General features: G+C 39.5%; 1 pseudogene; it reads right to left on the bottom strand.

Annotated features, from left to right (window-relative positions):
• Positions 1–38,465: 38,465 nt before the first annotated feature.
• On the bottom strand, positions 38,466–45,009 carry LOC148132877 (uncharacterized; annotated as a pseudogene).
• Between the last annotated feature and the right edge of the window lie 27,080 nt (positions 45,010–72,089).

The raw sequence follows: 72,089 nt of genomic DNA, 5'->3' as shown, positions 1-72,089 counted from the left end.
AACTTAATAGGGAGCAATAGTTAGGCTACCACTGAGGGTGGGTATATTTTATTGCTTCAGGTTTTATATACCAGTATACTGGGAACTCCCCAAATGGAAGCTATTTGGCTTAATTTTACCCAAATAAATAAAAAATTATCTTTGAGACGTAGGATGCTTTTGAATCTTTAATGCTCTAAAGTGGAAATTGATCCTTTTAAAGCCAGCATTCAGACACTGAATTTATTTATTGTTATCCCATTGATTATTAAGTGGCTAACAAACATGGTTTAAATGATTTATATTAGTCTGGATTTAAATGGCATCTTTGAAAGTTTGATATGAACTCATGGCAGAGGTGGTATTCAGCAGGTTCTGACCAGTACTAGAGAACCAGTAGTGGAAATTTTGAGTAGTTTGGAGAACTGGCAAATACCACCTCTGACTGGAGATTTTACACTATCTTTCCCCTGCCACGCCCACCAAGCCATGCCCACAGAACCGGTAGTAAAAATATTTGAATCCCACCACTGACTCATGGTGTGTGTATTATCTAGCCCACGAGTGTCAAACTTGCCATGTCATGTTACCGTCAGTGTGATGTATCATGACATTTTCCCCCCTTCATGGAGTTGGGGTGGGCGTGGCCTGCACATGATTCATCCGGTCCATTGGCTGCCAGGTTGACGCCCCTGATCTAGCCTGATCTTCTGCAAGATTGAAAATTATGCATCATGATCAGTCATACTAGTCAACTATGGGTTGGTAGATGAATTTTGACTTCCTAGCAAATAACTGTCCCAAAGTCATCCAACTAATGTAGGTTTATCTACACCATCCATAAATATGAATAAAGGTTCTGCAGGAATTTGTGAATGGGTGCATATGATTGCTTACGTGTCATCATGTTGATTTTCAGCTAGCAACTACATGCAGGTAGCCCTTGCTTAATGACAGTAATTGGGCCTGGAATTTCTGTTGCTAAGCAGTTGGTCATAAAGTGTAATATCATATGACTGCATTACTTAGCAATAGCAATTCTAGTAGTCCCCAGGTGCCATTGTTAAATGAATTGCCATGGTTTGTTAAGCGAGGACTTCACATGAATGCATCTTCCAATTTCTTGCCCACTTTCTTCCCCTTTGACTGCTTGTGGTAAGCCATCAGGGAAGGTTGGAAATCACAATTATGTGACACATGGTGGCTGCACATGTGGACTGGCTCTCAAGCATTTGGATTGCTATTGTGTAACTGAGGGAGAGCTGAATAGGTCACAACTTGAAGTGGTTGTTAAGCAAGGTTTACCTGTAGCGAGAGTTCTCCCTAACTTGTTCTTTCAAGTCTACCAATGGTGCCCTCATTGGCATTGTAACTTGCTCAACAATGAGATGGGTAGCATATAAATTTAAATAAATAAATAAAACAAAATCAATCTACCTTGCTGCATATCCCTTTCCTTCCTTGCAATAGAACAGGGCTGTCAAACGTCTGTAGGCCAGATGTGTCATGTGCTGGCCATGCTCACATTCGGTTTAGAGAAGGGGAAAAAAGTCCCAATACATCATGTGATGCCACCATGACGCTATGAGTTTGACACCCCTGCAATAAAGTCTTTTCCAGAGACCTGGGTCTTTTCATAATGTCTCTGAAGTAGGATACACTGAGCCTTATCATTTGTTCCTTGGGTGAGTGGGTTGATTTGTTCAATAATCCATTGGTTTGTTTTCTTGGCTATCCATGATATCTTCAGGAGTCTTCTCCAACACCAAAGTTCAGAGGTATGAATACTCTTCCTAAAACAGCTGAGAGCTGAAGCCTCGATCTGAAGAGGACTCTTGCTCTTTTTCCATTTTTTAAAACATGAATGAAAACAACAATACTGACAACAATTAACTTAGTTAAGTAGGCTAGTTGAAAATGTAAATTTAAATATGAGAATCTTGGATCTGAAACAAGCTTGGGAGATTTTCCACCCTCGTTTAAGCCTTGAGAGACAAAATGGTCCCTTCACCTCTCTTAAAACGAATAAGTAACTTGAAAAAGCAGTTTATTTATATAACAGGTTTCCCAATAACAGACTTACAATCATATATACTGCAGATACCCTGTTTCTCCAACAATACGGCCTCCCCCAATAGGAAGTCCCAGCATGTTTTATAGGCATGAAATGAAATTAAGCCCCTCCCCACAAATTAAGGCCTATATTAAGGCCTATGCAAAACGGGGGGGATGGGGGGGGCTTGCCGTTAGGAAGTACTTTTGTTGCACACCCGGATATGGTGCTGCCTGCATTGACCCCGATATGAAGTGCCCCACCAACGCCGAAGTCAACATCCAAGCTGTCGCCGCCCGCCCACCTGAAGATGCAAGGGGGGGGAGGAGTTAAGTCATCCCCGAAAAGACGGCCTAGCCATTTTTTCAGGGCTAAAAAAAAAAATAAGACCCGGCCTTATTATATGAGAAACACGGTAGATGTATGCTAAAATTTCATATAATCATGCCTGAAGCCACATATAGGCTCCACCAGTTCAGGGAGCAGGATACCAGCATGTGGACTTTGTCCAAGCTCCTCTACTTGGATCAGATTGCCTCATGGGCCAATATGTTTTATTCAGCATATGTTTTCTTCATAAATCTGAGATCAACTGAATAGAACTTTGCATAAAATTGCTATGTCACCATGCTGCCATGGGATTGCCTTAGCCTGAGCTGCTAATGTTTACCAGGGTGAATAGCAAACTTTTCATGAAAGGCAGGGAGAAAACATTAGGGTTATTCTTAGCGAGGGGGCTGAGGGCAGGGTGGGGAGAGGAGACTGGCAGACATGTTTGAAAGGCCTATTGTATCATTTACACAAAGTAAAAAAAAATGTAATGAATGCTTCTTTCAGTTCCTCATGGGCAATGTCCAACCCGTAGTGTCCTGAAACTTCTTAATACAATATAGATGACCTAAGAATATGGTGAAACTGGGGGAGTAGATACCATACACCAATCAATGAATCAGATAGCTTACTGTATCTGAATGGGGACTATCTGTGCTTTTCACTTCTTGGGCTCCTGTTTTATAGATTGTGTAATTCTCTAGTGTAGTGGGTGGAATAATTCAATTTTTCCTTTCCTCTCTTTACACAGAGTAAAGAAATCTTTTCTCCTTAAACATTAATTGATCATGTTTCCCAAAGCTCTGTTCACTTGTTTCTGAAAATGAGTTGTTTTGATTTCTTGGCAGGAATGAAATAAAGACCCTTTCCTATATCTTTTCCCTCCATATCAATACAGATACAAAGATTTCTGCTGCCAGTTCATTCCTGGTGTTCTTCATTCTGCTCGGCAACAACTCACTGTGCCAAATTCACTTTTGCCTTTAAAAAAAAAAAAGCTTTTCTTATTCTTTGGGTTTGTTTGTTTTTTTCTTAAGAAAAAAAAAAGTGTATGTTACCATGGCAATAATGTGAACATGAGCCATTGGAGTTGATTTGAGTGGATCTAAACTTTTGTAAAATTGTTTAAAAGGACAGGAAAGGAGTATAGGAGAGAGAGAGAGAGAGAGAGATAACAAATGTAATGAAAAATGGGACAAATAGATGGAAATGCATCTGGGCTGACATAATTCCCTTTTTCCCACAGTGGTCATTCAGCTGGGAGGCTCCAGTGTCCATTCACTGTCTTAAAGCTAGCTTTTCAGAACTCAGTGAGGCCATCTTCCCTTGCCTGAATGCCTTTTTTGTTGCGAAACAGTGAACTGTTTCTGAAGCCCTGCATAAAGGAGGTGAGTAATTCATTTCAGTTGCCAGGAAGTCTGAGCCACTTGTGAGCTAACAATAGCAAACTTTATCTTCTCCCCTCCACCCCACCCTCTCCAGCTGAAGGTTCCTGTAGAAGATCCAAAAGCTAAGAAAGGCCTTTGCCTGTCCTACCGAGGTTATGGTAATATTTTAGACATCTTTTCCCATTAGAACATAGCAACATCTACAGCTCTGCCAGGCAAGACAAGCAACGTGCAGAATGAAAATTTGGAGCACTGTGTAGATAAATTTAAAAGGCAGGGTTTATGTAGCCTTTTTAAAAAAATAAAAAGTATCAGAAATGATTTGCGATCGTTGGCAGGAAGTAGGAGACCTGAACTGAGACATGATTATGTTATTAGTCCTTAAACAACTGGCCTGTTTTGTTTTCCTTCCATATTTGAAGAATAACAGCACATAATTTTTTAAATCTGGAGATTTCTATCTTTCCTATTTTTCCTTGCTCTGTATAGGAATGACTGTTCAAAGAACAGAAAGCAGAGTAAAATCATGCAACAGGTATCGGAAGGAAGGAAGGAAGGAAGGGGAAGGAAGGAAGGAAGGAAGGAAGGAAGGAAGGAAGGAAGGAAGGAAGTATTGGAAGAAATATCCTTCTGGGTTCAGTTCCAAGTGGGGAAAAAGACACTGGAAACATGGAGGCTGTTTGGAAGGTGGTTTAATGGTGGACAGTAGGACCACATGGCTTGCAGCTCCAAAGAAGGATGATCACATGCTCCAAGGTGAAGGAAAAGGGAAGGAAGGAAGGGGAACTGATAAACTGAGTGCTTGGTTTTATAACCTTTGTTGGGATTTGAATTGGAGCTTGTATTCTGATTGGTTGTCAGGCTCCCATGGGGCCATGCAGGGGCAACTCTGTGGGCTGTCCTGAGTTCCAGGCTTGGTTGAGGCTTGCTGGATGATGATGATGCACTGAAAGGGCTTTTGAGCAATTGCTATAGCTTTACCTGGAGATCTTTGTTATGTAAAGTATTCTGGCCCAGGCCTTAATGGCCCACCCATTAACAAAGCTGGGGGTGAGTTTCTGCTTCTGAGGTGAATTTTTGCTCTTGAGTTTCTACTCTTTTTAGGGGAAATATTCTGCCTTTTAAATATTTCTTAGGATATTTCAATTTTCTAGGTGAGGGGTAGGTGCTAACTTCCTACAAAAGGAAGGAAGGAAGGAAAAAAGAAATGAAAAACATGAGAGAAAGAAAGAGAAAGTGAGAAAGTGAGAGAGAAAGAGAAAAGGAGAAAAGAAAGAGAGAGATGGAGAGAAAGGAACAGAGAGTAAGAAAATAAGAAAGAAAGAAAGAAAGAAAGAAAGAAAGAAAGAAAGAAAGAAAGAAAGAAAGAAAGAAAGAAAGAAAGAAAGAAAGAAAGAAAGAAAATATCAGTAGAAACACTGCTGAATGGATTCAGAATGGTATCTGAACTGACTATGAATAGGAATTATGTCACTGCAGTGCTTTGTTGATCAAGCCACCCAAATCTGAAACTAGGGGTGCTTCTAAATAAAAGAGGGAAAACTCATTTTTCTAGATTATTGGCATCTGCTCTGGAAGGCACATTTCATGGCAAGAGAAAACTCAGAGTGCTACCAGTGTCTTCAGGACTATGAAAACAGCTTCCTTATGTGTGACATTCACGGTAATAGCCAACAAGGTGGCAATTCTTTTTCAACCTGTCTCTTTAAATTCTCTGTCTGGATCTGAAAGCAAGACCTATTCAACTGGGCTCTCTGCTGCCTTTGCCTGGTGTTCTGTCCCCATGGTGCCTTGAAGGGAAACTTTAGAAATGCCTGAGCTGAAACAAAGGCAGGCATTTGGGGGACTTCCGCTTAGCTAGCTATTAATTAGGACAGGAAATGGCTTCAAATAGCAATACAGATACAAATGAGTTTTGATTTGAAAACTGAGACAAAAACATACGTACTCAGTTGGCATTCCTTGTACCCACTGGGAACAGGCCCTTGATCTAAATTAGCATTTCTGATCATGCTTCTGATAGAATTTGCAGCAATCCAACCAACACACAAGTACATACATAATTCAGCAGGATTCATTTATATAAGAAACTTCTTTATATACAATACCATACAGCAGGAGCCAGAACCAAAACTCAGAATCTTGAAGTACAGAATCAATCATCACAGAAGCAATATATTACCAAGGCACTCATACAGGGGTGGGCTGCTGGGGGTTCGCAGGGGTTCAGGAGATCTCCTAAGCTAAGATTCTGCATAGTTCGGGAAATGCCCAAATCCCACTCCTGGCTGGCCCCGCCCACCCCGCCCCTCCCAGGAGTCCCCACACAGTCCATTTTGGCTGCAGGTAAGTGCAAGGCGTGCATGGAGGCTTGGGGGAGGGTGAAAAACAGGCCTCCCAGCAGTTCAGGAAGGCCAGAAACAGGCCCATTTCTGGCTTCCAGAGAGCCTCCAGAGCCCAGGAAGGCTGTTTTTGCCCCCTGGAGGCTCGAGGAAAGCCCCCAGAGCCCGGGGAAGGCAAAAATGCACCCCCCATGGTGCAGGAGGCCAAGTAGGCCCACCATGGCCATGTCCATCATGGCCACGCCCACTGAGCAACCAGAGAACCTGTTGCTAAAATTTTTGAAGCCCACCCCTGCATTCATATAGATATAGATATAGATATAGATATAGATATAGATATAGATATAGATATAGATATAGATATAGATATAGATGATATAGATATAGATATAGATATAGATATAGATATAGATATAGATATAGATATAGATATAGATATAGATATAGATATAGATATAGATATGATATAGATATAGATATAGATATAGATATAGATATAGATAGGGGTGGGATTCTACCAGTTTGCCCCATTCGCTAGAACCAGTTGTTAACATTCTAAGCAGTTTGGAGAACCGGTTGTTAGAAGAAATTACTGGCCTAATCCTGTAAGGAAGGCAGGAAGGAAACATTCTGGTGTTTCTTACAGAAACTGCCTTTCCATTAACCCTTATTACATTCTTGGCAGGACTAGACTTCCTGTCTCAGGAACTTCTCTGGAGTTTTTTTTCTCCCTCCTTTGCTGGTACTTTCCTTGTGTAGAATGACCTTTCAAAGTTACAATGGCACTGAAAAAAGTGACTTATGACCATTGTTCACACTTACTACTGTTGCAACATCCCCACATTCATGAGAGGCCAGTGGAAGAGATGCGTGCCTCGATGTGAGTGATATTGAGTTGGCCACACCCAGCCAATAACATGACCACCAAGCCATGTCCCCCCAGTCACATGACCACCAAGCCACGCCCACCACCTAAGCCATGTCCACAGAACCAGTTGTTAAAAATTTGAATCTCACCCATGGATATAGAGATATAGAGATATAGAGATATAGAGATATAGAGATATAGAGATATAGAGATATAGAGATCAGTGAACATAAGTCACGCCCAGGCTCAGAGCCATCTGGGTCACCAAGCAGTTTCCATTCACTGACCTGTTACCATGTCTATTCTAATTTATGAACTTTATACACTGACAGAATCAGATCATTATATGCCCTGCCTATTTATGTATGCAATTGAAGGCTAGGCTGCTTGCAGAATCTTCCTTCTCTCCCTCGCCTGAAGAAGGAGGAGTTTGCTTTTCTAATGGCTATGGTCATATTTTCCCAGGTTATTGGAAGAGGTGCTTTTAGAAACATGATCCACCCATTGTTATATCCTCCCCAAAACACTTTCCCCCAATTTAAGAGCTTTGTTAATCTATTAGAGAAAGTTCATGCACGACTGCACTGGTGAGGTTTAAATAAAGTTAGCATTTCAAAAATAGACAAATAGATTAGTAGACCTGGTGTTGGTGCACAGTGCAGAATGAGTCCCTTGGTGATTAAACAACATCATCATTTGACTTCTGTCAGTGTGAAATTTTGTAATGTCCTTGCTGAATTGAACAGGGAATTTCTGCCTCAAGATAGTTGCTCTTTCTAAAACTGACAAGTCCTAGAAAGAAAGGAGAAAAAAATGTACCATGCAATCTAGTGTTCTGCATACCAGCTCATCTCCTGAGTCCTGACAAAGAGAAAGAGGTCTTAGCTGGCTTGGAAACTAGGTCTTGAGTAAAGAAGGAAGCCACATAAATAAATAAACAAATAAAAAATAGTTAAAACAAGCAGCCTAGGACTATTTATTTAGTGCATTTTTCAAGTAGCTTTTTGTATTGCTAGCTTTTTTCTGGCTGAAGAAATAGGGGAAGCTTTCCTTCCATCTTCACCCCTAGGAGTTCCACTTGGTCTAATTGTATAAGGAATAAATCCATTAATCCACCTGAATCTCACACCTGAATCACATTGTGTGATGGAAAATGCTGGTCTCCTGGAAGTTCTTTAGAGGTATTTCTGCCTTACTTCTTACCCTGGACAAAAATCTTGCAACCATAATGAATGACCATCAAGTTTTTCTTTGCGTCCCTCAAGAAAAGGTTTAATGACCATCCAGTGACACTGTGTTCCTCTGATGAATACCTATATCACCATCAAGTTCCTTCTAACATTCATATTCTGCTATTTTCATCAATAGCTTTTATTTTGGGACAACAGGAAACAAGTTTCCTTCATTTTGTTTGCAATAATTCTTCAAGAATTTCTCCTTAATTCACTGTATTTTTAAACTGCAGACCCTTTGGGTGAATGACATGTCAGAAAATTATGCAATATCAGGACAGATACTTTTTGCTTAAGCCTAAAGGTAATTATGGTACCATGTTGTTAAATTTTAAGCAAATTAATCCTCCATTTTTACAATATTTTCCTTTTCTTGCATTAAAAATGATTTGATTGGATCTTTGACTGGTACATTTTGTCTGGACAAATGTGCCCTTTTCTCTTTTTATTATTTTTCTTTTTTAATTGTGTAAATGATCTGGAGTCATTGGAGTTGGGTGGCCTTCTAAATCTAATACAAAATAAAGAAGCAGACATTTTATTTATTCCTCTTCAACCAAGGCCACACACAGAATTATCAGCCACTCAGCCAGCATAGGAATCATATTTGTTTGATGTCAATTCTTCATAATGTCTATGCAACTGATGCCAACTACTGTGGGAGTAATTGTGTGTATATATCTCAAATATCAGGGAGAAAAAGTTATATAAAGCTTTCCCTCAGGAAGATGTGATCCAGTGGTGGGATTCAATTTTTTTTTACTACCGGTTCTGTGGACGTGGCTTGGTGGGCATGGCAGGGGAAGGATACTGTAAAATCTCCAGTCTGAGGTGGTATTTGCTGGTGCTCCGAACTACTCAAAATTTCCACTACCGGTTCTCCAGAACTGGTCAAAACCTGCTGAATACCACCTCTGATGTGATCCCAAGTTTCTAGAGACAACTCCTTGTTTTCTGAATAAGGAAAAAAGGAAATTGTATCCAAATGACACACCAGGTCACATTCTTGCCAAACTCTTTTACCCTAATGTGTTGTGTAAGCTCATCTCAAATGGTCAGGCTATGATACAATGTGTTATTCATCGTAGGAAACTTTCAACAATACATTTCAGGGAAAAATTATCTAGTAGTTTATTACTCCAATTGAAGTCAAGTGTTTGTAACATCGAAAAAATTCCACTTATGGATTTGGAGAATACGAACCAAATTTATAGAAAGTTAATCCAAAGATTAATTCAAAGTTCCTCTTCATTTGGTATTGTAGAACTCAGTGAGAATTGTTAAGTGTAAATCCAAGGCTGGCTCATTATTTGAGCTTCCATATGAAACAGCACCGTAGTTTTAATTGAACATTTACACATTCAGTTTCAAGTCATCAAATATGTAGCAGCTGAGTGTCCCCGGGTAATGTAAGAGAAGTAGGAACTGATGTGCCATGACATTTCTTTCCAAGGTTTTGGTATGAATTCTGACTCTATTTTATTTGCTGTATTCTGCTTTAAAGAGCCAGTGCTGTTTAATGAAATGTACTTATTATTACTCGAGCATATCTTGAATGTAGCATTAGTTTTTATGATGAGCAGGAAAGTATTTTCAGAACACCAGGTGTTATAGTTTCCCAATTTGAGAGTTTCAATATGCTTTTTTTTTAAAAAAAGAAGAAAGGTGTGAGGCAGAAAAGCTGTGTAGCTACAATAGAAGTTGTTATAGCTACAATAGAAGTTAAGTACAGGTAGTCCTCAACTTACAACCACAATTGAGCCCAAAATTTATGTTGCGAAGTGAGAAAGTTGTTAAGTGAGTTTTGTCCCATTTTACAACTTTTCCCATCACATTTGTTAAGTGATTATTGCAATTCTTAAATTAGTAACATGGTTGTTAATGAATCTTAACTGTTGACTGTTTGTCAGAAGGACGTAAAAGGGGATTACATTACTCTGAGACAGTGCAACTGTCATAAATATGAGTCAGTTGCCAAGCATCTGAATTTTGCTCACATGACCGTGGAGATGTCGCAATGGTCATAACTGTGGTGGAATTCAAATTTTTTTACAACTGGTTCTGTGGGCGTGGCTTGGTGGGTGTAGCAGGGGAAGGATACTGTAAAATCTCCAGTCAGAGGTGGTATTTGCCAGTTCTCCGAACTAGTCAAAATTTCCACTACCAGTTCTCCAGAACTGGTCAGAACCTGCTGAATACCACCTCTGCCTAAGAGCTATGTGACACTCTTTTTTAAGTTGACTAAAGATAGACTCTGACTGATCTGCATTTAGGATTCAAAGTAAATAAATTGGTAAATGCGAATGACTATTACGCATGCCTGTGACAAGTTAGAGTTTATCAGCACTGCCCCATTGTTCTGTCACTAGAATGGATTGGTAATAGTTTCTGAAATGCAGAAATAGATGGCATCATTCTTTGTTAAGCCGCAATTGGGCAACCTCAGAATGCATTTTACTTCTCTATTTCCAAAGTACACTTTTCCATGATTTGTTGCCTCATGCACTTGATTTTTTTTATAGCAGCTTGTTGAAGGCCAATTCCAGCAGTTCATTGGCTACTTCTCAGAGACAGGAATGCTTCCTCAAATAAGTTTATGGTATGTGTATCTTTATGTTTGTGTGTACATGCACCTTTGAAACATTTTTGGTTTTTAACAATGTGGTTTGGAAGTGTTTTGCCATTACCTTCTTCCTTGGGCTAGAAGAAAGTGATTGACCCAAAATCACCTTGCTGACTATGTCTAAGCAGGAGTAAAACTCTCCGTCAACTGGTTACTAAGTTGCTTCAAATGGTACATATATTATTTGAAATATTGGGTTACTGAGAGTAAAACCATTATACTTTGAACAACTGGACAAACAATGAAATTATGCAGTGTTGGACATCTTTGTTAAAAAGCAGAGTGAAAAGTAGAAAGTTTGGTGAAATGATACAGGTAGTCCTCAGCTTACGACCACAACTGAGTCCAGAATTTATGTTGCTAAGTGGTAAAAGAAGCTCCCAAAAAACAACAGAAAACAATAGAGAATTAATACTATTTTTGAAACAGCTTGTTGGACCTGCATGCATGTAGATTTTGATGCCTTAATTTTATGCATATATACTCAATTTAATTTTATGTTTGTATGTTCGTGCATATAACTCATGTATACAAACAACCTCTGCATGTGTGTGTGTGTGTGTGTGTGTGTAAGAGAGAGAGAGGGAGGGAGGGAGGGAGGGAGGAGAGGTAGAGGGAGGGAGGAAAGGGAGAGGGAGAGAACACATACAACAAGCATGGGTATATGTCCGGGATAGTTTATCCACAAGAAAGAAAGTGATTGGCAATTGTTTTTTGGAATATAAAGATGGAAGGGAACAACATTAGGGTAATTATCCAGTGAAAGGATGCAAAATCTTGCTATTTGGATTGAGTGCCCTGCTAACCTTGTCAAAGGGTTTTAGTCTTAACAGGATTTTTTTTTTGTACTGTTATGAAGTTATGCTTAAACAACAGGTGCAGGTATGCTTCCAGTGGAATGGGACAACTTGGGACAATTTGCTGCGACCAACTCACCATGGCCAACTTGTGGCTAACTCACCATGGGACAGCTCACTGCAAGACAACTGGCAGGACAATTTAACAATTCTATTTATTTTAAATAAATAAAAAATATTTTAATTTTTGACATTCACATTTCCTTCTGTCCCTCCTTTTGCATCCTGTCTTTAATAATTCTATTCCACCATTTCTTTGATATTAGGGTAACTCTTGTTCCACAGCAAGTTGGCTGTGGTGAGCTGGCCATGGTGAGATCCTGCAATTGTCTATGACAATTGTCATAGACCCTGCTTCCAGTGCTCTTTTTATTATATGTGTCTTAGAGGAAAGATATTTGCTGGAGCCTTTTTGAAATTTATTTTCACCATATACTTGGAAAAAGATGTCTTCAGTCCATGTAAATATCATACCCAAAATCCAAATATGTCATCAGAAGTGATCCTTAATCAAGCTCGAAGAACATGATGGCATGTTATTGTAGGGGCAAAAAACCCCAGTGAAGGTGCCAGACACTGACACATGATGGACCTATCTCAGACGTGCACAAAGGATAAAGGTGGCACATGGCCCATCTGATCTCCTCTCAGCTTTAGTCAACATGGAAGATGCTATTTAGATGAGACTATACATAGGATGGATGGACAGATGAACAGAAGGATAGACAGACAGATGGACAGATGGACAGCACATGCTCTGATGAGATTAACCTGCTATGAGAAGGGATGAGGGTTTTTGTGATGATACAAAGGCAACACAGTCAGATAAGTAATAAGAGCCCCTTTATTATCTCCAACTTTGCCCCCAATGTCCAGGTTACCTTCTCTCCCAGGAACAGCTTTTGGCTGTAAAAAAATTCAGTCCAAAACAAGGTACACACAAACTGTAACTTAAAATCCAAACAAACCAAACTGAAGTAATTAGTTTGGCAGGGCAGGAGCAGGAATTTCAGACTTGAAAGCATGGCAAAACTCACACAGTTGGGAAGACACCAGGATCACAGATAAGCCACGATGATACATGATAAAGCCACATTTGCTCTCAACAGCCTGCTGCAGGCAGCTTATCTTTTTTATACACTGTGTTCCCAGATGCAGCTAATGAAGAGAATCATGGCCCTTTCCTCCCCCATAAGTCACGCAACCCACATTGCTCTCTTCTCCGTTCCTCCCTGTGTGCCCTAGGATGAAGAGGAGGTGGGTCTGGGTCTTCCTCTGAATTCCCTCTCCCTTGTTCTACCTCTTCCCTGCTCTGCCCAGCTGGACTTTGCCCTTCCCCAGTTTCTTCCACAGCCAACGGAGCCACACTCCTACTCCCTGCCAACTGTTAGGCTTCCTCTTCCAAGTCAGATTCCGACAGGGGCATGACAGTATTTTTTTTCTAGCAATTGATAATTGATCTGGTATTGATTTTTAAGATACCCAGAGGAAAATGGGGATCCACCTTGAGATATAGCAGAGAAAATATGGAGCTGTACTAAAATCAAAGGTAGACTCTTTCTTTTCAATTCTGTCTGCCAGCAGGAAGCAAATCAAAATTCACCCCAATTTAAATATAGTGTAAATCTTTCCAATATACACTTTGCAAGCAGGAGCAGTAAAATAATTCTTGGTGGGGGTGGGAGGGAGAAAGAAAGAGAAATGTGATTTCTCAGAAGCACTCTGGAAATACTGCTGGAAATTTGAAGGAAAGAGCCAAGATTAATGCAAGGAATGGCAGGAAGAAAAATTGGCCAGTCTGTGTGTGAAACAATTAGAATGAAACGGCTAAAAACAGAGCTCACTTGTTGAATGATTCGGGAGCAGATATGTCTGTGAGGCATAGCAGGCAATTGCTGTTGTGTGTGTGTTATATTATATTGTCTGTCTGTATAATAAAACCAGAAATCTTCATCTTAACATTGGAAAATGTCACTTAGAATCAAACCATTTGTCCCTCATTGTCTAAACCCTATTTACTCAAGTCTATATATGCTTTCTGTCCTGGTTTTATTTTCTTGTTGTATGTGGCAACATTCTAATTTTAACTCTCTTTCTCTTTTCATTGTCTCAGAAGCAGGAAATATTAAATTCTGAATTTGATTGGTCTCACTGTTGCTTACCCTAGGGCAGCATTTTTAGGATTATGAATACTGGCATCAGTTGACATTGTCATCTCTGCCGTCAAGTGAATGAGAATAAAATCCTCATCATTTCCATTCTAACAAGACATTAAGGCAGAGGACCCAATAAATGCTGGGGTAGGCCAGATTTCTATGGGGAGACCTTAGAAAAATGAAGCTCTTCCTCCATCCCTTCAAATTCCTATCAATATCATTTTGTCCTCTGGTTGTGCTGCTGCAAATGCTACTGACTGACAATGTATTTTTTTGTTTGCATTAACACCTTCCCTTCAAAAGGGATGGAAAAACATGTATAGGCCCTGTGGCCAAAGATGATAATTTATTCACTGAAGATTGATAATTATCCTATTAGTTCTGCTGCTGTTTTTTTTTTCTGATGACTTTTTTGGCAGAATGCAGTTGGTGCTCTGATTCCTCCATAAACAAATGGCCCAGTTCCTGAAATTTCTCCTGAAACTAGCCAGATGATCCTAAAGCAAGGACTCTATTTTCCAGAGTTCATAATGATCCCAGGATGAACAAAAAAATGGCTTCCCTAAACATTTCATGTCCAAAGTTTGGACATTGCATGTTCTTTCAGTGAATATTTTCTCTGGGGCAAAAGATAGTATTGAAGCCCTTGAGTCCCTCATGCATAATATTCAATAGGAAATGAATATTAAGGTTTGGAAAACACGTGCAATGCAATAAAAATCTCCCTTCTCCTTCCCTGGCACCATACAGCACAGCAATGAAATATTTATTGCCCACAGTACTACATTCTACAAGGAACTTAAATTCTATGTGTATGAGCAAGGCTATATGAATGAATCAAGGCTATAAGAAGATTAAAGAAGAAAATTCCAGTAGACTTCTGAATACATGTTGACTTCTAAGAGGAACAAAATGCTGAGTGTGTTGTTGAGAAATAAAGCATAAAGAAAACAAAGCTGAGGAAAATGGTGCAATTGATCTTATAGGATATTTTAGAATGAGGAAAAAGAGCTTAAAGAGATATATAAATACTTCTAATACATTCCTATACATTTATATTCAGAAGTAAGTCTTTCATTGATTTTAGAGTGGTTCATTCCCAGATAGGAGAATATAGGATCAAAGCCTTAATGCTGTCATTTTTATTCTATTTTTCATATATAACCTTCTTGCTAAAGAGAAAATTGTAACAAAACAACAAAACAAAACAAGAAGAATAGGCATGACTTTATGAGCAAATAGGTATTACAGAACAAATCTTTTAAAGTGTACATTAGACAGCAGGTGGCAGTATCCATCTGACATCCATCTTGAAAAAGCTAAAGAGGATCAAATGTGATTAATGCTGTATATGGGAGGCTAGGAAATCGCCGGAACTATAGGCCAGCCTGGATAATTAAAGCAGTCAATTGCAAACCACTTTAATATTGCTGCAAAAATGATCCCATCGATTTGTCCATGAGATCATCAGGAATGGAGCTCAAGTTTAGGGAGGATTTTCTTTTTAAAATGATGCAATGTACAACTACCCTGTTTCTCCAACAATACGGCCTCCCCCAATAGAAAGTCCCAGCTTGTTTTATAGGCATGAAATGAAATTAAGCCCCTCCCCCCAAATTAAGGCCTATATTAAAACGTGCGAAATGGGGGGAATGGTGGGGGGGCTTGCCGGTTTGTTGCACACCCAGATATGGTGCTGCCTGCGTTGACCCCGATACGAAGTGCCCCACCAATGCCGAGGTCAACATCCAAGCTGTTGCCGCCCGCCCGAAGATGCAAGGGGGGGGGGAATTAAGACACCCCCGAAAAGACAGCCTAGCCATTTTTTCGGGGCTCAAAAAAAAAAAAAAGACCCGGCCTTATTATATGAGAAACACGGTAGTGTCCAAGATAAATAATCTAACCATAGAAATCACAACAATTGCAACCAGATTGTACATGCCTAACACTGAATATGCGGAGCTGGGAAGAGATAGCAGATTTGTAAGCACCAGCTTCACTTTATTTTAGGAGACTGTTTACATGTTCAGTTGCTTGCTCTCCAAGTAACTGAAAAAGATATGATTATTAACATATAGTTATCAACATATATAAGTACCCAAGAAGGCTCTTGATTAAACATTGCCTGCATGTGAAAACAAGAATCCCTATTGTGAGCAACAATTCTATAGGAAGAACTATTTTAGAAAATGATTTCTAAGCAGAAAGAGAAGTACCTCAAATGTGTATTTGCTGCTTTGTACTGATTCCCCAGTGAGCATTCAAAAAAATACCTAAACATAGGAAAGTAAATAGGAAAGGATGAGATTATGTGGGTTGATGAAGAGTTGGGGGAAACAACTCCTTTTTTGTGTGATGTTCCTTTGGATCTCTCTTGATGCCTATTGAGGCCTTCTACCTTATCCAGTGTGTATTTGTGTGTATGTGTATGTGAGTAAGTACATCACACAAATCTATCTTGAGTGATATTGTAATATAAAGTGTGGCCTTCAGTTTTTGCTTTCCACTTTCATTTCTTTCAATAGAATGTCTCTGGATCATATGGGGAAGGGAAGGGAAGGGAAGGGAGGAGAGGAGAGGAGAGCAAATGCTCTGTATATCAGAGACAACTGTGTGTTGTTGGGGGAGAAACACAACTTTCACAATCTGGTTTCAGAATCTTCAAGTAACTTATGCTCTAAAGCAGGGGTCTCCAACCTTGGCCTCTTTAAGACTTGTGGACTACAACTCCCAGAATTCCTCAGCCACCTTTGCTCTAACTTCACCGGCTTTGCTGGCTGAGGAATACTGCGAGTTGAAGTCCACAAGTCTTAAAGTTGCCTAGGTTGGAGACCCCTGCTCTAAAGGTCTTTCCCAATTGCATCTAACCAAGCAATTGCTTTCATTTCATCGCCCCATCCCACAAAAGCTTACGTCATTTTTAGCTGTTTCAGCATTAAAAAAGGTACTTTTTCCCCATTATTCCAGCACTATCCAAGAATAGCCTGAAGGTATCTAATATCTGCCTGGATTTCTCATCTTTTAGCTTGGAAGGAAATTAGGTGCCTGAAGTAATAATGTAGTTTTCTGTCAGTTTAAGGAATGGTGGCGAACCAGTGGGAAAAGTCTTGAACAGCATCATGTTGCCTTCTATGGTTTCCTTCCATGAAATGAGCATTTTATGATGTTTTGCAGAGACAGGAATATAGTTTAAAATATAGGGTTACATCTCTTACATCTGTACATAATTACCTATTAGTATTTGAAAACAATATAGCAAGCATACTATAAAGCAACTTGCAAGAGTTGGCGCAGTGATTAGGGTGAAGTACTGCAGGCTACTTCTGCTGACTGCTGACTGCCTGCAATTTGGCAGTTCAAATCCCACCAGGCTCAAGGTTGAATCAGCCTTCCATTCTTTCGAGATGGGTAAAATGAGGACCCAGATTGTTGGGAACAATATGCTGACTCTGTACACTGATTAGAGAGGGCTGTGAAGCACCGTGAAGCAGTATATAAGTCTAAGTGCTATTGCTATAAAATGTAGGGGGGAAAAAGTAAAGCAAGCCATATTCCAATACTCTACATATTTTGGGGAGGAATTTACTAAATTAGAAACTCTTCCATATGTGGTGAGAATATAAAGTGGTAAAGAAATTTATAGTTTGTATTTTTTAGGAATCTAACACAAAATCTGTTGAATAGTTTAAAAGAAGCAATATTATGTACTTGATGGGCAAAATGTGAACATAACTTGTAAACATATTCTAAACATAATATATGTGGGTGGAACTCATGATATTGCTAGAAATTAGGAAACATCTTTTAGTAGGATACCAGTACAAACAAATGTGAAATATTGTATGTGAATAAAAAAAAAATTAGAGTGAAGGAAAACAAAAATACAGTCAACTTGTTTAAACCATGACATTCTTTTACTAAATTTGAAATTTAAAGAAGACAGGTAAGGACTATTGTGAAAAGACAAATTGATTTTCTGATAAATTTTGTACAATGAATGCAATCATCTCCAATTCTTTGCAATGTTCTTTTTATTTCTTACAGTTGTTGTTTTTTCCTAACACATTAACAAGGAAATTATGATGAATTTTATATAAATGAAATTATTTTGAATAGAATACTCTGATTCATTTAGTACTATTTCCTATATTCTTCTATATAATGCAACATAATGCAAGGAAAACAGGTTTCTGCTTTCCTGGAAAAACTTTAACCCTCAAAGCAACATTAAATCTTGTTCCAAAGAATCTCCCTACCACCACCACCACCTTTATAATTCCATATAGATTAGCTGAGTTAGCTGAAAATTAATTCAGAACTGATACTTTGGAAGAAATGCTCAATCAGCTTGATAAAAAAACAAAGGCACAATCCAAACGATACTTAATTTGTTAAATTAATACATGATTTGCGTTTTCCTAATGAAGGCATGATTTAAAAAGAACACGCCTTTTGCTAGATCTTAGCCTATATTTTACCAATGCTTCTAAGTGAGCCAAATGCAGTTCCTTTTCTCCATTTATTAGAGCTTGGGGGATCCTTTGAAAAGACAGCCAATGCAAATTGAGTTGAGCAACCTGTGAGAAAAAATGAATCCATTTTAGAGTTTCAAATGTGAATTATCTAGCATCACCTGTAGATCTGACATTTAAAGATGTTTTAGTTAATGTATCTAGTCATAAAACAAAATCCAATTATTTGCCTTAGAGCCTTTTCGGATATTTTTGTCTGCCATAGGCTGGCTTGCCAGGAACCATGTGGGACAGATAGAGAGACAGACGATGACAGAGAGACTTTATTTATTTATTTATCTCTAGTTATTATTTATTTCTAAATTTAGAAGCCAGCGAGATGGCTGCAGCGAATTGGCCACAATGAGATAGCCCTGGCAAGATGGCCATGGCAAGTTATCCCATTCCAATCAGATCTGTCCTATTTTCAATTTGATGTTTTGTTTAGCCCTTCTTCTTACTTATAATTCCTCACCCCTCTTTTTCTTTGAAATGCACATAACGTCAAACAGCTCCGGTGAGTACAGCAGGGCAGCATGGAACTCATCTGGGCAGCCTGGGCAGGGGACAAGTTAGTTATTTAGGGAAAGCATAGGACAAGGATAGCTGGGTGGGCCCAGCCAAAGAGCACAGCTAGGGGTTCACCTGAACCTCGCCATCAGCCAACCAGTAGCCCACCACTGGCTACTTCCCAACCTAGTGACAAAGAACACCCAACTACCACCAGAATGAACAATGACTAGCATTCCAGGATTTAAAAACTATAGACATGCCCAGGATTACAAATACAGATATCAGCATGGATTGGAAAACCTAGAAAATATTTAGAAAATTTATGCTTAGGTCAGAATTAAGTATTATTCTGTTAATGGCAGGTTTTTTTTTTCTGAATCTGACCTTCATGCCTACTTAAATTATTATGAATAACCCTGGACCCATCTTTCTATTTTCTTTCTCACAGTAATATCATTTTGATTCTGTTGTGTGAAGAATTACAATTATTGTTGTTTTCTTAACTATACCTTTTCTTCCTCTTGGAGCTCTTTGTGTAGTCAAAAGTGTATGTGCCACACACACACACACACACACACAATATGAGCAACTCATTTAACAAGCCCAGAATTTGACATAGAAAATGCCAGGAAGAAATATTTAAAAAAAAAATATTGAGCAACTTTTCCAGTTTTCCCTAGACTGAATATTTCTTTTGGATGTGTTCAAGTTGTCAACATTTATTTGTCTTTTTCTTTAATTACAGCTTTGAATTGAGAAGCTGCAGTGGGACAGCTGCAGTACACAAGTGTATTTTGTTGTTATTGTTAGTTTTTTTGCCTCAAGCACTCATAGCTGATACTGAATTTCTTCTTTTGAAATCTACTTACAAATGAATATTTGCCTATTACCCTTTTAGGGCTTGTCAAATTTTTCGGCTTTCAATTTCCAAACATTAGGGATGCTCAAAAGTTGTGATGCCTTGGAGATTGTAAAGATATTTTGGTTACTTTAATATAATTTAGGTGTGCTTGATAAGTAACGACATAAATTATCATAACTTTTTTAACATTTTGTTTGTTTACATGGCAATTCATTACCCACAGAAACAGAATAACCATAACCAGGGATGTCCATGAGGGTGTCTGTGTAAAAAAAAACCTCAAGATGGCAGCTGTGACCCTTTTTTGTATGTGTATTGCACATAGGTTGCATGCAAAAATGGGACAGGGTTTTGGTAATAGCTCCTTCTGCAGAAGACCCAACACACACACACACTATGACCACTCATTTAACAAGCCCAGAATTTGCTCAAAGACATTTCCCTAGTCATGCAGCCAGTTGTCAGGGTTCTGGCGATTGCCCTAATTAAATCATCAGCCTCAAGCCAAGCTTCAAAAAAATTCAAAAGATTTATTAGGAGCAACATGACTATACACTGAGGTGCACAGAATGCTGCTACCTTCCTACTGAAGTGGTACCTATTTATCTACTCATATTTGCATGCTTTCAAACTAGTAGGGCGTTTTTTGCTGGAGACTGGCAAAAATGTTGTAAATCACAATCATATAACCACAAAATGCTACAACTGGCCATAAAGGTGAGCCAGCTGCTAAGTGCCCAAAATGCAGTCATGTGACTCTATCTCCCTCCCATGTGTGTGTGTGAGTGTGTGTGTGGAACACCAGAACTAGGTCATAACTAGTTTTTGAGGGTGTCTATTGTAACTTTGAACAGTTGCTAAGCGATGACAACCTATATGGAAACTGCATATTTTTCTTATTGTGTTTGTTTAACTCCTCCCAAGAAGAAATGGAAGTTTGGGTTATATTGAATTGTTGTTTCATAGAGTAATAATTATAGTGAACAATTCTGAAGTACAAACTCAAATTGCAATATTTTTTTTCTTCCATTCAAGAAATTAGCTTTTTCCAGAAATAGATTTTTTTTTTTACTAGCAGCTTGAAGGAAGAAGACTAACATATTTAATTCTGCAAAATGTTCATCTGGAAGTAAATGGAGCCCAGCCTTGTTCTTTAATATTTAATACAAACTTTATTAATTTTTTTAAATAAAAGATTTCATTTCTGATTTACTCCTACCTGGAGGCTAGCAGTAATATTTTCTAACATGTTATCCGGCTTGCATTTATTTGCTCTTGTGCTTTGCTTAACTATTTTATTTTGTTACATTTTGCAAATTATGAGGCTCAGAGTATTAAGTCTGCATTTCAATAGAGATACAATTGTACAGTTTTTCAGTTGAATAATATATGGACAGAATTTGGGTGTACAACCACTGAAAATAGTGGACATATGTATTTCAGAATTGGATTGAGATCAGTGAATAAGATACAAAAATATCATTTAGACATACTTAAATTATTAGGCAAAAAAAATCATGCAAACTGGAAACTACCATTTTATAACATATCAGAAATTAGTTTGGAATGAATCTTCAGCATGACTTGTTGAGTAGCCTACCAGGAAGGGGAAGACTTTTAAAATAGCTGCTTTTACCTTCTACAACCATTGTTACTGGTATTGTTTTATGTGGTAACATTTTAAAATTGTTTAGCCTCTTATAATTACCATTATAATTTTTATTTCTCAACCATTCTGAGATCTTTTTTTTTTGTAATGGGAAGTTTTAACTGCATATCTGTCAGGCCCAAAACCAAAAATGACATGTGGCAATTCTTCCAAGCCGAGTTCTTTATTATTTAACACATATATACAAAATCCTGCCAGATTGAGGACTCTATTGTCTGCATCTACAATATACTCTGGGAATCATTAGGGAGGGGTTGTCTTCACCCGCCTTCTTTCACACAAGATATCTGGGCTATGTTGCCTCTTAATCCTCTGGAATGTACCCCTTCCCTCTGAGGATCCATCTTCTCACTACATTCCATCCTAATATCTAAAAGTATCAAAACTGTAATTGAGCAAGGAAAAAATATTTTAAAATAAGAGTGAATTAACATAGAATAACAGAGTTGGAAGGGTCCTTGGAGGTCTTCTAGTCCAACCCCCTGCGTAGGCAGGAAACCCTGCACCACTTCAGACAAATGGTTATCCAACATCTTTTTAAAAACTTCCAGTGTTTGAACATTCACAACTTCTGGAGGCAAGTTGTTCCACTGATTAATTGTTCTAACTATTCATTATGGCTTCCCTTGGACTGGACTAGGCAATACTAAGTGATGAAGGACACATTGTTTTTTCATCCAGAGTTCAACAGTTATTCAAAGTAATTGTCTGTCAGCCTTACCTGACAGTCAACTGAACAGGGAACATAGCCAGACAAACTTACTTCATAGTAAAATTACAGGTGAAACTTGAAAAATTAGAATATTGTGCAAAAGTTCATTTATTTCAGTAATGCAACTTAAAAGGTGAACCTAATATATGAGATAGACTCATTACATGCAAAGCAAGATAGTTCAAGCCAGGATTTGTCATAATTGAGATGATTATGGCTTACAGCTCATGAAAACCCCAAATCCACAATCTCAGAAAATTAGAATATTGTGCAAAGGTTCAATATTCTAGGCTCAAAGTGTCCCACTCTAATCAGCTGATTAAGCCATAACACCTGCAAAGGGTTTCTGAGCCTTTAAATGGTCTCTCAGTCAGGTTCAGCAAGAATCACAATCATGGGAAAGACTGCTGACCTGACAGTTGTGCAGAAAACCATCATTGATACCCTCCATAAGGAGGGAAAGCCTCAAAAGGTAATTGCAAAAGAAGTTGGATGTTCCCAAAATGCTGTATCAAAGCACATTAATAGAAAGTTATGTGGAAAGGAAAAGGGTGGAAGAAAAGGGTGCACAAGCAGCAGGGATGACCGTAGCCTGGAGAGGATTGTCAGGAAACGGCCATTCAAAAGTGTTGGGGACTTTCACAAGGAGTGGACTGAGGCTGGAGTCAGTGCATCAAGAGCCACCACACACAGACGGATCCTGGACATGGGCTTCAAATGTTGCATTCTTCTTGTCAAGCCGCTCCTGAACAACAAACAACATCAGAAGTGTCTTACCTGGGCTAAAGAAAAAAAGAACCAGTCTGTTGCTCAGTGGTCCACAGTCCTCTTTTCTGATGAGAGCAACTTTTACATCTAATTTGGAAACCAAGGACCAAGAGTTTAGAGGAAGAATGGAGAGGCACACACTGCAAGATGCTTGAAGTCCAGTGTGAAGTTTCCACAGTCTGTGTTGATTTGGGGAGCCATGTCATCTGCTGGTGTTGGTCCACTGTGTTTCATTAAGTCCGGGGTCAATGCAGCCGTCTACCAGGAGATTTTGGAGCACTTCATGCTTCCCTCCGCAGACGAGCTTTATGGGGATGCTGACTTCATTTTCCAGCAGGACTTGGCACCCGCCCACACTGCCAAAAACACCAAAACCTGGTTCAATGACCGTGGGATTACTGTGCTTGATTGGCCAGCAAACTCACCTGACCTGAACCCCATAGAGAATCTATGGGGCATTGCCAAGAGAAAGATGAGAGACATGAGACCAAACAATGCAGAAGAGCTGAAGGCCACTATTGAAGCATCCTGGTCTTCCATAACACTTCAGCAGTGCCACAGGCTGATAGCTTCCATGGCACACCGCACTGAGGCAGTAATTTCTGCAAAAGGGGCCCAAACCAAGTACTGAGTACATATGCATGCTTATACTTTTCAGAGGTCCAATATTATTCTATGTACAATCCTTGTTTTATTGATTGCATGTAATATTCTAATTTTCTGAGATTGTGGATTTAGGGTTTTCATGAGCTGTAAGCCATAATCATCTCAATCAAGACAAATCATGGCTTGAACTATCTTGCTTTGCATGTAATGAGTCTATCTCATATATTGGGTTCACCTTTTAAGTTGCATTACTGAAATGAACTTTTGCATGATATTCTAATTTTTCAAGTTTCACCTGTACAATTCTCTGGGCATCACTTTTACCTGAAAACTGTCTCCTTTCCCTCTTGCTCTATCATGCAGCTATGGGCTGTGTTCCCTCCTATCTGACCATTCCCAAGGTAACATCACTTTGCCCAGTTTCCATTCATTTCCATGTACCATTACACTGTTCCATACTCCATCCACAGTTGCTCATAGTTCCCTGGCATGGTGATGATTCTGACAAATTCTTAATGGCCTGCTTCTTCCCAGTAATGCAAACCCAACAGACATGGCACTAGCATGAGTAGAAAACTGCAATAAACAAATAATAATTTTAATTCAACTTCAAATTCTTCCCTTCCATCCAGATACTGACAATGTCCAAGACCAGAATAAGATGTTGACACCATCTCCCCATTGCCTGTGATGATGATATAAGTTGGATATCATCAGTGCACTGATGATTCTGTACTCCAAACTGTCAGATGACCCTTCCTCCAAGTAGCTTTATTTAGATGTTAAAGAGCAGGGCAGGGAAGACCAAGCTCTGTAGCATTCTGTAAAGACATGATATTGGGAAGAAAGGAATAAACAGATAAGGGAGAAGGTGTGAAAATTCAGTCCTGAAAAAAATGAAAAGTCAGAGAATGAATCTTAGCTTGAGAGAAATTCCCTCAAACTCTCAAGATTATGTTATTGTATCCAACAACAATAAAATAGTATTCCTAAAATTCCTGTTTGTTTCTTGATCTGGCCAACTTCAAAGGACTGACACACCCCACAAGATATAAGCGACTGGGTCAAGCTCTTATCCTCTGCCCCTACAGACTGAATTTTCCTAATGAAGAAAAAACAAAGCTATTATAAAAGAGTGCCTTCAACTCTCAACCAGTGCAAGCAATCTAGCAAGATACCATGCCCAGTATGGTATACCCTGTTGAGAGGCTGAAAACGATCAGGAAAGGCATAAAACCCCTATCCAAGCCCCTACAAAGTTCACCCAGAGAGGGAACAATGCTGTCTTAGTTCCATACCTAGGTCTTGGTAAAAATGGTTCATATAATCTACTTCTAATGTGGTCTCTAGCTGGTTTGTCACCATCTTCTTCACAATTATTGCCCAAAAGGGATGGGGAGAAGGTGGGCTAATAGTAATCTAAAATCATGGGTTCAATGCAGTGGTGGGATTCAGCTGATTTGCACCAGCTTGGGAGAACTGGTTGTTAAATTACCCACCACCTGCTATCAAAGTGGATCCTGGGTGGTGCGCTGCAATGGAGAAATGGGCAATGGAGCAGTCAGCGCGAGGGAAGGAGAAGATTGCTTTCCTTCCTCCTTCCCTCATGCCAGCTGCTCCATTTCCTATTTCTCCACTGTAGTGCAGTGCCCAAGATCCACTTTGATTGGGAGGGGGGATAATTTAACAGCTGGTTTACCCAGGGTCAGGTTGGTCATTGCAGGAGGCTCGACCTGCATGTGTGTGGAGCTGGAGGACGGGAATGGGCCATGCCTCCCACAACAGCCAACCTGACCCTGGGCGAACTGGTTGTTAAATTATTTGAATCTCGCCACTGATTCAATGATGACCTATTCAGAAGGGATAACACCATAGTTCCCTTCAAGACTATTGGCAACTCCTCTTCCTTTGCCAAGTGCTTGACAGACGAGTCCAATGAAGACAATATAGCAAGACAGTGGTCTAGTCAACACTAAAGGAATCAGTAGTCAAAATTTTAGTGAATCTGAGTCACTTCATCAACAAACCCTATGTAAATAGATCATAGTTGCCATCTGGGAGATCCTAAAAGGGAGCTTACAATCCTAAACAAGGCCTCTGGATGACAGCATCCTTTGAGAATAATTCAAACGAAGGGATCTAAACTAACAGGTAATGCTACCTTAAAGGTCTGTATTAATTTTAATGTGTGGATTCTTTAGAACACTATACCTTTCTTTCAGGGTTGCATGAAAATCCGAAAGAAGTCGGAATGCTTTAGCAAACAACAGAGGGATTATGCTCACTTTAGATATCATTCATTATACCTCTTTCATATATGCATGACCCAATTATCAACTTCCAGTTTAGTGTACAGTGATTTCCCAGCAATACAAAGGAGCATCCTGGAAGTTAATTTAGCTTGCATGGAGGAAACTAGATGGTTGCCACATCTATGGAAATCTGTAGGTACATAGACTAAATAAATACATCTCTGCCCTTCAGAATAGCAGGGAATAGGCTCCATAGCAAATGAATGATCACGAACATAGCAATAAAACCACTGTCCTTTTCACTTTTACAGTGAAGAACATGGGGAATGGCATCTTGGCAAGCAAATGTAACGTAAAATCTACTGCCAAATCCAAATGCTACACAGGTCACAGCCATGCCTTTATTTTCTATGCCATCTATCTGGGAAGAAGGCCATGAAAATTGAGCTATTTTCATGGTCCTAAACTTGTTTGATTTTTGAATTTAATTTGTAGACTGGTTGCTGCACATTAATTACTGGGTGAATGTTCTGAATTCTAAAATCAAGTCCATTGAAGAACATTCAGTTTAGGGATTTGGGGTTATAATAATGGTAAAAGAAATGTTATGTATGCTTAAATGAACCAATGGGAAAAATAAGAAACAATAGAAATAGATATAATAGGGGAACAACAATATACATATTTTAATATAAAAAAATACATGTGCAATAATAAGAGGGAGGACTAGAAATTGAGTGGCGGCAGTATTAGAAATGTTTAAACAATGTGAATCAATGAAAATGAAATGTAATAAATATGAGTTACAATATTATGTATATTTCTACTAAATGTATGGTGCCCAGGTATCACACTGTTCACACACTGATATGTATAAGTAATACAAAATAAAAAACTTGATGTTAAAAGAAGAGGAATTTGGAGTTATCTTCTTCAGTGGAGTATTTCAGGAAGTGCAGATTATTTGGGAAGCAGGAGTTAATTTGATACTGTTGCTTGATTTTCTGGTCAACTACATTTTATCTATTGATTTATTTGGCCCCAAAACAAGTCAACAAATATAATTTAAATATGGCATTAGCTACAACAGTTTAACAAGTAAACTATTTAATATTACATAATAGACTTAAAGCCCCAACTCATTGTTTTGTTACCAAGAATCTTATTTTTAATAGTCATAGTTAAAAATCTGGCTCTTGCCACTTATCTGAGGATTTTCATTTTCAAGTAAAAAATTTACGTATAGGTAGTCCTCAACTCAGGACTGTAATGGGACTTGCCCATTATGGTTGCATTATGGTGACAGTAGTTAAGCAAGACAGCCGCATGATCGCCTCACTTAAATCATCCTTACCCTTCCTTGTGGTAGCACATTGGTTAGAGTGCAATACTGCAGGCTACTTCTGCTGACTGCCGGCTGCCAGCAGTTCAGCAGTTCGATTCTCATTGGCTGAAGGTTGACTCAGCCTTCCATCCTTCTGAGATTGGTAAAATGAGGACCCAGATTGTTGGGGGCAATATGCTGACTGTAAATCACTTCAAGAGGGCCGTAAAGCACTGTAACGCAGTATATAAGTCTAAATGCTATTGCTATTAAGCAGAACATGCCATGGGATGACATGCCATGGGAAACATAGAGCAAGCCAGACTTGACTGATGCAGTCTCCTGAGGCCTCCCCCACCCCAAGGCATCCCGTGCTCTGCTTTCCCACTTTTCAGGTACCCCTCAGACCTTGGGGCTGCTTCCCACCTCACTTGGTCCCACGCCCTCTTTTCTAACCCTCTTCATCCATCACACACTCAAAGAGCTCTGGAATTCCAAAGTTCATGTTAGGTAAGGAGGGCAGGGCTCTCCGTCCTTTAGCATTTCTGGTCACATAGTTGCATCTTGGAAGCAGGCACCATTTTTGGAGTAGTCGCAATTATTTCTCCTTCAATTTTGTGAGAGAATCTTGAAAAATTATTGAGAAAGAGGTTAGTTGTTTTTGTACAACTAAAGCATATCCTTGTATATTTTTTTGAGTATGCACCCATATGTGTGTCTGTATTTACCTACAAATGACTATACAGCAACTTTAGAGCAAACTGTCTTCTTTTATTCGGGAGCACGGATGCTGTTATTGCCTTAGCAATTATCTGCAGTAAAAGTGTAAATTCCGTGTGCACTTAAAGTTGGCATGTGTACTGAAAAATAAATAATGTACCTAATAAACAGGGACAGTTGCAGGCTATAACAAGTGCTACAGCCTAATGTTGGTGATACACTTTAGAATCACAAACATCCGCAGTGCAATTCTGAAGCTCTTCTGTACCTATAAATAAGTGCAGCATATCTCTCCTTAGCCTGTGACAAACACTGAAACCACACAAACCTTCTGTAAGGAAAGGTGTAGTCAATGGATTTGCTCTGCATTTGTAGTGGTGTAATTGAGAGGGAAATTTGCCTCCCGGTCTACAATAAACAAGAGCAACCACAAATGAACTGTGAAGGTGATTGGGTTATCCTCTCCTGTACAAGCGCAAAACTACATGGCAGATTCCCACTCTCGCGGGCTGTGATTAACTCCTCTTGATTTAATTGTGTCTTGAGGGGAGAACTGGGCTTGAGAGCAAAAGTGTTGCTGCCAGCACAGCTCCACAATGTTGAACCAAGCCAGACACAGACAGATGTGCAGACAACACAGAAAGTATTAAAAGACAACTTCAAAATATTTTAATTGATTGATTGATTGATTGATTGATGACTTCAGGGAGTTTGAAAAATAAATAAATTCAGTCCACTTTTTTTAATGCTGATGGGGTCTATATTTCGCTGCCTGAAGTTTACCTAATGTAATGGTCTCTTTTCAGCAATAGCAGAGCAGCCTTAGAAGTTACTGAGCAGAAAATTAAAAACTGTGTTCATGAAGGGTCATGAAGGTTCAATTAGCTGAGCCTTTTCCAAACTGGGCAAAGGTTAGGTTGTTAGCAATCTAGAAGATCAGTAGGTAGCAATAAAGAGATACCAAAAACTCTAATCCTTTACTGCAATCTAGTGTTTTCTGGATATTTGCAACCTTTATCTGCAAATGATGAACCCAGGATAAGGGGACCTGTAGCTGAGAAACAGAGCTGTCCATAACAAATGTGATTATATACTGTATATGTATATTTGGGTACATGCACATGTAAGCATGCATATGTGTGTGTAAATCCATCCATCCATCTATCCATTTTTCCTCCATGCTAGTATATATAAACTGTGGGCCTCCCCACCCCCACTTCTTACTACAAGATAAACACCTATAGACAGCTAATATTTCTTCTTTTTATCATTGATTTCATCTTGTCTCCAGCCCATGCATGAGACAAGCCTAAGTTGGAATTTGCTAAAGCAGTTTTCCACTGAAGGCTGCTATGGAAGGCTGCCCTTTTGTTCCCGGGGCCCTCTGCATTGCTTCCGTTCCTCACCTTTCCCTCCTTGTAGTAACAACAAAGAACCTGACTTGAGGGACTTGAAAAGAAGAGACTTCTGGAAATGCACAGCTCTTCCACAACCAACAATCAATTAGCAAGCCATCTGAGAATGTTAGTACCTGGATCCCATTTCCTTGGCCAAGCTCTGGATAAAATATGAAGCCCAGTGAGGAAGAAGGTTGGCAAAATATGGCTGAAAACTAAAAAAAAAAAAGAAAAAAAAAGAGGAAACCGTGTGACTTCCTGTCATTGATTTGGCAAGGAGATGGCTCTTATTTTTATTTATTTATTTATTAAATTTATTTGCTGCCCATCTCACCTCAAGGTGACTCTGCACAGCTTTCAGAATTAAAAGCAATAAACAATAGGGATATACATAGCAATAAAATTGTAAGCTAAGGTAAAAAGTTGGAAAACAAGGGTATGTAGGGAATGAAATGAGATCTACTATTAGTCCACCAACCACTTCAAGTGTGGCATTCCCTCACAGGGACCCCAAACCACTGACAGATCCAGGTTTTCAGGCCATTATGGAAGATCAGGAGGCTGGGAGCAATTATGGGAGATCAGGAGGCTAGGGGCAGAGCTCACCTTGCGGGTGGGTGGGTGGGGGAAGTAAGATGTTCCAAAGGGTAGAAGCCCTTATGCCAATCAGGGAAGCAAATCTTTCTTGCCCACAGAGTTGTCAACTGTTTGTGCAACTATTAAGTAGGGCTACCAAATCTAAGCCGCAAACATCTGAATGACTTAGACCAAGAGTCTTCAAACTTGGCAAGTTTAAGACTTGTGGACTTCAATTCCCATAATTCCTGAGCTAACATGACTGGAGGAGGAATTCTGGGAGTTGAAGTCCACAAGTCTTAAAGTTGTCATGTTTGAAGACCCCTGACTTTTCTTTCTTAAGAGCAATGGTGGCGCAGTGGTTGGAATGCAGTATTGCAGTCTAACTCTGCCTCACGTTGCCAGGAGTTTGATTCCTTTGATCCTGACTGGCTCAAGGTTGACTCAGCCTTCCATCCTTCCAAGATTGGTAAAATGAGGACTCAAGTTGTTGGGAGCAATGTGCTGACTCTGTAAACTGCTTAGAGAGTTCTCTAAAGCACTGTGAAGCAATCTATACGTCAAAGTGCTATTGCTAAGTGCTATTCTTTATATGACATCTAACCATCAACTGGGGTTTTGCAGCTCTAATCTGCTAATTCTAAACATGATAATTCTCTACCTAAAACATCAAGCTAAGGTGCCAAGCTCTGTCCCACTTCTAGAAAACATCCTGGATGGATGGATCTCTTCCACGGATTGGAAATGTTCTGACGAGAGGATAGCAGCAAAGCCGGGATATGTGCCAATTGTATTAAAGAAAACATGCAACACAGGAAATTGGGACACCTCCAATCAATAAGAAAGTATTTATTTTATGTGACTGGCTGACTGACTGATTGATTTGATTTCTAATCCACTTTCAGTTGGCTACATTCCCAATAATTCCTGCTTTATTTTTCCCCACAAACATGCATTAGGTTGGGCTGAAGGACCATGCCCAGGTCACTATTTAACTGAATCATAGGAGAAGGCTCTTGTCTTGCCAGTTAGAAATCCTCTTAATCAAGAAAAGGTGAGGGGGAAAAATCCATGTTTAAGCCTATAAGTAAAGCCATGAGGTATTGTGGCTGTTAATAACAATATGAATCGTTTTTGTTTTAATGTTCATCTTCTGGCTGAATTTATTTTATTTATTACAGAATTTCAATAAAAGGCCATAGGGATGTTTTAGATTTACATTCCAATTAATGAATAAACATATGCAAATGAGCAGTGGCCTGTTTTTGTTTTCCTTTGGGACAGAAACAACCCTAATTTGCACTTCTGCCGTTACAGCTATAAAGCAGAAACTATTGCTCTTCTTTGGGTGATTGAACAGAATTTGTATCTCTCTTCATTGCTCTTAACTGCCACCACTAAAAATACCAACATTGTTTGGTATGGGATGCACACATGAGGATGTGTTGTATGCTGGTGAACAAAAGCATCTTTGAACTTGAAAACCTCTGAATGAAATACCCAAGTCTACATTCTGTAGACTAGGTGTCTTATTAAAATGAATTGAGAGTTATGCTATGATGACGATATTTGTAAGGAGGTTGTAAGCATTCCATACCTTTGAATGGAATTGCTGAAATTGATCAGGATTATAATTAAGAGTAAGACTGGAAGTAAGTACGGTATATTTGGGGATAGCCATTCTGTCAAGGATTAAAATAGCACCTGACATGAATATGTTCAGTTTACAATGCTTATAATTATAAGGTTATAAGGTTATAATTGATCCCAGTTCCCTTCGAAAGAAGTATTGTTTTGTTGAAAAAGCCAAAAAGTGCATTCAGCCTTTTGGGAGGGAGGGAGAGAGAGAGAGAGAGAGAGAGAGACCAAACTAATAACCTTGGGTACAACAACCTTAGAACTGACAGTGAAGGTACTGAAGAGGTAGATAAGTTCTGCCTTTTAGGATCCAGTCTCAACAGTAAAGGGAAAAGAAGTCAAGAAATATGCCACATATTACCACTTGGTAGAGCAGCCATGAAAACCTTGGGAAAAAAATGTTTAGATGCCATTTCTCTATATCTACAACCACCAGAATTGTGCAAGCACTGGTATTTCTTGTGATATTTTATGGAAGTGAAAGTCGGACTCCAAAGAAGCTGGATAGAAAGAATATGGATGCATCTGAACTTTGAAATTGGAGAAGATTCTTGAGAATACAATAGACAGTCAAGAAAACAAACAAGTGGATAATTGGACAAATCAACCCAATATTCTTACTTAAGGAACAAATAATCAAGTTCAAATCATCATACTTTTGATCCAACTCTCTGAAAAAGACTGTGATGTTGGAAAGGTAGAGATAAAAAACAACAACAAGACAGCAGCAAGATGGGTGGATTCAGTTACAATGGCATTGGTTTGCTGTTGGAAGACCTGAAGACTAAGTTAGGGACAGGTGATCTTGGAGAAAATCTTTCTATGTGGTCAATAAGAGTTGGTACTGAATTGATGGCACATAATCATTCAGTGATTCAATCAAATTGTTTTGTGGGGTCTTTAAATTGAAAATCCTCACTTTATTCCTGATGATATGTCATTTGGAAAGGATGAATATGGCTTCGTTTCCAAATATGGCTTGGCTGGATCATTCAGTCTCAGGCATAAGGTACTCGGATATGACATTGTGAAAAAGGAAGGAAGGAAGGAAGGAAGGGGCACTATCTCTTTCAAACAGAGCAAAAGGGAATTTAGTATGAAAAGTTTTGAATAGTCTACAGTATTGATGATTTCTGGCTGAAACTGCATGGGCTTCCTCACCATATCTTTCTCAGTGAGTTTTGATTCACCAGCAGAGAGAAGAAAAGAATAACATATTTCAAAATCAGACATGTTTCTTTCCATTTCAGTATTTCCTGGAAAAACCAAAGGTGGCTCTTTTTCCCATGACAGCATCCTGTGCTTCTCTGTGCTTCTGGCAGCATTTTCTACCTTTATAAATGGAAGTTGTCGATCAAGGGCATGCTGCCTCCCACCTTGTTTTGGGGGAATTCACTCATTACTATCCATGGTGAAACAAAGGGCATCACAATTTGCTGATATGTTCAGAGCTCTTGCTTGGGTCAGAAGGCAAGGAAGGAGATCAAGGTTATTTAGCTCAAAATATCAACGTAGGCTCCTTTGTAACAAAAAAACATGTCCTGGATCCTAATACAGACATTGGAAAGGAGAGCTGTTTGTCCTGTTTGTGCCCCTGCTTCTCCATTTACATCCCTATGGTCTGATTCTGCTCCCTCATTACACTGGGGAAAAAGTCAACATCAGCATGGATGTTTTGTACTAATAAAGTTTCCAATATAATCCAGAATTCAGCATGAGTAGGATGCAAATGGCACGGGGAGGGATGCACAAATATCATGGCTGGATCAGTGGGTTTAAGGAAACCATGTAGTGAAAAATGAAGCAGAAAAGTTTCAGCCAGTGAGCACACTCTTGCTTACTTCCATGGCACATGGAGAGGCAATGCTTTCATCTATTGAAACCTCCCCAAAAAGCTGATGAATGGTAAATTATTCATGGCCTCTATCACTTAAGATGGCAGGGAAAGGCTCTGCATTCTGAGTGTTCCAATAAAAACCAAGCATGAAAAATCAGCTGGTCAGAGAGTAGACTGCATATTAGAAATCTTTCTCATGGTTCTAGGTTTATAATTTTAAGATCTCTCTCTCTCTCTCTCTCTCTCTCTCTCTCTCTCTCTCCCTCCCTCTCCCTCCCTCCCTCCCTCCCTCCCTCCCCCTCCCCCTCTTCCCACTCTCTCTCCTCTCTTAGAATGAAATAATGAGTTTTCCCTGTCTTCTTTAGAAGCACCCCTAGTTTCAGATTTGGGTGACTTGATCAACAAAGCACTGCAGTGACATCATTCCTATTCATAGTCAGATCAAATACAATTCTAGATCCATTCAGCAGTGTTTCTACTGATATTTTCTTTCTTTCTTTCTTTCTTTCTTTCTTTCTTTCTTTCTTTCTTTCTTTCTTTCTTTCTTTCTTTCTTTCTTTCTTTCTTTCTTTCTTTCTTTTCTCTTTCTGTTCCTTTCTCTCTTCCCTCTCTCTCCCTCCCTCCCTCCCGACTCTCTCTCTCCTCTCTTTTCCACTCCTAGAATGAAATAATTCCCTGCAGGAGAAAGCATTTCCCTCAGTTGTCATGGCTGGTATTAATTTTCAATACATTTTCTAATATACAAAATGTGATGCAGATTGTTCTGTTGCAAATATGCAGAATGAGTAACAATGTCCACAGTAAATTATTATCATTTTTTAACATTCTGTTTTAGATCCACAGTATTTGCACATAATAAAGTATCCTGTATCAAAAGTTTCTCATGATGGCTTCCCAAAACCTGGGGTCCTGATTTCATAAAATAAAAATCTAAAATTCTGGAGTGCCACCTATAACAGCTTTTGCTTTAAGGCATCTTTGCTATGACTTCCTCTTGGTTATAAGGATGATATGAAGGGCCCGGAAATACTGGTTCCTCACTAAGGCCTTGGCTAGGATGATTGAAGCTCACCCCCTTTTTTCTTTTTCTTTATTCCCATCCAATTTTGCCATTTGTTCTTATTCTTTTCCTTTTTCATCTACTTTTTAAGTGTATTCACAATCTGAAAAGTGCCCAGAATTGCTGGGAATTGAGTAGCACATAAATTATTATGATTAGCTTATGGGAAACAGGTCAAAGTCATGTAGAAACCTCCCCTTGCCACTTGCCCTTCCAACTATTTCTCTGTTGTTGAATCTCTGGGCCACAGCATGCCTCAAAGGCATTGGTCTCTGTTGCTTCTGTCTTTTGTAGCTTGAAGCGTAGGAATGAAGTTGCAGAGGATGGTAGAAATGATGTTCCCAATCTTGCCGGCTCATGCTTTTCTTCATCTGTTTCAGAATGGATGAAAATGGAACTGAAGTAGTTTCCCATTCTTTACAAAGCTAATTTATATTGCACACAATCTCTTTCTCTCTGTGAGAGAATTAAGATCAAGCTACATGGTGCATGTATTTGCAATTTGATATAATGTGCAAGATTGTGGCTCACTGAACATAGCTAAGTTTTTGGGATGCACGAAACTAGACATTGGGCCCTATCAAATTCTGGGATACTCCTCACTCTTGTTTGAGGAGTAAAATCTAAGCGAGGATAATGGTGTACCTGCAGCCTTGATCTTATAAAGATGCAAACTATGGAAAGTGTTGCCAGGAAGGGAAGAACGTCACTCTTCTGACAGCATGGCAACGGCATTCGATGCATCACTCCACAAAGGCTCTGATAGTACAACAGTGCTTGTAACCCTTTGCCTGTTCCTTGTCACTTTTTGCATTTGGTATTATTTGTTTTATGTTGATATTGTCAGTGTGCTTAAAGAGATTATTTTTTTCCTCCATGGCATGCACAGAATGACTTGGATTTCACAATGTGAATAATGGTAATGACTAGTTAGACTTGGAGGAGGCTGATAGCAAGGGGAAATAAATCTTCTGCATTCAGCTTGTGTTAGGTACCACTTTTCTTAAGAAATAACATGCCAGATGGCGAGAAAGAAACTGTCCAACATGGAGTTCAGGTCAATCATTTATCCACCAGCAATCCGTCTGATGGCCTGAAGCAATCCTGGCAGCAGTATTTAGAAAAATGCCTAAGAGAGGGTTGGACAACTTGGGACTGCAGGCAGTGTGCAATCCTTGGTGCCCTACTTTGACCACCCTCTTTCAAATGCTCTCCTCTCCAGTATTGCTGCACTACTAATGGCCTTCCTTCCTCCAATGTATTCTCTTGCAATATGGCTGCCTCCAATGTATTCCTTCCTCCAGTGTATTCTCTTGCAATATGGCTGCCTCCAATGTATTCCTTCCTCCAGTGTATTCTCTTGCAATATGGCTGCCTCCAATGTATTCCTTCCTCCAATGTATTCTCTTGCAATATGGCTGCCTCCAATGTATTCCTTCCTCCAGTGTATTCTCTTGCAATATGGCTGCCTCCAATGTATTCCTTCCTCCAGTGTATTTTCTTGCAATATGGCTGCCTCCAATGTATTCCTTCCTCCAGTGTATTCTCTTGCAATATGGCTGCCTCCAATGTATTCCTTCCTCCAGTGTATTCTCTTGCAATATGGCTGCCTCCAATGTATTCCTTCCTCCAGTGTATTTTCTTGCAATATGGCTGCCTCCAATGTATTCCTTCCTCCAATGTATTCTCTTGCAATATGGCTGCCTCCAATGTATTCCTTCCTCCAATGTATTCTCTTGCAATATGGCTGCCTCCAATGTATTCCTTCCTCCAATGTATTCTCTTGCAATATGGCTGCCTCCAATGTATTCCTTCCTCCAGTGTATTCTCTTGCAATATGGCTGCCTCCAATGTATTCCTTCCTCCAGTGTATTCTCTTGCAATATGGCTGCCTCCAATGTATTCCTTCCTCCAGTGTATTCTCTTGCAATATGGCTGCCTCCAATTTATTCCTTCCTCCAGTGTATTTTCTTGCAATATGGCTGCCTCCAATGTATTCCTTCCTCCAATGTATTCTCTTGCAATATGGCTGCCTCCAATGTATATTCCTTCCTCCAGTGTATTCTCTTGCAATATGGCTGCCATTATACTGCAGCAGAGAGTATACATCAGTGTTTTTTTTCCAACTTGGCAACTTTAAGATGTGTGAGATTCAATTCCTAGAATTTTCCAGCCAGCTAGACATAACTGGTACATAACTCTTGTTCCCAAATGCCCTGTGGCAGGCTGCATGGGAACCTTATTATCCTGGGAAAAGAATTTATCTCTTCCCCAGGGTTATTACACTTCCTGGTAATGAACCAGTTTGGCAGGTAGTGTAGCCTTTTGGACCAGAGAAGGGTACATGAGCAGATACTTTTCATGGCCCACTTTCCCACAGCTATAGCACTGCTTGACAGTCCATATGTTCATAGAAGGCAGGAGGATGCTATCATATGCCTCCGTCTCCATGGTGCTGGAGATGTTCCTCATTTACCTTCATTTACCATAGCATGATGTCTGTTTGACTATAACTTCTATGTGCATGTGTGAAGATGCATAAATAATCAGAGAGTTGGGAGGGGGTTTGGAGATGATCTAGTATAGTGCATGAATGCCTGACAAATAGTCATCCAGCTTCTGTTAAACATCTTCAGTTGAAGGAGAATACACCATCTCCCAAGGGATTATGTTCCATTGTTGAGTAATTCTTAGTGCTAGGAATTTCCTTTCTGATGACCAATTAAAATCTACTATCCTATAATTAAAATCCATTGTTTTTGGCCTGTCTTTTGAAAGAGCTGTTTTCTGAAAGAACAATTTGCCTCTTCTTCTATATGACAGTCCTTCAGACACTTAGAAAACAGTTATCATGTCTCCCTGCAGTGTATTCTTCTCCAGGCTAAATATATCGAAAGCTCTAACAGTTTCTTCTAGGTTTTTTCCCCTGGTACCTTTATCAGCTTGATTGCTTTCTTTTTAACACATGTCACTCTTTTTTCCTAAATTGCAGTGCTAAAACTGGATGCAATACTCCAGAAGTCTGACCAATAGAATGGGATGACAACTTCTTGGGATCTTGTCACCACACTTCTGGAGATGCAGACTAGGGTTGTATTAATATTATTATTATTGATCATTGCACAGTCAGCGAGATGTTTAGACTGGGTCTGGCATCTTTGTCTAGCTATCGAATCCTTACCAAGGACCCAGGATAGGAAAATCTGGATGTTTGATGATGTGATAGATATGATCACAGGATGGAAGTTGTTCCAAGTAAAGCCAGATTCTGCAATTGGCTGATGGCAAATTTGTCAATGCCTATGGCGTTCAAGTGATGCTCTAGTTGTTTTGGGATGGCATCCAAGGCACCTATTACTATTGGCACTATCCTTGCTTGCCTTTGCCATAGCTGCTCTATATCTATTTGTAGGTCTTTGTATTTTGTTATCTTCTCCAGTTCTTTCTCGTCTCTTCTGCTATCTCCAGGCACTGCCACATCTACTATTCAGACTCTTTCTTATCAACAACTGTTAAATATGTGGCAGGTGCCTGTCTGTTGTTTGTTGTTGTTGTTGTTGTTGTTGTTATTATTATTATCATTTTATTCATTAAACATGAAACTCAGTCAACTGAACATTTGAAAATGTATCACAAATATCACTGACTGGAGCTGATGATTGATACGGGTTGCTGCCAGCATCCTATGCATCAACCAAGTATCTTCTTAAAATGTACAATGTTCCAAATAGCACAGTTTTTTGGAGTTCTGCTGCAATTTCTTGATATATTTTATAAAGTTCTGGGACATGGTACTAAGTGCCCCAATGCCAATGGGTATCACTGTTACATGTTTCATCCATAATCACATAGTTTTGTGGCCAGGTTGTGATATTTCATGTTTTTGTTTTACAGTTCTTTTTCTTTGACTCTGACGTCTCTTCAAAATAGTGATATCAATAAATTGTATGTTTCAGTTTTTGACAACTGTGATATCTGGCATGTTGTGTTCCAAATGACGATCCATCTGTATTTGAAAGTTCCACAATGTATTATTATTATTATTATTATTATTATTATTATTATTATTATTATTATTATTATTATTATTATTATTATTATTATTAACACCAAAATGACAGTGTACGCAACAAATGAGATAACTATGCTGGGTTTCGAATCACAAATCACTAGCTGAACACTTCCTAAGCGTTTAGGACTGTGTGATGTATCAGCGAATTATGTGAGCAGATCCCAGGAAGGTGGCCTTCTGCAGCTGACCAATGGTGATTTTGTCAGCACCAATTGTTTTCAAGTGCTTGCCTAGGTCTTTAGGCACAGCACCCAGTGTGCCGAGTACCACTGGAACCACCTGCACTGGTTTGTGCCAGAGACTCTGCAGTTCAATTTTCAAGCCCTGATACCTGGTGATTTTTTTCAAGTTGTTTCTTGTTGATTCTGCTGTCACCAGGTATGGCAATGTCGACGATCCACACTTTTTTCTTCTCCACAATCATGATATCCGGGGTGTTGTGTTCCAAAATTTTTTCAGTCTGTATTTGGAAGTCCCACAGTAGTTTTACATGCTCATTTTCTACCACTTTTTCAGGCTTATGATCCCACCAGTTCTTTGCTACAGGCAGATAGTAGTTGTGACACAAATTCCAGTGGACCATCTGAGCAACTGTGTTATGACGTTGTTTGTAATCAGTCTGAGCCATTGTCTTGTAACAGCTCAGTATGTGATCAATGGTTTCATCTGCTTCTTTGCAGAGTCTGTTATTGTTATTATTGTTATTTGCTATTGGTAGTAATCCACTACCAAGAAACCCAGATTATTTTTTTGTCAGTTCTGGTAGTAGGCCAGACCAAGAAATAGACATAGCTTTCAGACTTTTGTTGTAGGGAAAAATCAAAGTAAGATTATTTTGAGGGTTTTTTCCCATGCTTTTCACTTTCTCATATCTGAGTGGCTGTTCTTTTCCCCAAAGCATATCTATGTTTTTCATGATTTTATATTTATTGGTGGCCAGTGTGGTCCTTCTCATCCTATGCCTTTAATTCCTCATATTCAAATGTATGAGTTTGTATTTGTCCTTATTGAACCAAGGGTTTCAAGAGGCAACTGGATTTTCTGGAAAGTCTAGTTGCCTCTTGAAAAAGCACCTTTGGGACAACCATGACCTGGATGACTGAGAATCTCCATAGACATTTGTCCTTTCTGAAATTAATATTGTTGGGTTTTGTAATGTTCTAGCTCCTCATGCCCTGTCTAAACTTAATATATTATTCAAGGGACCCTCTCTCTGCTATCTTTTTATGTTTGCAAAATAGATAATTATTAAGTCATTCAAAACTGTTCTGAGCAATAAGAACCTAGAGTGAAGCCCCCATAGTATGCCACTCAATACTTCCAGTTTAATGAAGAGGATGAATTTTGTATACATCTTGGGGTAGGATTGCTAAGAGTATATTCTGCTAACTTCTCCAGAGGATTCTCAAGATCCACTAAATTGGCCAGGTTTGTTCTTGACAAATCTGTGCATCCCTCTTCCCTCCCTCATCGTTATTACCCAACCACCTTCCTTTTTCTTACCCCCCAAAATGTTATTTCTGTTGCTTTTAGCTTTGCTAATGAGCCTAAGTTCTGTTAGGCTCAAATGTTAGTTTTTCTAACTTTATCTCTTCAGCTGCTTCTTCCTCACAGGTGTAGCTCCTTGATGACTACAACACCTATATTCCATTTCTTATATATGACCTTTAAAGTCCTCCATCAGATGAAAGTTCCCCATGCACCCCTGTTTTCTAAGCTACTGTCCTTTTTTTGGATTGGAATGAGGCATGGTTCTACTTCCAGTATCTCATTTTTGAGAAATTCCCAACCCTTCTGTACTCCTTTGAACTAATACTTTTTGTCCATACTAGTAGTGTCTCCTAGTATTTCTATAAAGAGATAAAGTAATAATAATCTCTTTATAAATTTCTTTATAGAATTGGGCCCACATTAAAAATGAAATTCTGCTGCCTGCTCTTGAAAGAAAGTATATATCTACACATACGTAACATTATCTATCTATCTATCTATCTATCTATCTATCTATCTATCTATCTATCTATCTATCTATCTATCTATCTAGCTATCTATCTATCTATCTATCTATCTAGCTATCTAGCTATCTAGCTATCTAGCTATCTAGCTATCTAGCTATCTAGCTAACATCTATCTACTACACACAAACACACACACATTGAAATTAGCTTCCCTGAAATCAATTATACATATACAATTTCTTTTCCTATAGTATCTTGAAATATAGGATGGCATATTCCCTTCTTCCCAGGTTTTCTCTTATTTTTACTTCTTCAACCAGCTGTTTCTTTATTGGTTAGAATCAGATCTGGGAGAGTTGATCCCCTTGTTTCTTCTTTCATGTGCTGGAAAATGAAAAAGACAGCAGGACTACTGAGGAATTTTTTGGAAACTTGCAATCTTGACAGAGTTGGCTTTCTAACAAATATCGGGGTTATTGAACTGTCCTGTTAGTCTTATCTCTTTCCTTTTTGAAATTCTTGGGTTAGGAAGGCAAGATATCCTGACTCAAACCCAGCAGTGCGTGTAGCCCCTGAGACCGAAATTATTGCGTAGGAAATATGCAAAATTATACTCACAACTAAGATAACATTCAATTTGTGGGGGAAAAGAAAAATGCACTGTGCTGCTGTTGGTTAATCTGTTTTTGTTTTGTTATTCTGCTAGTTTCTTCCCCTTTAATTTGGTACCAAAATGTTCAACAGTGGCAGCTGTAATACTGTGTGAGAATAGCATTAAATATGTGTAATGTGCCATAAATAAACAGAAATAGACAGCCAGGAAATTGTGGTAATCACTGCTTTGATGTCACATGAATTATGGTTACTGTGAAAGCTTTAAGTCCACAGAGTCTATGGATATGCTCATTTTGGCTCAGTTGGTACTGGGTTAGGAAGACACTTAATCCAGTTTTCATCTTTCAGTTTCTCCCCTTTGCACTGACAGCTGTTGTCTCATGATGAAGTGAAATGCAATCTCCTCTGATTTCCTAGTTGCAAGAAAGTAGGAGCTCTTTTCTGCTTCACAAGTTGTAAACAACTAGCCACCTCCCCGGGAAAGAAGTCCAGATAGCAGCTATGGCTTTGGTGCAAATTTCCAGGCTTATAAGAAGCTGCTTCTTAAATCCTGATTGGTGGCGGAACCTGCATCTTTCCTTAGATTCACCTGTGTTAAGATGACGCCACCACAGAGGCTCCACTGAGGCTAGCAGCAATGCAGATAGGTTCTGGGCAACACTTTAATCATTATGCTGCCTGGCCTCACTGAGAACTTTCTTTAAAAAACAAAGAAACAAATAAATAAATGGCAGGTGCTGAGATCAATGCAACTCTTGGGCTGTTTCCATTGCTATCTCTTAAGTATAGCTATAGTACCCCCTTGTTGACAGGTTTCTACGGACATTTTTTGAAAGTTGTAGTATGATCATTGCTTAAAATAATATCCTCTCAGTTATAGTGATGCTGTAAGAAAGTTTGTTATGAAATCCCACTTGTGTTTTCAATGTGTGTGTGTGTGTGTGTGTACACACTTAATGTGCATTATCATTTTACCTTCACTTGACCATTTTGCTGTAGTTTTAGTTATTTTTCTTTAATCTTTTCAAATTGCTTGGCCTAAATGGCTGCAAATGAGATGAAAAGTGCTTAAGTGTTGCCAAGGTTCAACAAATGTGTTGACCTTATGATAATTCAGATGTCACAGGGCACCAGTGAATGCCAAAGAGAAGTCTTCCATTCCATAACTAGCTAGATAAGTGCTCTAAAATGCCATAAAACTTCAACCCTGCCTTCTAGTATTCTTAATGAACTATCAGCAATAATGTTTATATTTCTTTAGACTGGCATCGAGGAGAGTACTCTAGTGGTAGAAAGTATTAAGACATGGGTGGTCATGGATTCTCCAGCAAAATTGATTTCACTGGGGAAAAAAACAAACCTTCGTTATAGGGAGACCTAATATCCCAATTCTTTCAAAGTCCTATTTGAAGGTGAAAAATAAAGCAGCTGTAGAATTGGAAGTTGAAAATGGGAGTGATGCCATGAGAGATTGTTTTCTTTGTAATTCTCTATCTCAGTCCATCAATATTAGATCAATAATATTATAATATGGTACTGCCAATATTTATCATCAGCATCATCAGTAGCAGTTGGAGGGGAAATAATGGCAGAAGAAGGATATACAGGTAGTCCTCGACTTACAACAGTTCATATAGTGTGGTAAGGCCACACTTGGAATACTGCATTCAATTTTGGTCGCCAAGATGTAAGAAACATGTTGAGATTCTAGAAAGAGAATAGAGAAGAGCAACAAAGATGATTAGGGGACTGGAGGCTAAAACATATAAAGAACGATTGCAGGAACTGGGCATGTCTAGCCTAATAAAAAGAAGGACTAGGGGAGACATAATAGCAGTGTCCCAATATCTCATGGGTTGCCACAAAGAAGAGGAAGTCAAGCTATTCTCCAAAGCACCTGAGGGCAGGACAATAAGCAATGGATGGAAACTAATCAAGGAGAGAAGCAACTTAGAACGAAGGAGAAATTTCCTGACAGTTAAAACAATTAATCAGTGAAACAATTTGCCTCCTGAAGTTGTAAATGCTCCAATACTGGAAGTTTTTAAAAAGATGTTGGATAACCATTTGTCTGAAGTGGTGTAGGGTTTCCTGCCTAAGCAGGGGGCTGGATTAGAAGACCTCCAAGGTCCCTTCCAACTCTGTTATTCTATTCTATTCTATTCTATTCTATTCTATTCTATTCTATTCTATTCTATTCTATTCTATTCTATTCTATTCTATTCTAGTGACTGAAGTTACAACGGCATTGAAAAAAGGGACTTATGACCATTTTTCACACTTAGGACTGCTGCAGTGTTCCCATGGTCACGTGATTTACAATTGGATGTTTGACAATTGGTTCATATTTCCGACGGTTGCAGCATCCCAGGGTCATTCGTTTTTTTTCTCCAGAGACTGAAAGGAAGCTATTAATTTATATGGGAACTTACCGGGTTTCCTTGCAAACTTGCAGTGTTCATATCGGCTATTGCAAGCGAAGCACCTTTCTCCCTTAGAATTCAAAGCTAATTATAAATATCAAAAGGACCCCTTGAGAATTAAGCCTACTCTTATCTCCCTGAATCCCATATCTTCCTGTCCTTAGACCAACCTTGAGTTCTATTTTAAAATATTTGTGTGTGATAAAACTCAGAACTGCTATCCATCCATCCATCCATCCATCCATCCATCCTAGGAAAGGAGCATCTTTTCTAACCCATCTCTGACTCATAAAAGCATCAGATGTTTGCTTATACAGTATATCAAGCAATCGTTTTTGTTATATTTTATACATTAGATGTAATTTTTGATTATGTATTCTACTTTGAAATAGTCAGTAGAATAGTTTGCATCTGAGTTGCCTTTATATGGTGCATACATTAACCTTTCATTGGTATGTGTTTGAGAATTGAAACAATTTCATATGCATCATTAACAATTTTTGCAGTTTCCCATCTAAAAGATATTTACATGAGACTCAGTAGCTGGAGAATATAAGATCAATCAGTTTCATGATTATGCTTCCAATGCTTTCTATATTTTTTTCCTCAAAATATAGAGAGGGGCAAACTTTCTAAACATTCCATTGAACTTCTGATTTCTACTAGGCAATAATGCTAATATGTAATGATTAGAGCTATTTATTTTGAAGGCAGATGACCTTATTTCCTGCAATTCATTTTTGGATTGCTGAAGCATTAGAACTTAAGTCCATGTGTCACCTGACAATTGTTTAAATATTTGCATGCTAACTGAATAAAACAAGATGTATTTGAACAAACTAAAAAAGCCATGCATGCATTAACTGCATGATTGTTCTCTGCAAAAGATGATCTCCTTTTATAATTTATTATCATGGTCAGTTGAGTCCATGCAGAGTCGAAGTTGAGTTGCTGCAAAAGGAAATGCAAAAGAGAAATATAAGTAAATGTGTCTTTGTTAAGGCCATGACTTCATCTTCTGTAGATAACATCATGACCAGCTGTAAGCTGATGGCATATACCAGTTCAGTATCTGTTTTTTTAAAAAATATAAATGATGCTACACTTCAATGGTTAGATGGTCTAGACCGGGGTCCCCAAACTTGGAAACTTTAAGACTTGTGGACTTCAACTCCCAGAATTCTCCAGCAGAGACCTCTGGTCTAGACCTTTGTATTTGAACATAGATCTTTTTAACAATTATATGTTGTTGTGTTCTACTAATGTAGATGAAACATTAATATATATTGCTAGCCCATGTATGATATGCCATATGCTAAATACGTAAATAAATTCATCTTCTTCCTTGTGCAGTGGGAGATACTGCAATAGTGGTAATGAGCCAATTCATCTTTTGAAAGAACCCTCAAATTTCTTACTTTAAATTCAAATACTATTTATTTGGCAACTCTGACTTTTCTTTACTCTTTCTAAAGAAAAGGGCATCTCAAAATCCATTCAGCGTCTTACAGTTGGAATGAGATACTTGTAAACAAAACAAAGTTTCTTCAGCTGAAACTTCCAGGGGTCTTACCTTGCCTGGACAATCGTTACAGATACTGGTGGTTGATATTTAGTAACTGTCAACTCTGAATCGAACCTGGCTGAAGCCATCTTTTGCTGCTTCATAGTTGCCACACACTCTAAGTGGTGGGGGGGAGTAGATAGACCATCTTCAAACATAACAACAAGCCTTCCCATGGGAACCAAGGTCATTCCAACAGATGGCAGTTGAAGGAGGAGAGGAGTGACTGAGGAGCCATGACTGTTTTAATTGGACAATGTGAGTTGGAACAATTGGGGAGGGAAATGGTTACACTTCAATTATGCTATTAGTGCGGGAAACTTCAGAGTTGGTTTTCACTAGCTGTGCCGATATGATGTGTCCAATAAACACGTTCTCTCAGGGACATTCCTGCCTTGGGGTTCTGATTTCCTTGGATGTGTTATTCGGAACACTGACAGTAACATTTGGAATGTCACATTCAAACACTTCTATATGTCCACCAGAATTATTTAGTATTTTTAGTATTCGAGGAAAGTAATGCTAATGATGAAAAAAGTTGAACTAACATAGGATGATTAATATATATCTTTGTCCTCATTGAGGTATCTTTGATTGTGCTGCATTTTTATTGTAACTATTTCATTTGTAAAGGTTTCTTTAAAAAAAAAACAACTACAGTGAAACTATTGATACCAAAATTATTAAATTATCTTAAGATGGTTTGAATTCACCATTGAGCTTAAGAGGTCTGAGCATGGAACAGGCTTTTAGAGTCAAACAGATGCTAAAAGAATCTATTTCCTTCTGTTTTCTTGCAAGATATTTAATCAACGACTAGTATTTTTCTTCCCTTAAATAATTCATGACTCTTTTGTACTACTAGTGTGCATTTTTAAACACTTTTTAATATCTCTGATCTCTCTCCTTTGGACTTTTTCTCATTTTTTTAAAAAAATATTTTTTTTAGTTAATAATACCAAGGCTAAAACTGCATACAGGTTTTTTTTTTCTAGCATCTGTTTTGTTTAGGCACTTTTTAAAAAAACTTTCTATAAATGCTTAGTCTCAATCACAGGAGCTCCCAAGAATAAGTAGGTAACAATGCCCACTGGCTAATATTTGTCTGAACCCTGGTCAGCCAGAGTTCATCCTCACAGGTGGGATTACTAAATTCATGCTGTAGAATGACATGGATGGTGTGTTAGCCAAAATACATGGAAGATTAGTGTGTTGGAACTGAGGGGAGGGGCTAGATTACCTATTTAGGAGTCTTATTAAGGAATCTCATTCTCATATCTACCAAATGCATGACATAGTCCTATGATTAAAGATGATCAGAATCTTCTTTACAGATGGAAGAAGCCTTTAAAGGAAGGCATCTCTGGATCTTCCTGTGCTTATGTTATTAAATCCTAGAAGTGTCCTTTCTTGTAACACATTGGATATTCCATTATATTTAACTCTGAGGCCTCCCACTGCATGGAAAACATCATTTCTCTAGTTTCTGCATTCCGGAACCAGTGTGTTATATCATTTTTTTTTCTCATTCCTCACTCCAGGGAAATCCACTTATACAAATTAGCTATTAGGCATTTAATAAATCATAACTAACAGTATTGAGAGGACAGGAATAATGTGCATTTTCTGAACTTCAAAGATTCAATTCCATCTTCTGGATTGAAACTCCAAAGTAACATCTATCAAGACCAGAAATTTTGCAGTGTTTTATCTGGGATGTTCTTTGAAGGGCAGGATCCAAAATATCTTATGATGCCTTCCCAAACAATAACACAAATCTCTCAGTATTTAAAAATGTTATTATTCCTAATGATACCAATAACCATGGGACCTTTGGCTACTTTCTGGTACCTGTAAATTATATGCTCTGTTTGGAAACAACTGTATATATTTATATAATGTTTAATTGTATGTGTATATAAAATTTGTATCTAATTATGAATCTAAAATCCCAAATTTCTAATCTCACAGAAAATGCTGTTAAAATCTACATTCCATAGCTTGCTGAATGTTTAAATACAGAAACATAGAAAAGTTGGGTTGAGAGTGCATAGGTTTTTCTGAAATCAAATGATGCAGTTCTTCTGTCCCTATATATGTGTGTATGATAAAAATCTAGAGGCATGAAGATCATTTTTGTTAATGTTCTGCTAGTAGTGTTTCAGGGAACTTGAACAAAAGATTGTGTTCAAATAATTTTTTTAAAAAATAGAATCAAACTGGGTTCACAGAATAGTTTCAACTACTGCTCTAAAGATTCTCTCCATTGTAAAGCGCAAGGATACATAAAGGTTCTGATGTTTTCATAGGAAATCAGAGTGAATAGCAGGCATTACACTTTTTAAAAATCAAATCAATGTTTACATGACATGTTTCTTTCCATTTAACACTTTTTAAAGGCTTTCATAAATTAATAGATGAACATAAGTTATGGGGGAAAACTAATTACTTTGTTGATACAGATTGTAACTCAGCAGGAAATTATAGGGTCTACAGAATGATCATCGAATTTTAGTTGTTGGCAGCTGCAGTGCTGTAAATCAATTGTTTTCACAATTCTCACATATCACTAAAAATTAGTTTACAGAAATCTCTCTTTTTTGCTGGTGTGATATTTCAGCACTTTAATTTTGTATTTGAACATTATTTTCTTCAGACTGGTTCATTCACATGGGAAGATATATACTTTCCTTCCTTCCTTCCTTCCTTCCTTCCTTCCTTCCTTCCTTCCTTCCTCCCTCCCTCCCTCCCTCCCTCCCTCCCTCCCTCCCATCTTTGCAAGAATAACTCATCTGTGATGCCTGTGTTTCCATAAAACATTCCATCGTGATCTTGATGTGATTTTTTTTTTACTCTTTATCACATATTTGGAGATTGTTTTTGTTTCATGAATAGCACACGCTAATTGCTTTAACAGATGCAAATAAGTAACTATCTATAATAACTATAACTTAAAGTTAAATTGTACTTCATTAATTTATCAGAATTCTAGGGTGAGGGCATAATTCTATTTTAAGAACTTTGAAGTGCATTTTACAACTTTTTATAGTTTTTTTTAAAGAATGAGTTCTTATTTTACAGAATACCTTTTATTATTGTATTTTATTATGGTATTTATTATACCATTATTAACTTTTTAAAAAAATACTGTGTAGCTTTCTGCCTGCTTTTTTTAAATACTTTCTTTCTTCTCAAGTAGTGGAGAGAACTTTTGAGAAGCCTAGCCAACATGACTTATCGGGCATGTTGAGAGTTGTATTTCTGTAACATCTAGAGAACTATGGTTTCTCCCAACTTGGAACAACCAGAAAATATGAAATATGCTGCACAAGGCAAAAACGCTTTTGAAAATGTTTCAAAGTAGGTTAGTGTGCCATTGGTTCCCTTGTTAATTATATAAAAATGGTTGGCCTGTATTATTTGTAAATGTATGTATGTATGCATGCATGCATGCATGCATGCATGCATGCATGTATGTATGTATGTATGTCTATACACTATCTATGATAATAATACAGCGATAAGAGCCATAGTGGTTAGAATGCAGTACTGTAGGCTAATTCTGCTGACTGCTGGCTGAAAGCAGTTCAGCAATTCAAATCTCACCAGACTCAAGGTTGACTCAACCTTCCATCCTTCCAAGGTCAGTAAATGGGGACCCAGATTGTTGGGGGCAATATGCTGACTCTGTAAACCACCTAGAGAGGGCTGTAAAGCAATGTACAGTGGTATATAAGTCTAAATGCTATTGCTAAATGCTATTGCTATTTTGAAGGGGAATGGGACAGTAAGTGCTTCCATCTCTTTTTCTTACTTTTGCATATAATGATGCAGAAACAGAATCCTTATTCACTGGAGCCAGATTCTCCTATGCAGGTATTTTCAAGTTGGGCCACAAATCCTGTGTGCTTTACCTGTTCTTTACAGCTTTAACTTGTAAGAACAAAAGTGAAATGAGAAAGAATAAAATTACACATGAGAAAAGTACACAAACATGTGCACTAGTTCAAATCATAATCCCAGAGTTCAGGTAGGGATTGGCATATTTGATTTCAAAATGAAAGTGCAGAGAAAGTTCGGCCATTCCTATTAGTCTGATGGTTGCAAGAAGAACTTGTATTAAAATCTATAATTAGCTACAAAAATTACTCGTGCTTGTACTCATTACTTCTACTAATTTTCTCCCAAAAAAAATCCCACTATGCTAATTAAAACCTACTTCTGAATAAACAAGCATAGGTTTCACCATGGATAACTCTGGGCTATCTATGCTGGAGGATAGATGGAGCCTATGTTATTCTCCATTATTGTGATGAGGATTATATGAAGAATAGAAAATCAATGCATGGTCCTGAGTTTTTGGAGGGATCAGAGAAAAATATAAACAAAATACCTCATCCTTCCACAGAGAAACAAGGCTCCTACTGTCTCTTTTGAAACTGCAATAAGTTCAGCATTATCTTTTTCATTAAAAACTTCTAAAACAATCATATGAGGCAGGCTGTAGATCTTTCATTTCAGTAAATAAAACTGTTCTGCCATGTGGCTTGAGGGTTATGGCCTAGAAGGGCCTCCAAAGACAAGGAAACCTTTTACATGCGAAAAACATTTGATTTCTTTTAACAGTTTCCAGCTTACATACTTTGGACATACTTTGTTTATCCTCTCTTCCTAGAAGGAACACTTATTGGTGCTATTTAAATGACCTGGAAAGAATTTCCTTTCAGCTTCTTCAAGAGCCAACAATTGAAGGAGATCCATATCATTTATTCCTTTCGTTCTCACTCTGACTTTATTGTCAGTACAAAATTGGAGTTCTTTTTCTAGGTATGGCATTGTATAATGTTTGTATGCTATGCTGACTCCTTGTGGGGATGATGGCATGGAGTATACCAGGGAAGAATTAATGAAGAATGTCAGGAGTGTGTACCAAAAGTATATAATTCTAGTGGAGTAACCCAAAGCATGACATCATCCCAGTTATCTTGCTAAAGTAGAAAACCTTTATTGGGTAAACAACAATCTATGAAGAATGGTAAACTGTTCCTGCACTTTATTAAGAGCATCACATGGATAGACAACATGAAGTGATTGATGATATATTGATTTAAGAAAATACAAAGCTGCAAAGACAGAATTATGGTGATAGCATAGAGCATAAGAGAAGTGAATATGGAAAGTCCAGCATAGTGAAAGATGAAATGAGTACATTACACATTGTCATATATTAAAATGAATAGGAATTGGACATTTCCAATCAGATGATCATACTGTTTTCTATTCAGGGCATGAAAAAGAAAGAAGTAATAGCATTGTTTTCATAGTGAGAAGCAATATAACACAGGCAGTACAAGGGTACAATCCTATCAGCAACTAACTAATATCTTTTCACAAACCATCCTTTAATATGATGATATCCAAGTTTACACTGCAGCAATTGGTGAGGTGGTTGATGATCTGAAATTAACTTAACATGCAAATAAAATCTGCTGTTTGTGATTGGAAACTGAATATTAGCACTGAAAATAACATGGAGGAAAATGTGGTTGAAATGTATTGTCTAGGAAACAGAAATGAAGCAGAAAAATGACTTCGTTTCATTTCTACCAGTCCAATGATCTCTTAATTGCTAACACAATCTTCAAAACAATGAAAAAGATGTCTATATACATGGATATCCCCAGATGGAGAACCCCAAAATCAAATTAACTACATTAACTACAATCCTCATTTATAACAGCAAATTTATGGTCTGGGGCTGACCATGAAACAGATCATGAACTACTCATGTGCAAGTATCTTATCATGTTAGAGCAGAAGACAAAAAAAAATTAATTTCCATGATAGGATTCTAAGCATGCACTCATCATTTTCAAGGGGAACATAAGGAATTATTTTGAAATCTTGAATTTCACTGAAAGAAAATCTGAGGAACTGATGAATGAAAACAGAGAAATTGTTAAGGATGCATGTGAAAAGAGACTGCCAATAATCAAGAGGAAAAAAAAAAGAAATCAAATTGGATGTCAGAACAATCTGTAGAAATTCCCAAGAAGAGAAACTAAAGCCAAGCAAGACAAAGATTACAGACACTGAAAAGCAAGAAAAGTCTTCTAAAAGATCTCTGAACTTAGAAAGAGGTTCCAACCTCAAATTGGTGTACTAAAAGACCCCCAATACAGAGACAGTAACATATTCAAAGATGAAAACAGTGAAAAGAGGCAAAGCTCCATTGCAGAAGTTAAGCGCCTCACAGAACGACTGATGATAATCGTCGTAGCGACCGAGAGGCAGCGCCTACACATCTTGTCCGCCCACCCCTCAGACCGGATGTCACGAGGAGGAGAAGGATACCTTCTGGGAACTGCTCGACATCCAACTCAGGCAGATCCCATACGAAGACGACATCATCATCTCTGGCGACCTGAATGGTCACGTAGGGCGGGACAAAAACGGACATCAGTGCCACGGTGGGCACGGCACAGGCGATATGAATGAGAATGGCCAGAGGATCCTGGACTTTGCCGACTCCCATGATATGACCATCACGAACACCTGCTTCATTAGGCGAGAACCCCAACTCCTCACCTACCATAGCAGAAATGGGAGCCACCACACACAGATCGACTACATCATCGCACGCGAAGAGCCGCTAAAAACGTGCTCAACGCCAAGGTGTACCCGCACGAATCGAGCAGTCAGCACAGGCCGCTGATGGCGAAGATCAGGATCAGCAAGCCCAAGACCAAGATTGATAAAAAGAATGCAGACCAGCCACGAATCAAGTGGTGGAACCAGAAGAAGATGGCGGGACCCCTCATCAAACCGGAGCAGTTCCTGCAGATGGTCGACGGGCCACAGGAAGCATGGTCCATGCTGAAGAGCACTGTTCACACTGCCGGCTGCCAACAGCTTGGTTGTACCAAGCCAGGACGGAGACGCATCGAACGAGATACATGGCTCTGGACACCGGAAGTACAAGATGCCGTGCACCTGAAGAAACGGCTCTACAAGGCCTTTCTTCAGGACAAGACCAGCGAGAAGCTCTGCAGTACAAGGCGCCAAAAAGGCAGCCAAGAAAGCAGTAGCGACAGCCAGAAGCTCCCACTACGACGACATCTACGAGAAGCTGAACATGCGAGAAGGCGAGAATGAGATCTACCGCTTAGCCAAAAGCAGACACAGGAAGACCCTGGACATTGACCAGTTTCATGGAATCAACGACGAAAGGGGAAATTTGATCGTCAACCCCAGAGACGCTGCCGAGAGGTGGCGGCAATACTTCGAGAAGATCTCCACCGAGGAGTTCCCACACCCACGAACCCCGCGAGGTGACCCGTCAAGGCCCAGTCTCAGGCATTCACGCCAGCGAGGTCACCGATGCCATCAAGGCCATGAAAACGGTAAGGCAACAGGACCAGACGACATCCCTGCCGACTTCTGGAAAAAGGCACTACCGGGCTCGGCATTGTGGCTGTGCGAGCTGTTCAACAACATCGTCTCCACGGGAAAAGTGCCACACGACTGGTACCGCAGCACCACTGTTCCGATCTGGAAGGGAAAGGGCAGCCCAGCGGACTGCTCCAACTACAGACCGGTCAGGTTACTGTCACACACTATGAAGATCTTCGAACGCGTCCTCGATAAGCGCATTCGGGACATCGTCGACATCAGCGTCAACCAGGCCGGATTCATCAAGAACTGCGGCACCACCGACGCCATTTTCGGTGTGCGGATGCTGATGGAGGCTCACAGAGAGAAGAAAATCCCGCCCACACGCCTTCTTGGACTTGGAAAGGCCTTCGATCGAGTCCCGCACGATCTCATCTGGTACGCACTGCGAGATCACGGCGTGCCCGAGCTGCTCGTACAATGGGCCCAACTCCTATACAGATGTCACAAAAGCCGTGTAAAAGCGGCAGCTGGGATATCAGAGGAGTTCAATATCACCATCGGCGTACACCAGGGCTCTGCTCTCTCACCACTGCTGTTCATTCTGGTGATGGACACAATTACACATGACCTGTACACGCCTCGCCCCATGGATGCTGCTCTACGCCGATGATGTGTTCCTGGCCAACCTGTGCAAGGCTGAACTCGAGCACCTAGTCCAACAGTGGCACGACCGCCTCGAGCAGTTCGGGCTCGGTTGAACCTAAAGAAGTCCGAATACCTGACCACTGACAACAAAACGACAGGCTCCACCCACGTGAACGGGCAGGAGCTACCGCGCGCCTCCACCTTCAAGTACCTGGGGACTACTCTTGGGGAAGAAGGCTTACTACAAACTGAGGTGGCAGCCAGGATCAACGCAGCGTGGGGCAAATGGAAGTCCGTCACGGGCGTCCTCTGTGACAAGAAGATGCCGATGCGCCTGAAGGCGAAAATCTATAACTCTGTGGTGCGCCCGTGGCCATATACGGCGCAGAGTGCTGGCCAACGACCAAAGAAGTCGAAAGCAGACTCCAGACAATGGAGATGCGAATGCTCCGATGGTCGGTAGGCCTCACCCTACTCGATCGCGTCAGGAACGAAGAAGTGCGTAGACGGTTCAACGCCGTGCCCATCCCCACGGTCATGAGGCAGTCCCGGCTACGATGGTTCGGCCATGTGAGTCGCGCCAAGGAAGAATCCATCATCAAATCTGCGATGAAGGTGACTGTCGGAGGAGTGAGACCGCGTGGTAGACCTAAGCAACGCTGGATGGACACGATCAAGGCCGACCTAGAGATCGCGAAGGCAGACCCGACATACGTGGCAGACAGAGAGGCGTGGAAGCAATACTCAAGGACATTAGCGGACCTCGCCAGAGCGCGAGACAAACGCTGAAGAAAAAGAAGAAGAAGAAGAAGAAGAGAAGAAAACAGTGAAAAGAGAATTAGCCTGCAATACTGCATTTAATCACTGCACATATATATATCAGACCAGCATTTGGAAAAAAAATATGAAAATGCCATCATGTCTATATTTACAAAACCCACATTTTAGACACAACATGTGAAGGTATATTCTCTTCAGAAGTTTATATAGTATTCCTGAGAAAGATTGAAGGAAAGAAGAGAATGACCACCTACAAGGTCATAGCAGCCAACTGGGAATTCCAGTGACAATTGCTGCACTATTGGAAAATCTGAAGGGTCAAATTGGAAATAGATTCGCTAGGGAAATGTTTATTCATGTTCAGAGTCAACTCTAACTTGAATAATCAATGAATCTATGTGTGCGATTGCTAAAAAAATGTTTAAAACAAAACATTTCACAATAGCACAGATGAATTTTTATAAGGGCAGCAATAACACTACAATATGTGAAATGAACATTTGTTTCATTGTTCTTAACAAATGCAAACAGTGAAAATATCCTTCATAAGGATCTGGAGGTAAAAGGCCTATTGAAGTCTACACTGTATGAACTAATAGATTAGAACAAAAGAATATAATTCTTTATTGGCCAAGTGTGATTGGACACACAAGGAATTTGTCTTAGTGCATATGCTCTCAGTGTACATAAAAGAAAAGATACATTCATCAAGAGTCAAGAATCATAAGGTACAACACTTAATAGTCATAGGGTACAATAAGCAATCAAATCATACTAAGAAACAGTCAATAAAAATCATTAGGATGCAAGCAACAAGGTTACAGTCATACAGTCATAAGTGGGAGCAGATGGGTGAAAGGAAGGATGGGAGGAGTAATAGTAATAGTAATGCAGACTTAGTAATAGTTTGACGGTGTTGAGGGGATTATTTTTTAGCAGAGTGATGGCGTTTGGGGAAAAACTGTCCTTGTGTCTAGTGCAGTGCTCTATAGCATCTTTTGAGGGTAGAAGTTGAAACAGTTTATGTCCAGGATGTGAGGGGGTCTGTAAATATTTTCACAGCCCTCTTTTTGACTTGTGCAGTATACAAGTACTCAATAGAAGGCAGGTTGGTAGTAATTGTTTTTTCTGAGGTCCTAATTACTCTCTGAAGTCTGTGTCTGTCTTGTTGGGTTGCAGAACCAAACCAAACAGTTATAGAGGTGCAGATGACAGACTAATGTGAAAGGATAAATTACATTCTCTTTCCCCATCCAATAAACATACTGTATTATCTGATCGGTATATTTTATAGTGAACAGAGAAAATGAAAAAATGAATTTTCTAATTTGGACTACATCTGATGCTGATGGACAGTTATTTGATCCTCTGGGATTTAAACTGTTAATTGAAATAATTCTAAGACCATTTATCCACTCGTGACTGTACTCATTACTGTTATTTACATAAAACAATGGATAGATGATTCAAGTTGTTATAAATCACTAATGAGGAAATGAGAAAACAGCCTCTCTCAGCCAGTTAGATTTCATGAATATTCTTAGTCTCCCCCCGGTTTTAACTGATATGAAAGGATGTGTGAAAAGTTTTAAACAGCTTCTTAGCGACAGTAAGTGAACAAATTACCTCTCAATCTAGAGAAAATCAGGAGTGGCAATCTGTCCTTTGAAAGATCAGATATAATTCTTAGGACTGCTGTTGGATTTCTCAGTGCTCCCTGTTATGAATCAATAAAAGTAACTAGCATAAAATGCAAAGTAGGGTTTGAAGGCCTGCACACCTGATTGGTCCTCAAACAATGAACAGGGATTGGTCAGGATGAGGCCACTCCTTATTGGTTATTATTTGAACTTATCACAAAGGTTATTGGTTAATAGGGTAGCAGCCAACCCTATAAAAGGGTTACTGCTGCCCATAGAGTTTGCAATGTTCTATTCCTATTCCTGTTATTATTAAAGAGTTGAAGTCACTGGTCAGATGTCTGGTCTCCTTATTCTTCAAACTTAACACTGGCGACGAGGGTGGGATGCGGAGACCGAAGAGCTGACTGATCTACAGAGCAACCAACAGAGCACGTGGTCGAACACGCACTATCAATGGCAATCATGGCCAGCGGTGCCGTACCACCCGCTCCATTCAACCCAGAAACCGAAGACTGGGAGTCATACATGGATAAGTTCCAAATGTTTTTGGAGACCAACAACTTGAAAGATGCAACGGCCAGCAAAAAAAGAGCTGTTTTTCTAACCCACTGCGGGCCTACTGTGTTTAAAATGGCGAAGTCACTTGCCAAGCCAGCCGAAGTAAAAGCAATGGACTGGGATGTCCTCGAGCCTTTGCTACGGGCCCACTACGCGCCCACCGTGCCAACATTAGTCAGAAGGCACGAATTTTACCAGAGAGGCCAGCGGAAGGGCGAAAGCCTTGCCAACTACGTCGCAGACCTTTCGAAACCTTGGAGGCCTCTGCGAGTTCTCCAACTTAGAAGAAGCCCTCCGGGACCGCCTAGTTCTGGGTTTAGAGGATTGCACAATCCAGAGCAAAATCATGGCTAAGGGGGACATCAGCCTTACCGATGCCCTTAAAGAAGCCTCGGCAGCAGAAGCAACTAAGAAGTCGGCAGCACAAATGCGCCGTACCAGCGCACCGCTATGCCAACTCGCCGATGATACCTCGCCTCGCCCTGAGAGACACCCAGTATCGACTCACCACGAAGACCTAGAATCCCCATCAGAAAGTGACGAGGAAGAGGTCAACCGACTCCGAACTGAACGAGACCAGTTCACACAACGCTCAAATCGACCTTGCGCAGGATGTGGAGCGAGTCACCCATGATCCAGCTGCAAATTCCTCGACGCACTCTGCCGCGTTTGCGGAAAAAGAGAGGTCACATCGCAAAGGTTTGCAGAAGTAAACAAGCCTCCAACTCCAAACCCCGACAGGCCGAATGCCAGTCTTTAGGATTCCTCGGTACACACCGAGACAAACTGAACCACCAACGGGAAACCACTCCTACAGAAACAACCCGTCCACCACTAACCCCAGGCGCGAAGAAACCAGACGGGAAGAAACCCACCAAACAATCACCATAAGCCACGCTACATCCTTAGACGCCGGAAAAATCCGGTGAAGGTCGCGATCGAAAACAAACCTTGTGTGATGGAGGTAGACTCAGGATCATCCTCTCGATGGTATCTTGGAAGACGCTCCAGCAGCTTATTCCAACAATTCGCCACCAAGACCTCAACCCTCAAAGGGTTATACTCAAAGATTACCAGGGTAATCAATTCCCGTCGCCGGGTCCTGCCAATTCCAGGTCTCTTTCAAGGACCGCACCGCCGCACTGCCACTGACTGTTGTTGACCGTGACCGGCCCTAGCCTTTTAGGCCTACAATAGTTCGAGCCGCTCAGGATCACCGTAGCCGGAGTTCACCAGGCCGAGAGCAATGATTGGGAGGAGGCCCTCGTGCAAGAATTCCGAGACGTCTTGCGAGCGGACTAGGCAAGTACAAGGGGACCCCGATCTCATTTAATTTGAACCCTGAGGTAGCACCCATCCGCCTTAAGCCGCGTCGGGTTCCGTCACCCTGAAACCTAAAATCGACGAACAACTCGATAAACTAATAGCACAGGGCGTGCTGGAACCCACCGACCACGCCCGGTGGGAAACTCCAATAGTTACACCTATCAAGCCTGATGGGTCACTGAGAATTTGCGGAGACTATCGGGCCACCCTTAACCACGCACTTCAGCAAAGTGCATACCCAGTGCCAGTAGTGCAGCACCTGCTCCATTCCTTGGGGGTGGAAAAATTTTCGCTAAATTAGATCTAGCGCAGGCATATCAGCAATTGCCTGTAGACCCTGCCACCGCCGAAGCGCAAACTATCGTCACCCATAGGGGTGCGTTTAAATGCAACCGACTCCAGTTCGGGTGAGCGTCGCTCCCGGATCTTTCAAAGCTTAATGGAGAGACTGTTGCAAGGAATAAGAGGGGTCGTACCGTATTTCGACGATGTACTCATCGCCGCCCCTAACAGAGACATTCTAGAAAAACGACTCCGAATGGTCTTACAAAGGTTCCAAGACGCCGGCCTCAAAGTCAAAAGAAATAAATGCCACTTATGCACAGAAAGGGTAGAGTTTCTGGGATACCTCCTGGACAGCCAAGGGATCCATCCCACTGAGGACAAATTGAAGGCAATTAAGAGGGCCCCCACTCCAAGGAACAAGGCAGATCTTCAGGCGTTCCTTGGACTTATCAATTTCTATTTCTACCAAATAAAGCAACGGTAGCTGAACCACTGCATAGACTTTTAGACAAAAAAGCAACGTGGGTTTGGGGGCAACGGGAACAAACGCCTTCCAGCAAGTTAAAAACTGCTAACTTCTGATTCTGTACTTATGCAGTACAACGAAACTCTGCCATTGACTATTACTTGCGACGCCTCGCCGTTTGGCGTTGGAGCCATCCTGGCCCACGTATTGCCAAACGGAGCAGAAGCTCCTGCCGCATTTTTCTCACGAACTCTAGCTAAAGCTGAAAGGAATTATAGTCAGCTGGATAAAGAAGCTTTAGCTATTGTGGCTGCAGTTAAAAGATTCCATGAATATGTGTATGGGCGTGCATTTACAATAATTACTGATCATAAACCACTATTGGGGATTATTGCGGAAATAAACCAACCCCGTATATATTGTCCCCCAGAATGACTCGTTGGTCTGAATTCTTGGCGGCGCATAACTACACCTTGCAACACCGCCCAGGAAAAGCAATTCTCCACGCTGATGCATTAAGCAGAGCACCACTCCCAGAATCGGTTGAAGATCCAGCACCGACCATTACAACGCTACAAATTGAGGCCCTGCACGCGCCGCCATTGACTGCGAGGGACATTGCCCTCGAAACAAAACGAGATCCGGTCCTGCAACACATCCTACGCTGGGTTGAGCGTGGGTGGCCAACAGAACAACTATCACCAGAATGGGCGCCCTTTAAAGCCTGCCAAACTGAACTATTTTCCCAAAAGGGCTGCATCTTGTGGGGAGATAGAGTTATAATTCCGAACAAACTGCAACGAACTGTGTTAGCGGTATTACACGACGGACATCTGGGCATAGTGCGGATGAAAGCACTCGCACGAAGCTATGCCTGGTGGCCGGGAATCGACAAGAAAATTGAGGCCTGGGTCTCTACTTGTCAACGTTGCCAAGACGTCAGTAATGCCCCACCTAAAGCAAGCCCAACCGAATGGGAAACCCCAAGGGGACCGTGGTCCCGTATTCACATTGACTTTGCGGGGCCTACAAGGGGCACACCTTCCTTATTACAGTTGACATCTACTCGAATTGGCTCGAGATCCATCGGATGAATACAACTACAACGGACTCAGTTATCAGCAGATTAAATAGACTATTTGCCACACATGGGTTCCCGGACGTTTGGTCTCGGACAACGGCCCACAGTTCACTGCATTACACTTTGAACAGTATCTTGCTGATCGGGCATCCGCCATGCGCTGACCTCGCCTGCGCACCCTGCGGCAAACGGACGTGCAGAACGCATGGTACAGTTTGTAAAAAAACCCTCCACAAAATGGAATTCGGCGACATCGATGAAAAAATCAATCGAATTTTATTGTTACAGCATATTACGCCCCACAGCGTCACCAACAAAACACCCGCCGAACTTCTCATGGGCGGAAACTACGATCGCACCTTGACCGGCTCCACCCCGCATACGCACCGAAAAGCCTTTCGGCTCCAGCAGCAAATGCCGGGAATTTAAGGTAGGCGATTTAATCTTTGCAAAAAACTTTTCCGGCGACCCTTTGTGGATACCCGCAACCGTCACCCACCTCACAGGGCCCAGATTTTACCGCCTACTAACAGAAGATGGGAGGGTGTGGAAACGCCACATAGACCAGCTCCGTTAGATTGCCACCCAGCGGCCATGGATCCCCGGGTTCCCAAACTGAGGGGGAGGAAATATCAAGGAAATTGACTTCGATATGACGGATTGCAGACCAACGGATACCTTCGCCCAGGGAAGGACCGGCAAATGAAACGGGAGGAGTTGATTTCTCCAGGGACTTGAACTTGGGGGAATCCGAACTGCAAAACCCCGAAGAACCATTAGTTAGTAGAAACAACCTCAACGAAAGCAGCATGGAAGCACCGTGCAGCGAAACGGAACAAAATAGAGACTATCCAACTGGACTTTGGGCAAAACCCAGTGGAGCCACGGAAATCATCTAGACAGACCAAACGGCCTGTCTACCTTTAGGATTTTGTTACAGCTCCCCTCAAACGGAGCCCAAGGGGGAGGGGTGTTATGAATCAATAAAAGTAACTAGCATAAAATGCAAAGTAGGGTTTGAAGGCCTGCACACCTGATTGGTCCTCAAACAACGAACAGGGATTGGTCAGGATGAGGCCACTCCTTATTGGTTATTATTTGAACTTATCACAAAGGTTATTGGTTAATAGGGTAGCAGCCAACCCTATAAAAGGTTTACTGCTGCCCATAGAGTTTGCTCTGTTCTATTCCTATTCCTGTTATTATTAAAGAGTTGAAGTCACTGGTCAGATGTCTGGTCTCCTTATTCTTCAAACTTAACACTCCCAGAAAGTCAGAGAGCAGCATTGCTGAGAAACAACTTTGAATATTTTTTGTCTGATATGCTAACCGTTTCTTTTTTGGGGGAAAGAAAGGCCTACCAATAGTGATTCACACAGGAATAATCTCTTGTTTAATCTGTAATATATTCTAAAATGCTATTATTAAAATGTTAGGTGCTAGTGTGATATGTAATGCCTAAAATGCTTTTGGAATAAGACACTAACTGATATAAACGTCTCGTAATTAGTTCCCACATAAAGTTCAAAGTGTTGGTTATGACACTTTAGAATTCCGAACAGTTTGGAAAGTCTATTGAAAAGAATACCTTTTCCCATATGTACCTAACATTAATTTATTATTATAATGAGAAAACCATTTAATGTTGCACTATCTTTAGAAGATAGATTGGTGGCTGCTCAGTATTGACTTTTCTGTTTCATTCTTTTTGTTTTTTAATGGTTCTCACAAGTTAGTATGATTTTAACTTCTAGATTTTTTTAAAAGATAGTTATTTGTAATATTTTTATGTATTGCCTAGGGAGGGAGGGAGAGAGGGGAAAAAGAAAGTAAGAAAAAAAGAAAGGGAAGGAAGGAAAGAAGGAAGGAAGGAAGGAAAGAAGGAAGGAAGGAAGGAAGGAAGAAAGAAAGAAAGAAAGAAAGAAAGAAAGAAAGAAAGAAAGAAAGAAAGAAAGAAAGAAAGAAAGAAAGAAAGAAGAAGGAAGGAAGGAAGGAAGGAAGGAAGGAAGGAAGGAAGGAAGGAAGGAAGGAAAGAAAGAAAGAAAGAAAGAAAGAAAGAAAGAAAGAAAGAAAGAAAGAAAGAAAGAAAGAAAGAAAGAAAGAAAGAAGGCTCTAGCTACAGGGCCACTAAAAAAATGGGAATTGCAAAAAACTTACTATCAAAAAGGAAGTATTGCCCACACTTGGGGGTTCCTTTGAATTCAAAGGCTATGGCTGCCTAAAAGAGGACAGGTATTTTAAAACAGCTTGGTGTTGCTTTTAGTATTCTTGCCAAGATAACAGATAATCAGGGTTGGAAGGGACCTTGTAGGTCATCTAGTCCAACCCCCTGCTCAAGCAGGAGACCCTACACCAAGGATGAACTTAGACTGGCTCAAGAGGCTGACTAGGCTGGACCTTTTCTTAGGTCCCAAGATTGGGCAAAGCACCACTCTTAGAAGCTCATATACTATTTTTTTAGGGCAGGGGTCTCCAACCTTGGCAATTTTAAGACTTGTGGACTTCAACTCCCAGAGTTCCTCAGCCAGGTTCAGTTCCTCAGCCAGAAACTCCTCAGTTCTTCAGCTGAGGAACTCTGGGAGCTGAAGTCTACAAGTCTTAAAGTTGCCAAGGTTGGAGACCCCTGTTTTGGGGCCTCTTGTTCTGAAAACATGTTTTCTTTCAAGACCTGTGGGGTCCAAGTCTGGCTGAAGGAAAAAAGTAATTTCAAAATCAAGACATCATTTGAACAGGACACCAGATAAGCAAATAGGTTAACAGACTCCAATCTTCCCTATTACAAGAAGTCTTTCTTTCACTTAGCATTATCTATAATCTAATATCTACATATGCACTAACCCATTCAAATGTTTTTCAGGTTGTTCCCCCTAACATTTTTGTTTTATTCTGCTGATTAATTTCTTCTTTCGAATCAGTTCTGACTGGGGGAGTCTGGAAGTTGAAATCCAATTAACTTTTTATAAAAGAAATTAATGGACACAAGATTGACTCAGAACAATGGTATGGGGGCATTTTAATCTCTAGAGAACACTCTATTACAGATCTCCAAGTGACCATTTTGAGGGGAAAAAATAACCCAAGACTCTAATAGAACTATAGACTGACAGATTGTAGAACACACATACTTCAAAAGGTTCCAGACCAGGGTGGGATTCAATTTTTTTAACAACCGGTGGGCATGGCTTAGTTGGTGGGTGTGGCTTGGTAGTCATGTTATTGGCTGGGTGTGGCCAGCTCAACATCACTCACATCGAAACACACATCTCCTCGCCTGGCCTCTTGTGACTATAGGGATGCTGCAAAAGTCGTAAGTGTGAAAAATGGTCATAAGTCACTTTTTTCAGTGCCATTGTAACTTTGAATGGTCACTCCACACAAGAAAAGAGTGGAAAAAAACTCCAGAGACGTTCCTGAGACAGGAAGTCTAGTCCTGCCAAGAATGTAATAAGGGTTAATGGAGAGACAGTTTCTATAAGCAACACCAGAATGCTTCCTTCCTGACTTCCTTACAGGATTAGGCCAGTAATTTCTTCTAACAACTGGTTCTCTGAACTGCTTAAAATGTTAACAACCGGTTCTAGCTAATAGAATCCCACCCGTGTTCCAGACTATCTCAAAAGGTTTAAACAAATAGAACAGGTTTTTTAATTATTTATTATAATTACCAATTGGTACTTGTAATCTGTCTCACATCTACATTACCAATCCTTCTCCTCTGTCCATCCCTCCCTACTTAATCAACCTAGTTTAAATCCTATATCACTTAAGCCACTTTATGCATCTGATGAAGTGAGCTGCAGCTTATGCCATTTAATAACATTTGTTAATCTGAAGAGCTGTTACCAGACACCTTTGGATTCCTATTCTATTACTTTAAATACTGTTGTGCTCCATGTAGAGAACAAATGGCTAGTTCTAATTGATCAAATAAACACAGTGACTGATATCTTTGTATTTTGTTTTCGTAGACCCAGATCTTTGTTGTTGTTGTTGTTGTGGGTATCCAGCAAATCTGAAATTAACTTTATAAATTCTCCCAGTCAAATCTGAAGGCAAATAAGGATCTAATGTAAGGGTGAATTGAGGTGCAGGATAATAATAAAACAGAAGCAGAGAACTCATTCCTAAAAGTACAGTTGGAATTGAAAGGAGACACATGGAGACTTGTACCAACGAAGTAAGAGGAACTTGGATGCAATTCTAGGAAATGTGGCTTTCCTGTCTGCAATACTGATTTATTTATAGAGCAAAATGAATGAGAATCCTTCTTTCTTCACTAAGATTGTATTTTTACTGCTCCACAGCAAAAGTTGTGCAATAACTTTTCTACCGGAAAATGTAATTTCTCCCACCTCTTTATATATAGCTGCAGTCTGTGAGATTGTCTGCTAAAAATATGAAAACCAACAACAATAGTGTTCCAGACTGCTGCTTGATGTTTCTTTGGGCAGCTTCTACCTGCCCAGAAATTCATCAACAGATTTGTACACATCAGTGGTGGGATTCAAATTTTTTTCCTACTGGTTCTGTGGGCGTGGCTTGGTGGGTGTGGCTTGGTGGGTGTGGCTTGGTAGGTGTGGCTTGGTGGGCATAGTAGGGGAAGGATACTGTAAAATGTCCATTCCCTCCCCACTCCTGGGGGAAGGTTACTGCAAAATCCCATTCCCTCCCCACCCCACTAAACTGCTTTCCAGGTCCGTTCTCCTGTGCAGGGCAACAAAAGAAGACCCAGCCAATCAGCTGGGACTTGGGAGGCAGAGAATAGATGGGGGCAGGGCCATTCAGAGGTGGTATTTGCCGGTTCTCCGAACTACTGAAAATTTCCGCTACCAGTTCTCCAGAACTGGTCAGAACCTGCTGAATACCACCTCTGGCACACATGCATCTTTAATTAACAATCCTATTCAAACACATCTATTTAACCAATGGCAAGCAGTTTTATTCCCTCCATTAACAAATTGTAATAAAAAAGCTGATTATCATTCTTTAAAGTATTTATTTGCTACTATTATAGCCTTTCTTTCTTCGGAGAGGGCAGCATGATACATGGATATCTCCTCTAATTCTGTTCAAATGGCCATTATCTGTGAGGTAGGTTGGATAGAGAAGAAATGACCAGCCTAAAATCACTTATGAGCTTCATGGTCAAGTAAGGGTTTGAACCTGGAACTCTAGTGGAAGACTTGAATTAGGGTAGAACAGGCCTGAACAATATATGGCCTTTAGGTCACATGCATTCTGCTACCCATCAGAATTTTTTAAAGATCAATAAATTGTCACCACTGTCACTATCACTTTCAAGCTGTCAATATTCCGAGTAATGCACCCATTAAAAGTAGAACTCCAAGGCAGGTAATTTCCTCTAAGAACATGTTTATTGGATACATCATATCAGCACAGCTGGTGAAAACCACCTCTAAAAGTTCCCATGGTTTACACCTAATTAAAAGAGTAAAACTCTTCCTCTCCTAGGTGTCATCAGTCACATTGTCCAATGAATGCAGCTGGCAGGGTCCTTTCCTCCTTCACCAGCCACCTGTTGCGATGACCTTGGTTCCCACAGGAAAACTTTTTATTTTGACTGTTAGCTGGGCTATCTACTTCCCACCTCCCTTCCCCCTCTTAGGCTTCATGGCAACTATGAGGCAGCACAGGATGGCTTCAGCCAAGGTTGCCTCAGAGTTGACATACACTTTATCACTAATGCCACTGCTAGCTCCAGCACTGTTGCAACTTTAGTATCAACTAAACAGATGGTCAATTACCACATAATTCTTGGTGGGCATCAAGGATTTTTAATGTATTAATATGTTTCTTGTGCAGGCCTGGGCATTAATCCTGGACATTAATTCCTATATGATTTCAAGTTTTCCAGGGATGTTGTCCTGACTCTCTTCATTCCCTTTTGAAGTTTTGGGTTAGCAAAAAAGGCACAATAAAGTGCATTAAATGGAAGCCTGAGATGAGCAGCATAGGAAGAGTGGGGCAGAAATGAGAGTGCCAGGCCATTTTGGTGACATTGTGAAGAGAAAAAACATCTAGGAAGGAAGCAGCAATATTTGAAGAGACAATGACACCAATAAAGCTGAAATAATGATCTGGGAAAAGATAATCTTCCTTTTTTTTTTCCTAAAAAAAATCTTCCCTTAATGACTTTTCTTTCTTTTGTTCAATTATGTCTGATTCTCTTAGGAAGTTCCTATAGTTTCTTGGCAAGGTTTTTCAGAAGTGGTTTGCCCTTACCTCCATCCTAAGACTAAAAGAAAATGACTAGCCCAAGGTCACCCAGCTGGCGCCGTGCCTAAGGCAAACCCACAACTCACAATCTCTCAGCTTGCTTCTAGTCTGATGATTTAACCCCTACACAAAGTCGCTCTCTAATGGCCAGCGCACACAACCTCAAATTAAAACTGGAGGTCATTTGGTACATATATGAGAAACTATTATGAAGAAACATTGCATTCTTTGTTATAATCTTCCAGTTTCTGCAGTGATAAATTCTGGATTACTGAAATGCATGTAATTTATATATTACTTACATGTTACACTACTTTGAATTTAATTCTGTTACTGAATGCCAATGCAAACCAACAATGCAATGATATAAACAGATAATAACTAGAAGAGACAGGAAAACATTTTGTGTACTGTTGTGTAAATGGGCAATAACATCTGTGGTTTCCCCCATGTTCTATTGGAGTAATTTAAGACTGAATAACTCACTAGATTAGAAAATTGAAAGAGGATGTTTATAATAAAAATGAATTTCACAGATAAGATGCAAAATTTTATTTTAACTGTGAGAATGCAATCTCCTTATTGATACAACTTTTTTTAAAATAATGCTTTATTGAGCTTTTTTCCATTTATACATAATACCAATAGTTATTAAACAGTGCTGTGACATTATATATACATTTATGTGTCCTATCAAAACTTACAATACACAATACTTTCATACCCTTTTATCTATTATATACATTATATACATTTTCTATTCTTATATCTATGATCAATCCAAATAAATCATGCTTCCCATACTGCATTGTATTCCGTGTCTTGCTTTGCCTTTTAATTCCATAGTCAATTGATCCATTTCCACACAATCTAAGAATTTTTTGATTATTAAGCTTTCAGGTGGTATGGAGTTTTTCTTCCAGTACTGAGCATATGAAATTCTTGCTGCTGTTAATATATGTAATATAAGATATTTTGTCTTTCTTTTATTGTTTTTATTATTCCTAAAAGGGACAAAATCAATTTTATTTTTAGTTAACTCTTCTAACCACATTTGAATCATTTTTCCAGTATTTTTTCGTTTTGGGGCATGTCCACCAAGAATGAAAGAAGGTACCTTGTGATACAACTTTTTCTATCTGCTACTACTTTGTCATGATAGTTTAAAACTTTACAGTCTCCATACTATCACTAGCCCATTGTATGCTACCAAGACTCACTTGCTTGTGACATGGGCAACATATAAATTTGTTGAATAAATAAAAAGATCAGTTGTGTGGATAGAATATTATAGAAAAGCCTTTGCCTAGTGCTAAACTGATGTTAATATAGGCACCAGTTGAACCTTTCTCAAGAGGCAATTCCATAGATATGATGCCATCATCAAAAAAAGCTCTCACCTTGGTGAGATGACCTGGAGAAAGGCATCATTAAATGAAGTTAAAGTCTCAGTAGGCACACATGGGAGAAGATGCTTCTTCAGGTGACTTAGTCCTAAACCATTTAGGGCCTTAAAGGTGAAAAACATCACTTTGAACTGGATCCAGCAACAAGTACAGATGGCAAAAAAAACCGAGCCAGCTCAAGTAAGCAATCTAGTCACTCTGGTTTGAACAAACTGAAGTTTTCAGACCATTTTCAATGGCAGGCATGGGTGAAGGAGATTAATAACTATATGATCATAGATTGATGCCATATTTATTTTAAAAATCATTAAAGTTTACAAGCACAAAGATAAAAAACTAATCCAAACTAAGAAATGTAGAGAAAAATTATAAGTAAAAACGAAATAGAAAAAGTACATAAAAGAAATAGAAAAAAAAAGATAGAAAAAAGATGACTTTCCCCTCCTTCTAGAAAAACTTAAATAATTTGGCTAATTTAACTCCTCTGTAATACTTCAATTAAAAAAAAACCCTCTTTCTTGTATCTCATCCCTTATCAATAGTCAAATTACAAAAGACAAATCGTTCAATCCTACTGGTAATCGACAAAACTCTATAAAGAGCTACCAGAAATACATTTTAATTTTAATCAGAACATTCAGCTTCACTTTCTCTAAGAAATAAAGCAGAAGAATTTTATCTCCATTTATAAACAAATCTTTAAAATCTTGACATATAATCCTGGTCAAAAAGAAATCCATTAACAACTGCCAGAAACCATAACACATATATTTTAACCCTTATCAAAATAATATGTATCATACAGGAACCAAACTGAAGAATATGTTACAATTGTTTTATAAAAATATAAGCAATTTCACATTTAGCTTTTTTCAGAATTTTAGACAGGGAATAGATGCATTTGTTTTAATTTTTCAATGCACAGGTTTTTTTTTTTCTGGTTACTACTATTTCACTTAAGCTTTCTTCCTGAAAATATTAACCCATACGTAGGTATTTATCACACATCTTTGGCAGTGGAAACAGATACAAAAATAAAAAAAATAAAAAACAAGGTTTCTTTGAAATCTCTTTATTTTTTGACATTGTAGTTTAAATCAAATAAGCGAATTAGTCCTAGTCAGTTATTTTTCTAATATATTCATTTTCTGAATGAGGCCCTCATTTTTTCCAACAGCTTCCTTGATACTGCTTGTAAACTGTGTTGATACTATCTTGGTTTAGCAAAAACTTATCTGCCTTCACTAACATGATATCACTGTAGATGTAGGGGAGGACCAAGGCTGAGCCTGAAGGTGGGGTTAAACATGTCATTAGTTTGGAGTCTCCATACAGCATAAAAAAACCTTAAGTCCACCCTCCCATGAATTCTTTTGACTCTTATCTGGCACCAATTTGCCATGACCATTAGTAGGTCAGATTCTTATGTATAGTAGCATGAAATAAACTTGTATTACTTTTGACTCTATCCAGCTCTGGTTTCTTGCACCTGGCAATAGATTTGAATAACCCCAGGTACACTGGAGGAATTTCAGTCAGAATCTATATGTTCTTTTGTTTATCACGTCAAATTCCTGGCACACTTTTTTTTTTTTTAACCAATCCCAAATCAGAAGATTTCATTACAGTCAGATGCCTAAATCTGATCTCAAGGTAGCATCAAGTAGAGGTGGGGAGCCCTTCAGTTTGGCATTCATTTTGTATTTTCAAAACCTTTTGAAACAGCAGACTCTTTGTCTGTGTGCATGTATGTGTGTGTGTGTGTGTGTGAGGGGGGGGGGGGGAGGGAGGGAGGGAGGGAGATGCTTTCTATTTCTTGACTCAATGATTCAGATAACATTACCTGAAGTTAGGAAAGGAAACTGAGTCCTTGTGCCCTTCCTGAGGTATAGATAAATGGTTTTCAGCTTTGATGGGAAAGAACAAGTTTGATAGATAGACCCTGGGATTTAGTCATGGATTTATTCAAAATTAAATCCTCTCAAACAGCTTTCAACATTGGGGGTCATTTGTCTCCCCCCCCTCCCTCTTACATGCTTCTTAATGGAGATAAAGCTGCTCCTTCAAAATAAAAATGTGTGAACCAAAGGCAAAGAAGAGGAGGCAGCCTTCAGCCCTGCTTTTTGGGGATAAAGAAGTCTTGATAGAAAGCCTTTTATATTCAGTGTTTTCTGTGCCCAGTCCATGCCATGAGAACTGCATTCAGCTACTCACCCTGCCCCTCTCTGCTCAAGGGAAGAGTCAGAAAACCTCTGAAAGAATAGTAGCGGAGAACAGAGTTTTTGGAAAGACGTTCTCTCATCCCAGCCATAGGTGGCTGAAAAAAGCGGTTGTTCTGTTTCATTATGGTGGTCCCTCTCACCAGGCAACCCCTGCCAAATCATCTGTCAGAGCTCAGATGCCGCTGCCCAAACTTTATTCACTTCAACACTATTTGTTTCTGTTAGCGCTTTAATTTGGATCCTGAGGTTTCTGGGGCATGAGAATTTCTCCATCCTGGAAAGTGCATAAAAGACCACTTCCATTCTCTGCAGGCAAGAAGAGACTAAATTCTCTCTCTCTCTGGGTTTTTCTTTGTTATGAGTCCAGATACTGTCTAATATCCAAGCCAGGTCAAACAAAAGCCGATTATCTCACCTTTTAAATAGAAGGATTGGTGGGGGGGAAGCATTTGGAGTAGTGGAAAATGTGTGGCCTGCCACTTGAGCAGCTTCTTAGACTACAGTATTGCACGCAAGTAAAAGAGAAGAGATTTTGGTTGGGGGTGGATAACTATGATGCTGAAGCACAGCCATAAATTCAGCCCTTTGGGATGTTGTATGGAGGAACTTCATTTTTCATTCTTCATTCACAAGTATTCTCTGTCCAAGTTCTGCTGGTCAGGTAGAACAGTTGTGTATATCTCTTAGAATCCCTTCAAGGGCAACCTAAAGTATGTAAAATGTACTAGACTTTGACAACCATTATCTTGAAGGGCAGTCAGGGATCAAAACAGGATTATTAATGGGGGTTAACAAATCTCATTTCAAGTTTGGTTTTGTTCTGAGAAGGAAAGTTGGAGAACAATACAGGTGTTGGGTAGGTGTTGTTGGTGGCAAAAAAACCCACAACCCTTTAATGTGTTGCAGCAGAGTCCTATGTTACTTTAAAGATTAATCTTTTTGCTGTTTTCCATGAGATTTGTGTCTGGAGATTTTGAATCTATCTGACTTTACTAGCCTAATATGTAGCCTCTCTGTGAATAAAGAACAGATTTCTCCTCAGGAGTTGTACTAAAACAATGGAGGAGAAGGAATCTTGGAAGATTTTTAAGTGAATGTTCATGGAGAAAAAAAAAAGTTTAGAGTGGAACAGAATGGAACAGAACATAATTCTTTATTGGCCAAATGTGATTGGACACACAAAGAATTTGTCTCCAGTGCATAAACTCTCAGTGTACATACAAGTAATAAGTGATAAATTATGATCATAGTCATCATAAAAATATAATCATCATAAATCATAAGATACAACACATAGTGATAGTCATAGCATATTAAATAAGCAATTAACACAAATCATACTAGGAAACTAGATAAAACAATATAAACCACAAAGATACAAGCAACAAAATTATAAGGAGATAGGAAATAGGAAAGCTGAGAAGAATAATAGAATACAGCTTTACTAGATAGTTTGACAGTGTTGTGAGAATTAATTGTTCAACAGAGTGATGGCATGGGGGGAAAATTGTCCTTGTGTCTAATTGTTCTGGAGTGCAATCCCCTATAGCGTCATTCTGAGGATAAAAGTTGAAACAGTTTGTGGCTGGGATGTGAGGGGTCTCTAGTTATTTTCTAAGTTTCTACGTAAAATCACTACTGAAGAAGACCCCACAAGTGAAGGTAGCTTTTCTTTCAATGTATCCTTGGTGAAAGTAAATTTTTAGCACTCAGTGGAATTAAAATTCACATTTCAGACAGTGATGAAATATGCCCTCATTGCAAACTCTTGTATCCTGCTAATAATCCATACATTAAATGTAAAGAAATGAGTTAAAGCATGCATTATTTCAGTGCTTTTTGAAAAAAAAAAGAAACATTCCTAGGCTGTTCCTCCCATTTATATTGCTTTGTGTTCCAGGGTCTTGAGAAGTCTTGAGAAAGCATTGTGCTGAAGTGCCATTAAATTAAAAAAGGAGGCATGAGTAGTGCTGGGAAGAGAAATTATTTGGCATTTTTCTCCTCGTACTTCTCATTCAGTGTGATGAATAAGGACTTGTTTTAGAAATTTACTTCAATGCCCTCCAACTTTTTCACATGCTAAGCTTTTGCCATCCAGCACCAAGGACAAATCATTCCAATAAAAAATGTGACTGATTCAGTGAAATTCCTGCACTGCAACAAGAAAACAAGGCTGTTTTCTCTGAACATTTCATTGCCACCTCCACATGTCTGTTCAGCTGTCAGATTATTTCCAGTGCAGCCTGAGTCTTTCTCTGAACAAGAACTCCATGAACCATTTCTCTAGAATTCCTCTTTTTTAAAGTTATTGGCCCTGAAATAACGGGAGTTGCCGTGATGGGACATGGTAAACTGAGCAAGTGTGACAAGAAAAATAACAGAAAAGTGTGAATACAGTCCAGACAGGTTCAGCTTGTTACCGAGGCAAAGAAGTTGAGAAGTATGTTTGCATCTCACTAACAGTGAGGTGGAAACAAAAGTAGTCAGCCCTACAATTCTACATTTGGCTCACTAGGCTACTATGCCTTATGGAGATTCTCAGAATTTGTAGTCCAGATTCATGTCAGTTCAGAATATGTCTTTCACTATATTGTTATTTCTATGTATTTGCTTTTCTCCAAGTGGCTTTTTTCAAAGTGTTGTTGGTAAAGTTCTTTCTTTCTTTCTCTCTCTCTCTCTCTCTCTCTCTCTTTCTTTCTTTCTTTCTTTCTTTCTTTCTTTCTTTCTTTCTTTCTTTCTTTCTTTCTTTCTTTCTTTCTCTCTCTCTCTCTCTCTCTCTCTCTCTCTCTCCTTCCTTCCTTCCTTCCTTCCTTCCTTCCTTTCTTCCTTCTTCTTTTTGCATCAACAGGGTCACTTTTATCTCTGAGGTTTATTCAAGTCTCTAGATGGGAAAAACAAAGGATCTTAGATGAACCAGCAGAGACTGAGCACTAATATACACAAAGAGCAGGATTATCTGCATATTAAGTATTATATCAAGACATGTAAACGGGAAAGATATGATTAAAGAGGGGTCCTTTTGAGTTTGGTTGAGCTTGGTTTTTTTTATTGTAGACATGTCATTACCCGAACTAGGTAATATAAACAGTGCTTTTCTAACATTGATAACTAACACTGATGATGTTACCTAGTTTGGGTAA

The sequence above is a fragment of the Notechis scutatus genome, chromosome 1 (genome assembly GCF_049901735.1).
Source record: "Notechis scutatus isolate UNSWTSFEM ecotype Mainland chromosome 1, rNotScu1.2, whole genome shotgun sequence".
Lineage (NCBI taxonomy): Eukaryota > Metazoa > Chordata > Lepidosauria > Squamata > Elapidae > Notechis > Notechis scutatus.
Note: the sequence above shows the minus strand (reverse complement) of the source record. Positions and strands in the feature narration are given on the sequence as shown.